The 71232-nt window shown below is 37.0% G+C and overlaps 2 protein-coding genes and 1 pseudogene across 2 annotated transcripts; 1 reads left to right on the forward strand and 2 right to left on the reverse strand.

Annotated features, from left to right (window-relative positions):
• Positions 1-30464: 30464 nt before the first annotated feature.
• LOC109118231 lies at positions 30465-30758 on the reverse strand (annotated as a pseudogene).
• A 10465-nt stretch (positions 30759-41223) lies between these two features.
• On the forward strand, positions 41224-58686 carry Scrg1 (stimulator of chondrogenesis 1). The gene is made up of 4 exons (XM_010629827.2): positions 41224-41369; positions 54978-55027; positions 55489-55741; positions 58496-58686. Exons 2-4 carry the CDS (start codon positions 55021-55023, stop codon positions 58548-58550), a joined length of 315 nt encoding a protein of 104 aa, XP_010628129.1. The 5' UTR covers positions 41224-41369; positions 54978-55020; the 3' UTR covers positions 58551-58686.
• A 7010-nt stretch (positions 58687-65696) lies between these two features.
• On the reverse strand, positions 65697-71228 carry Sap30 (Sin3A associated protein 30; the record flags this gene model as incomplete). The annotated part of the gene is made up of 4 exons (XM_010629895.2): positions 65697-66017; positions 68588-68686; positions 69293-69418; positions 71097-71228. Coding segments are annotated over 4 exons (480 nt in total), but the record flags the coding sequence as incomplete, so codon positions are not given.
• Positions 71229-71232: the final 4 nt, after the last annotated feature.

Consider the following 71232-nt stretch of genomic DNA (forward strand, 5'->3'; position numbering starts at 1 on the left):
GCTATCAAGAAATCAACCAACAACAAATGCTGGTGGGGCTGTGGGGAAAGAGGAACCCTGCTCCACTGCTGGAGGGAGTGCAGACTGGTGCAACCACTGAGGAAATCAGTATGGAGATGCCTCGAAGAACTAGGATTAGAGGTCCCATTTGACCCAGCTATCCCCCTGCTGGGTATCTTCCCCAAAGAATTAAAAGAATCAGACCACAGTGATATTTATGTACCCATGTTCATAGCAGCACAATCTGTAACAGCTAAAACTTGTAAGCAGCCCAATCACCCATTAATTGGAGATTAGATAAAGAAAATATGGGTTTTTGAAAATAAAATGGAATACTACTCAGCCATAAGAATGAGATATTAGAGACATTTATAGCTAAATGGATGCACATTGAGGCGATACTGAAGTGAAAAGTCATAGGACACAAATGTGTAAATACCGAATAGCTGCTCTAGTGTGAGAAACTGAAAATGTAAATAGGTCTAAAAGGTATAATAGATAAGGTGAAACAGGAAGAAAAGGTGCAAAGGGGAAGGGAAAATGGGAGGGGTAGGAGAAAGGAAAGAAGGGAATGGAATTAATACAAAAAAATCGAAACAAAGTCTTTGTAAATAGGGAGGGATGGAGAGATTGAAGCTCCACAGGGCAGGGGAATGGGGAAAAAAATAAGAACCAAGATGGATTATGCAAAGGTGCAAATTTCCAATGATAAATGTCATTATATTGTATAACTAAAATGTACCAATAAAATAAAAAAACCATAGTAATCACTGATTGATGTACTTCTCAAATTCCATCATTTTATTTAAAAAATCTTGTCTCCAAAGTTTAGAGTTTAAAATACTACAACAAATGATAACTGCTTTAATGTGAGATCTAGTGGTAAACTACAGATGGCCCCGGAAAAAGCTTAGCTGGCAACCTTTGGTTACCTATTCTCACCTTGGAAATGGCTGGGTCTATACAACCTTGATTTTGATCAAACCAATTGATCTTTTTAATAGCATTTATAGCAGACCCCCACTATGTCTTAGTGTTTCTAGCAGGCTTTGTGTATCAGCTGAGGAAAGATAAGTTCAGCACAACGATTAGAACTTCTTTCCTGGCATAGCCTGTGTTTTGTTTTGTTTTTAATCTGTGTTTCTACATTGCCTTTCCCTGCAGTTAAGATTAATGTAGTGACTGTGTCTACACTGTTTATCTTTAATATGCAAAGGGGCAGACTGACATCAGCCTGCTTAAAAGATACCATACACTAACAAACAAGGTAAGCCTTTGGTAATTCCTAGCTTCTGCTATAGCTTTTCTTTTTTTCTTTTAGCTAACATATGACCCTAATAAATTATCACTCTAATTGGGTGTATGTTCAGTCAATTCAAAAATAGAGTTATTAAGTAGGGTAAATGAGTTAAGTCCTTTTGTTTTTCTTAACAAGGCGTCTCTTAAAATCTAAGTGTTAAATTACAGGCCATTATTATAAACCTTCCCTATTTGATGACATCTGTGGCTAAATGTTTGGGCTTTCCTTTGTGCATAAGTTATTGCATTAAATATAGCCCGGACAAAATAAGCAGTGTGTGCTTTATTAAATATGCTATTGAGTAAATAAAGCTTTAAATCATGGAAGGGGTGCCAAAACTGTTTTGTTCTGACCTACTTGTGTGTGTGTTTGTGTGTGTGTATGCACATACTCCTTACATAGCAAATTAAGTTTGCTCAGAAACATCACTTCATGCTCTGAGGTAATGTTTGCTTCTTTTCTAAAGTCATTCAGCAGAGGGCCCATAACAGTATGAAGACCATGAAAGCATGAATTGATGTGAACATAAAGACAGGTTAGGCTGCCTTATAGATCTTCCTGGACTGAAAAGAGAGGAATCTAAACCTCATCATTGAGTGATGAATGTTTCTGGTTAATTCAGATGTGTGAGCCACATCAGGGATCATTAGGGTAGGGGAAAGCCAGGAGCAAGAAGAGACTGCTAAGTAATCTTTTGCAGTCTTGGGAAATGCTTAAAAGAAGGACACAAATATAGTCAGCACAACTGGGGGGCTGAAAGGAGAACTGGAGAGGAAAGTTAATGAAAATCCAAACTTAGTAGAGCTTGTAGTATCTACAGGAAGAATATGAAGTTAGGGGTCAGCCAGGAATCACGGTGTCTGATGTCCCAGCATACAACCCAATGCTTAGGTTTCCTGAAATATAGACAAATGCACTCCTACAATTTACACACACAATTTGTGTACACATGCTACACAGCTCCAAGTTTACCCATCACACAAACCCAAACGACTCATGAACTTTTATGGGCAGTATATATGTTTCACAAAGAAAGAAGGCACAGAGCACGATTGTTTTGCTTAGGTGTGTAGGCGAACTTTGATGGAACTTCGTAAAACACACTGCATTTATTACCATGATCAATGGCCCTCTAGGGAGTCATTTTCTTGCCCTCCCGGCTGGAGGTATAGGGCCAAAGTGACAGACCGGGTAAGAAAGGGACAGAACAATAGGTTCTGTGAGTTCAAGAAGCTGAGGTTGCCCTCACTGAGTGGGTGGTATGAGCATCAGTCCCAAGCAGCACGTAATTCAGAGAGAAGTGACAGATTCCTGTGCAATGTGGAAATAACAAAGGGGGTAAAATGAGAGCAAATTATGAAAGTGCACTTGAATCACCCAAAGTGCTGAGGATTTTTCGTGTCAACAGATTCCACTATTGAAAAGCCACACGCCTGGTGAATTTCCTGATCAAATCCAGGACACTAAGTAACATTAAGTAACCCAAGATATTACCCAAACCAGACCCCACAGGGTGTTTGCCCAACTGCATCAATTAGAAAACAAGTAGCTTTTATGGCCTTTTAAAAAGAATGAATTAATTTTAGTTCTTTGAATTTATTTTTTTAAATATAGCTAAGTCACTGTCTCTGGTTTATTTCCGGTCTCTTTACTACCTGTCTGGGGACTTGGGACCCCCTCACTTTCCCTGCCTTCCATCTATCATAACAGGGTATAAATGTATTTGCTTCATCAAACTTTTAACTTCACATTATCCTTGTTGATCTCCATCTTGACAGATTTAACATCTTTTCACCTGGCTGTGAGCAGAGCCCTTAGTTTCCTCAATTTTCTGAGGAATCCTGATTATAGGAGGCCACATAGACACTGCCCAACACAGAACTTTTCACCTTCTTTACAAGAGGTGTGTAAAAATACTGAGGCTCTCTCCTTTGCTCTGAATTTCATTTCAAAGTCACAAAGAAAAAAATGACCCTGATTAACATTAAAGGTGACTCTTTCTTGCTGTCTACCTTTTTCTCTCCTTTATTCCATTTACCTGAGATGCTCCTGGCAGCATCCCTGGATTTAGCTGTTTTAAGACACCAGGTGCTGGTCATCATATCTTAGAGTCACACAAAAGTTAACAACCTGAACTTGAAAAAATCAGACCCCTCAAATACAAAGACCCAATTCAAAAATGGCCAACTGAAATGAACAGATATTTCTCAGACAAAGAAGTAAAAGCAGCAAATGAGCATATGAAAAGATGTTCAACATCTCTGGTCCTTCGAGAGATGCAGATGAAAACAACACTGAGATCCCACCTCACCCCAAAAAGAATGGCTGCTATCAAAAAATCAACCAATAACAAATGCTGGTGGGGTTGTGGGGAGAAAGGAACCCTTCTCCATTGTTGGTGGGAGTGCAGACTGGTGCAACCACTATGGAAATCAATATGGAGATACCTCAAAGAACTAGGATTAGAGGTTCCATTTGACCCAGCCATCCCTCTGCAGGGTATCTTTCCAAAGGAATTAAAAGAATCATACCACAGTGATACATGCGCACCCATGTTTATAGCGGCACAGTTTGTAATAGCTAAAACTTGGAAACAGCCCTATTGCCCATCAACTGGAGACTGGATAAAGAAGATGTGGTTTTTTGCTGTTGTTGTTTTTAGTAAAATGGAGTACTACACCACCAGAAAGAATGAGAAAAGAGACATTTATAGCTAAGTGGTTGCACATTGAGGCCATAGTCTTTTTTTTGTTTGTTTTTTGTGTTTTGTTTTTTAAAGACAGGGTCTCACCATGTAGTTGAGACTGACCTGGAACTCACTGTGTAGCCCAGGATGGTGTCAAACTCACAGTGATCCTCCTGCCTCAACCTCCTGAGTGCTGGGATTACAGGTGTGTGCCACCACGCGCGGCTCGAGGCCATACTCTTAAATGAAATAAATAGAACACACATGTGTAAATACCAAATCGTTTCTCTGGTGTGAAAAACTAAAAGAGTAAATAAGGATTAAAATGTAAAATTTATATTGTGAAATAGAAAGAAAAGGTCTAAAGGAGTGGGAGAAGTGGGAAGGGTAGGGAAAAGAAAAAAATATGAGAAAAGGAAACAATGGAACAAAATCTTTGTAAATAGGGAAGGGTGGAACGGGTGAAGGGAGGGGAGGGGAATGGGGAAAAAACAAAAACCGAGACACATCATGTAAAGGCACAAGATCCCAATGATGACTGTAACTGTATTGTGACCTAAAATGTACCAATAAACTCAATGGAAAAAAGACAACAACCTGAAAAAAGCCTTAAATTGATGAGTGGAAGGCCCACTCGGGATTATAGCACACTGGCATCCTGACGACAGGGTGGCCCCCCAGGAGCACACACACCCAGCTATATGCTGCCGGGTGGGAAGAGAACTTGCCAGGGCTCACTCGGTGCTGAGGATCCATGATTGACTTTGACACTGGGTGGAGGATGATCAAAAGTCCTTCCAAAATCATTCTCCAAGGAAAGCCTCATTGTTTCTGGTGTTTGTCAGCCCAGTGTCTTCCCCACTGCCCCCTGCCAAGATAGGAATTATCAACACTCTGGTGCTCCTAGCTCACACTTTTAATAAAGAGAGAGGGAGGGAGAGAGGGAGGAAAGGGCTGAAGTACGAATCCAGGTTCTACAGAACGAAAGATTTTTATTATATATAACAATGGATCACAAACTTGCTGATCATCAGAAAATCTTGATCACATGAGGAGGTTTTTCAAAAAACACCGGTTCTAGGGTTCCTAGATCAGTCTGAATCCCTGGGCCTGGGGTCAAATTCAGCAATATGTAATTTTAGTGTTTCCAGATGAATCGAATCATCAGCCACATTTGAGAACCAGAACTTAGTTATTTTTTTAACCAAGCATTTTTAAACGTATCTTTGGAGATTCCATTTAGAACATGTCACCTGCACTTTACTCCCAATTCCAGTATTTTACGGAGTCACCCTGTCTCTTTCCTGCTTTCTTCAACTGACTCATACACGGTATATAGTTGTGGGCAACAAAGCACTTCTTCAGAAGGTTACAAGGAGTTCCACTTGTGCTGTCTCCTCTCCCTACTCTCCTGCCCTCCCTGCAACTCCACATCACACCTGCGAAACAGAAAGAATCTCTCAAAGGCATTCTCATTTCACTGAGACCTGGTCAAGAAGAGACACCACCCTAGGTATTTATTTGAACAGAAGGAATATGATCTGGGAAATTCCTTCCAGATGTTAGAAGGCTAACAAAGCAAAAAGAGACACCATGAGTACAGAGATAGTCAGGAAGTAGCTACCGTGCTTAGGGACCAGGCTGAAGTTACTAGAACTAGTAGATGGACGAGGGCCACGTGGAGTTGGGACCAGGTGTCAGGGTAGGGGCACTGCCGAGCCATGGATGGTGCCTTGGCAGCTTGGAGGATGGATGGCCTCTTGGATCTGCAGCACTGACCTCCAAGGAGGGCACTATCTGAAGGCAGATTGCAATGAGGTTTGGAGAGGTAAAGGCAGCAGAAGACAGGGACTGGCTGGTGGTCTCCTGTGGGAGACCAGTGAAATAGGAGGAAGGAAAACTTCTGTTCCCTGCCACCCTTCTACTGCCCAGTTTCCTCCGAGGAATCCTAAGAGGCAGCCATCTGGCCAAGAAAAATGTGGTTCAGAGTCTTGCCTCCCTCATCTCAAAGCAGAGTACACAAAGGAGGGCAAGCAATACAGTAACTTCATCAGGTGCAGGGTCAGAAAGTCCTCTGCTCAAGGAAAGCTTTGGCAGTTGTGTTGGCAAGAATAGGTCTAACATGTTTGTTTTCATGACTATGCTTTTTGATGGTTATATGAATTTGGGAAATTATATTACAGTCCACTCTGGGAGTGTCATAGTGTTCCTCAGCATATTAAAGGATCTGAGAAGTCCTGCAAGAAAAAAAAAAACTTGCTTTATATTGCTTTCTAAAATGTTTTTACAGTGATTTTTTTCAGATACACTTTTCCTTAGAATTTGCAAATTGTGTTGTATGTGCTATTTCTAAAAAGGTACCACACAAGTCCAAAATGTTTTTTTTTATCTATTAGCTTTTAAATTTGGGCAGAAAGAAAAGAGTATATACAAATAAAATCATATAAATAGTAAGAAAACTAGAATTCTATCTGCAAAGTTTTCTAATTATTTCTCATTCATGCTTCCTGATACCTGTAGAAGAAAGACACTTGTCTGCCCTATGCCATACTACTAGGGAAAAAATCCCTCCCTCAACTCCCACAAGAATTACTTAGCGGAAGCTGCAACAAAGACCACCAGTCTCCTGAAAATCCAAGAGAAGAAGGGCAGTGTTACATAAAATTTTACAGACCATCATCATAGGGTGCCCAGGATGCCCAGCTGCCTTACAACTCAGAAGAGCTTGAAAATGATCCTAGAGAGCAGAGTGATTCCATCTTCATTCAGGAGACAGCGAGAAACCGTGTTCTCCGTCTTTCTATAAGTTTTAGGCCCATGATCACTTGTACTCACACACACTTACCTCAGATTGGAAGGGCACCTGATTATAACCTCTGACACAGACAGAAAAGTGAAAGAGTATAGCGTAGCCAGCCTTGGAGAGCTGAACTGGAAGGCTGCATAGACGCAGGGTCTGAGGCCACTATTTGGCAGATGCAGGTAGATGGGTAGAAAAGGTTCTCTACAAAGACCAAGGAGAAAGGAATGATCTGATCAGGGAGTGCAGAAGGCAGCAAGGAGAGAGGAAGAGTGGGGGGATAACTGCTGAATGATCTTTCAGATCTCGGGAAGACTGACTGTAAACTCTTCCTATTTAATTGGAATGCTTTATTATTATAACACCACAATGCGCATATAATACAAAGACCCCTATCAGGTTGTGCTAATCCGGCTTTTGGCTCTTGTTATGGTTAGACTTGTGGTGTCTCCCAAAGCCTCCTGGGTAAGGAAGGTGAACAGTGGGAATGATTTAGCTGACTTGCTGTTAGAAGGTGGGGTTTGCTTGGTAAAGGTGGGTCCCTGGGCATGTGACCTATCTCCTTCCCAGCTCTCCCTTTCCTGCTCCATGGCCATCAGGACAGCCATGCCCCTCTGCTAGGACATTTTCTTCCTTGGAGCTGGCTGACTGTGGATGCAGACCACCAGCCAAAATATACCTCTCCTCCTCTCATTTGCGAGTGTTGAGTATTATGTCTCAGTGCTGAGAGAGTGGCTAAGACATCTCTGAATAGTATTTTGTTCATGAAGAGAACTGATTCCTCACTAGAAATCTGGAATTTTCTTAAGCAAAAGCAGCTTGAATTGATTTTATTTGAGCATTATGTCTGATTTTATATATTAATTTGATTACCCCTAAAACATTTCCCACCCCCAAAACAGGTATCGAAAGCTTCTAACAGTTGAATGTAGGAGAAAGTAACCATCACGTAACTGCGGCTTACCTCTTTGCATCATGATGTGCTACCTACAGACCTGGCATGACCTTAAAATTCATAGTGAGATAAAACATCAAGGCCTAATTCTAGTGCTGAGAACCTTTCTGCCCCATTCACTTGAAAGGTAATCAGCTGAGACAAGAGCCTGGAAAATTTGTCTCCAATACCCACGTGGCAAAGATCAAAAGTTCCTGGGACAGAAACAGGAGATACCAAGCTCAGTTAAATATCTATATTTCCAGGGATTAATATCTCCTATTAAGAGCCCACTCTTTCTGAAATTAGATTTCTTTCTCTGGATCTTGCTTTACTTAATAGCCAAAAAGCAACGCGTCTGTATATTGCCTAAGTCAGCTCCCAACCACAGGCTTCTCTTACTACACATCATTTAGATATTCTGGATGAAAATATAACCAGTGTGCCTTTAGATGTTAATAAGTAAGGGATTGAAAATACTGCATGTCTTTGTAGAAAAGGCTTTAAATTACTTCTATTGGGGTCATATAACATTATCAACCTCGAACTGCTTTTTATGTTATTTTCTTTAAGAATCTAGGACACTTAGGCATTGTAATTTCAAACCCTAAACCTGAGTGAGGGTAGCCTGAGGTCCTCAAGTTTTGTTTTTCGTTTTGTGGTACTGGGGATTGAACTCGGGTCCTTGAACTTGTGAGGCAGGTAGTAGAACCACTGAGCTAAATCCCCAGCCCTTCAAGTTTTTAATATTCTCATATTATCCGGTCCTTCCCCTTCCCCCGGTATATCAGGACAAGCTGAAAAGTTTGCTTTGGGAGGGGATGAATGCTTTCAGCGCTCTTATACATCACTATCTCTCAAGGGCTGAGAATCTTAAATGCAAATTTCTGCCCATTGCATACAAAGATCTGTCACAACTGTATCCTTATGGTCTTTAAAACCCAAACCCATTGTTAATCAGATTGGCACAAGAGTAAATGCAGGGCACTTAACCGGCCAGTTTTTCCCCAGGACAGTGTCCTACTCCTGTAAAGTCAGCTATTCTAGAGGCTCTGCAAGTTAAAGGCCAGTTTGGGCAATTAAGCAACCCTGTTTTCAAAATAAAATAAAATGGGGTGGGTTTGTAGCTCAGTGGTATAGTGCTCCTGTAGCACACACAAGGCCCTGGGTTCAGTCCCCAGTATCCCCCCCCGACAAGGAATCAGTTTCCAAGACATTTCCCTTATTAGCATTTAAAGTCATACTTGTCATGTTTTCATCCAGCATATATATCTAAGTGATGTGCAATAAGAGAGTTTCAAATTATTTAGTCAACAATATTGCTATAAATCAAAGTCCTACATAATTATTTTTGTGTATTTCACTTTGAACATTTCTGTTCTTATTATCTGTCTTGATTCAATGGTGTATGAGGTCATTTCTGAGCCACTCTTGGTAGCATGAATATCGCACCAGGTATTCACAAGAATGGGGCAGTAGTATCTCTTGAGACCAAGAGTTTTCATGCTAGGCTGGGCAACATAGTGAGACCCTGTCTCTTAAAATGAAAAAAGACTTCTTTAATAGCCACTTTTGATCATTTATTCTACATTTACATTGAAAATACCTCCTCAAGAAAAGTGAAAAGATTCAAGCGCTTACAGACTTCAGTCGACAATCAGCATTGTGATCAGCCTTCCTTGCACAATTCCAAAGTTTTCTCTTCTCCTTCAAAAAGAAATAAACTGTGAACTTCCTTTTTGGAATCAGCTTGAGGGGGCTGTCAGCCTCATCCTCAAAGAAACCTAGGCTTTCCCTGGGAAAATAAAGATTTAGAACTTTACTATTTGAAACTTTTCCATTTTCTGTTTTTCTTCTACTTGAATTTAATTAGGAATATTTCAGTGGGAACCTTATAAGATCATGTCCTCCCAACACCAAAATTATCTTTCTATTTTGATCAACTACTCAAATTCAATAATCCATTGTTTAAAAAATTGTTGAAAATAGTAACCAGAGGTATACTTTAGAAAAGTGTAAAGGTGACATTGGAAAAGTGGGTAGAATAATGTAAATTTCATATGCTAGTCAGGAATGCAAAAGGCCTTTTGACTTTTGAAAACCGTGAAAAATGCAATGTCTATTATTTTACAGATTTTTTTTTTTTTTTAGAAATGGGATTGCTTAGCCTCTCTTGGACATCTATTTTTAACTGATTCCCAACACAGTCAGTGAATATTTGGATGTAGCCTAAATTCTTCCTTCTGCAGTTCAAACATACTTCCTCTTATTCCATTCTTAATGGAGACCAGATTCTTCCGAATCACCCCTCATCTTCTTGAAGACTCACCCTCTCAGCCTTGCATTCCATTGCGCTGTCTTAGTTACCCAGAGCCTTGGAGGATACCCTGAAGGGAAAAGTTCAAGATCAAACAAGACATAGCTCTTCACAAAGTAACAAATACAATTTTCTCCTTTCTAATTTTATTAAAAGTGAAGGTTTCTCTTCAAATAACACATTGAAGTCAAAGGTGCCACAGAAAAATATATCACTTTGGAATCTCAAGGGTTTTGGAAGATTCTCTGGTAAACATTTTCCAAGTGATGCTGTTTGTTAAATAATTACAGTTTGAGCTTTTCTGTCATCAAACTTAAATGGCTGATTGCTACAGTGTCTCATTTTGCTCTAAAAAACAATTACATTTCCGGTACACGTTCTATTGTGTAGGGATAAACTTTATTTGCTCTGTCTCTGATTTCTTTTCAAAGAGAAGTAAAAGGGAGTGAGAATTTTTCCAAATCAGTCAATCTGGATAATTAAATTCTATCACTTCCGCTTGCCCCCTATCCCGTATCCCTGTTCTTCTCCCCTTCCCTAAACACATATGCAAACATAATGTCTTTTATGTTCACTAACCCTCACTCCAGTCCTCAGAAGGAACCAAGCCGATTGACACCGTGATTTCAAATTTCCAGCTTCCAGTACTATGAGACACTACATTTTCTGTTGTCTAAACCACTTAGTTTGTGGTACTTTATTATAGCCACCCTAAAAAATCTCATGTACAACTCTACAATTTAATTTAGAAGCAAGAAAATTAAGGACTTTGCACAAAGTTCCGGGGGTGGTTAAGTGGTAGGCTTGTAGATTAATTCAGATTCCCGTGTTCTTTCCATTACATCATACTGCCTTTAAACTCATTGTATAGTGTTTTACTTTGCTATTTTTTTCTTCTAAACATGTACGAAAACACATACACACACAGTACATGAGTTTATAGAGTATACCTAAAATTTTACAGCCAAAATGTTTTTATATTGTCTGTTTTCAGAAGAAGCTTCCTGAAGACCATTCCTGATCTTCGAAGTGTGAGTTATGACATTCAAAAGGAAGGTAGAACTATCTACCTGGGAAAGGCAAGATCTTCACTTTAAGATCCTCCAAGGAGGAATTAAAAAGGTAAAACCAGGCACAGGTGAAAGGGCCTTAGGGAAAAACAAAAAGCAAAAAACAAAAAAAGAGAGAATTTGTGTTTGCCTGCTTTGTTGAGATCGTTAATGGGAACGAAAATAAATGGAATAATTTTCCTAGAACATGATCCAGTGGTTTGTAAAACAGACAGAGTTAAAAGTAACAAGACATCTAGAGAGCAGATAGTTAAAAATAAACAAGGACCTAGGAAAGAAGGAAATAAAGATGCCTCAATTTTTAACAGGCACTATGGTCTATTCCAGGGGCCAGATAAGCCAAAAAGAAGACCATGACTTACAGAGGCATGAACTTTTCAGTCCATGAGTGTGGCTGGCCCAGCGGCAAGTGGGAACTGAGGTTTAGCCTGCATTTTTCCTACCAAGCTGTGTGCCATGGAGTTGCACTGTGTCTGATCTGCAAAAGGTTCCTCTTCATCTAATTCACACTAAGGCATCCCACAGGCTACAGTAACACCATGCAAGAAATCATTATCTCTACTCCAGAGCATTTGTGTTAGACCCCAAAACAGGATGTGGAAAAGATAAAAGTTTGACTGATGGTTATTATAGTGTGTTAGTTTTCTGCTGCCACAACAAATTCCTGAGATAATGAACGGAGTAATGGAAAAGGTTTATTCTGACTCATTGTTTTAGTTCCTCAGTCCATGGTCAGTGGACCCCATAGCTTTTGAGCCATCTATGAGGCAGCACATCGCAGCAGGGACATATGGACAGGGAAGCTTCTCACCTCATATTGGCTAGGAAACAAAGAAAGGGGAAATTTAAAATGTTTTTATTTCATTTCCACAGATACTCCTAGGTAGGACTGCCAGGTAAACTAGAGAAAGTCCAGTTACACTGGCATTTCAGATAAAAGCAAATTTAAGTCTAAGTAACTCCCATGTTTTGTTTGGGACATTCATTAAATATTTTTCTTTATTTATCTGAAGTTCAAATTTAACCAAACTTCCTGTACTTTTATTTGCTAGATATGGCAACTCTACATCAGGAAAACCTTTAGATTGGGACTTTAGCACTCTCTCTCATGTCAGTGATGGCTCAGAAACAGCAGCAAGACTGTTGGCAGCCAGGCCTTAGGAAGCGCTCTTGCTCTGCATTTAGAGTTCTTGGGTTGTGCAGCTCATAATAAGTGCTCAGGTCCCTGTCCCTGCACAAGAGGCGGGATGGGAAGAACAGAAGAAACAGGGCTGCTCTACTGTTATTCCGGGAGTGAACTGGCACTGACACCGTTTATACAGGGCCTGCCGATTTCAGGACCAAAAATTCAAGATCTAGTCATCTTGATGATCAGTCTCACTGATCTCTCCGCCAAAGAATAAAGTCTTCTAACAACGCGAGAGACTATAGGCCTAGAAATACAGTAGTCCTCTGTACTTTCTCCTTATGGGAAACAGGAAGAAATTCAGTAGATGTGTGAGAGATGCAGAAGTGTATGTCTTTTAAATTAAGTGGAGTGACTAATATTACTACATTGTTAGAACGCTGCAAAGCCAGCTACCAATTAAACCAACCAGAATATTTCTTGATGCTGAATCAAACTGAAGAAAAGCATATGGGGCTCCTTTTGAACAGCTTTGCCTTCTGAGTTCATGGCTAAATCCTGCTAATTAGTAATAAAAAAATATTTTGGAAAATGAAAAGAATGTTCTAACCCAAAGTGAAAATTCAAAATGGTGGTCATGCATTGGTATAGGAAAAGACTTTATGAACAAATCCTCAGTAGCACGGGAACTAGCAGATAGAATCAACAACTGGGATCTCATCTTACTAAAAAGCTTCTGTACTTCAAAAGAAACCATTAGCAGAACTAAGAGACAATCTACAATGTGGGAAAAAATTTTTCCCAGCTGTACCTCAGACAAAGGACTATTATCAAGGATATATAAAGAACTCAAAACAATCAGTCCCCCCAAATATAAAGATCCGATTCAAAAATGGGCATCCGAAATGAACAGACATTTCTCAGACAAAGAAGTAAAAGCAGCAAGAAAATATATAAAAAAATGTTCCACATCACTGGTCATTCGAGAGATACAGATGAAAACAACACTGAGATTCCACGTCACCCCACAAAGAATGGTTGCTATCAAGAAATCACACAATAACAAATGTTGGCAGGGTTGTGGGGAGAAAGGAACCCTCCTCCATTGTTGGTGGGAGTGCAGACTAGTGCAACCACTATGGAAATCAATATGGAGATACCTCAAAGAGCTTGGACTGGAGGTTCCATTTGACCCAGCCATCCCTCTGCTGGGTATCTTTCCAAGAGAACTAAAAGAATCATATCACAGAGAAGTATGTGCACCCATGTTTATAGCGGCACAGTTTGTAATAGCTAAATCTTGGAAACAGCCTATTTGCCCATCTGTTGGAAACTGGATAAAGAAGTTGTGGTTTTTCTATAAAATGGAATATTACTCAGCCATAAAGAGCGAGAGAATAGATTCATTCATAGGAAAATGGATACATATTGAAGATATACTCCTAAGTGAAATAAATAAGTCACACGTGTGTAAATACTGAATAGTTTCCCTGGTGTGAATATTCTGCAACAATGCATAAGATTCTAATAAGATTACTGACATTTAGAAATTTGAAGAAAGGAGCTAAAGGTGTAGGGAAGGTGTGATGCATAGGGGAAGAACAAAAAGGGAAAAGAAAAAAATGTGAGAGAATGAAAAGATGAAAATAAAGTGTTTGTAGATGGGGAGGGGAGGAGGGGGTGAAGGGAGGGCAGAGGTAAGGGGAAAAAATGAGAATCAAGACTTGCCATGTAGAGGTACATGATCCCAACAATGAATGTAACTGTACTGTATCCCTAAAATGTACCAATAAACTCAATAAAATTAAAAAAAAATGGTGGTCATGGAATTTCTAACTCTGTTCATCCCCCACCCTTCTGAAAATGTGCTTTTACCTCTGGGTTGCTCAAATTTCAACTTTCAACTGATATGACAGAATTATGAAAGTATTTTCACAGCAGCACATTCTTGTCAGCAAAGTCATAAAATGTATATGTAATTTTCTTCCTGATGATTGGCAAAGGAACTGTGAAAATTGGCAGAAATACAGCACGACCGACAATTTCTACATCAGCATCTTGTGCTTTGATTTCTAAAATCATTCACCGTGATGGGTTTCACAATAGGTTCATATGAAAGATAGCTTTGTACATTGATGATACGGAAAGCGCTGTAGCGTTTGTTCTTCAGACAATGCCTTGTGCCACTTAGACACCTACTGGCCCGACATATTAACAACACATTAACAACATTTGTTTCCAATGAGGTTACTGTGGGTTAACGGAAGAAGTAGCTGAGAATGTATTATTGTTTCATAGTGATATGTTGACATAAAATACAGCTGTCTATATCAGAGTGACTTGCTGCCCTGTAAATTCACATCATTGTCTTTTTGAGAAAAAGATACACTTTTTTATTTTTTTGAGAAGTGAGACTAAATCCAATCATTAAATGCTACTAGTAAGAAACTCCACAGAGCAAAACTAAAGAGATCATTCATTTTGTGCTGTACTGTGTGTTAAATTTTCATCAGAGAGTTTATAGTCACAGCAAAAACACAAGGAAAATGTTACCAAAAGAGAATGAAAACATATGAAAGTATTTTATTCACAATAAAGAAATACAAATATAAATTTTACTTAGTATTAACAATTTGAACTAAATTTCAAATTTATTGTTTTAAGATATTTACTGTTGATCTGGTAAGAAACTTTTGTTTTTGTTTTGTTTTTGGTACCGGGGATTGAACTTAGAACCTTGCGCTTGCAAGGCAGGCGGTGAAATCACTGAGCTAAATCCCGGCCCTAAATTTCAAATTTAGAACAATTCTCCCCAATTACTTAAAATTAAATACTTTTTTTTTCCTCATTGAGTTTATTGGTACATTTTAGGTATACAGTACAGTTACATTCATCATTGGGATCTTGTACCTTTACATGACAGGTCTTGGTTCTCATTTTTTCCCCATACCCCTGCCCTCCCTTCACCAGCTCCTCCCTTCCCTATTTACAGATACTTTATTTCCATTTTCTCATATTTTTTCTTTTCCCTTATTTCCCTTCCCTTGTCCTCCTATTTTCCCTACACCTTTAGCCCTTTTATTCCTATTTCACATTGTCAATTATACCATTAGGATCTTCTGTACAATTATAGTTTTTCATACCAGAAAAACTATGCTGTATTTATACATGTGTGACTTATTTATTTCACTTAAGAGTATATCCTCAAGGGGCCAGAGATTTAGCTCAGCGGTTTGGTGGCCTGCCTTGCAAGCACAAGGACCCGAATTCAATCCCCGGTACCAAAAAAAAAAGTATGTCCTCAATATGCATCCATTTTCCTATGAATGACTCTTAATTTCTCACTCTTTACGGCTCAGTAGTATTCCATTTTAGAGAAAAAGCACATCTTCTTTATCCAGTAAAATTAAATACTTTTAAAGTAAACTGTTTCAAGCATACAAGTTAATGGGATAAACTTATTAGAAAATGCTGATTAAATTACTAAAAAGTTGAAGCACTTCTGCTGTGAAACATTTTTTCATTGCAATTTTTATTGTCCTATAGCAGGACATTAACACCAGGTAGAAACTTAGATTTATAAATCTTAGAGGAAGTCTTATTTCTTCATTGAAAACATCTTTACAGGACTTTTTCTAGGCAATGGTGCTAATGACAAAGCAACTTTATAACTGTCAAGTGTGTTATTAAAATATTTTAAACCAATGAAGTGACTTTTTAAAAAGTACACAATTAATACAGTGATAATTCAGGGATTTTTCCAGCCAGGTCAGTATTTGAGGATCATGTCTCTTTTCTCCCCAACATTTCTGCACAGTGAACCTGATGAATCATGAATCACTTAGGTCTCAAGAGGGCAGCTGACACTAACACCAGCACCAAAGGCCAAGTCCTCCTCTGAGATGTCTTTTTTAAAACAGTAACTTCTGACCCTAAAATATGGACTTTAGATAATCTCTGGTAGGTGTGTTTTTCCTCCTTTCCCCCCAGATTTATTGAGGAGGTAATTGTAAGTTGATTGCTCAGGGTTATAATTATAGTAATGGGTTTGGAAAGCTACAATGTTGATAAATAATAATTAAAGTCACATTTACGGTAAAACTTTTTTTTTTTTGAGTCAGGGTCTCACTACGCAGTTGAGACTGACCTGGAACTCACTATGTAGCCCAGGCTGGTCTCGAACTCACAGCAATCCTCCTGCTTCAGCCTCCCAGGTGCTGGGATTACAGGCATGGGCCACCACGCCCAGCATATGGTAAAACTTTTGTTGAGTGAACTCATTAGATAAAACAAATTGTCACTTTCTGTTATTTTTCAAAAGCTCTTTGATATCATACACAGAACTGCAGTACTGAGTTATAATGTAAGAGGTCAATTATTTAACAGGTACTCATAGAATTAATTATTTTCCAATATCCCTATGGGCAATTCTCCCTCTGATCTTTTCATTTCCAAATATATATCCACTAGTAGTGATAAATGGAAATAGATGAAATTCAAACAAAAACACTGTCACCAATTCTGGAGAATGTATGGATGAGACACAGAATACAGTGATTGGCTATAGTTCCCACCAACTGTTTGACCCTGAATATAATAATAAACCCTTAATTAATGAATGGCTTCTGGCCATTATTACACCTAATTAAAAGTAGATTATAACACCATGTGAGGTTACTAACGATTATTATATTTAAGAAAACAAATGGTGGAATTAACATCCACTTAAAATGCACATAATTTTATTATTCAAGACTCACATGGCACTTGAAGACACAGCTGTTGATAATGCTTTTGACTTACCAGATTTTCTTAATAATTTACTTACTTTGCCTTGAACATGGCATTTATACCACCTTAAAGTTTGGCAAGCTTAATCTTTGCTAACCACTGGCAAATGTGAACATGCTATAAAATATAAAAATACATTTCAGCCAAAGCCATTTTCAGGTATATATTTGTTTGGATTTGACTAAGAACCTCTAATTTCTTCATGTGCACTTGGCATCTTTAGAATCTGTGTGGTGATTATGTTTTAAATTTATATATTATGGGTCTGACAGCCAACTAAAGCTCTAAACACTGGTAGAGGAGAAAAAGGAAGAAATTCTATTTCATTTCTGTTAGTGTATGAATGAACTTCTATAAGCTCATATAGGGAACTCTTGCAATGATGACCCTTCCCTATTCTCTCACCCTGCCTGCCCCATATGAAAAATATTGAGATATTTTCACACTATCCCTCTGAGACTCTATCTTTGCTTGTATTTGGCTAAATCTCTCAAGATAGAATGGCATGTACAAGGCCTGGGTTCATACCCAGCACCACCAAAGAAACAAAACAAACAGAAGTCTCCTAATGGAGTAAAAGCAGTGTTACCTTGCCCTTTAAAAATACTAAGCTCAAGCAAACTATCGGCTCTGACATTTTAAGAGTAGAGCTCTCCATTCTGGAAGCCCACACCAATAATAAAGGCAGATTAGGTATAGGTCATATATGATATTGAGATTACTACTCTGTTTTACTAATGCACTCATTTAGACAAAGCCAACCACAGCAATATGTGATACAGGATAATATGTGGAGTGTGTGATTAGGTCATATTCCCTCCCCCAGCAGAGAAAAGCTTTCATTAAACATCCACTTATCAACTAACTTTCCCATTTAATATATTCAAAAATTTCCAAAAATAGCATCTTATATTATCTCATGGCGTGTTGTGAAGTAGTAAAGGTAGGAATCATGCAATTACAGTGGTCCCTCAAATTATGACTGGTCTGACATATGAACAATTTGGGTTAAAAGATTTATCTGCTTCTTGCTATGTACAGCATGTACCCAGTTAAACATCCAGATCTCAGTTCTAGTGACTTACAAACAGCTTGAGTTACAACCAGTCCTCAGAATTCATTGAGATTGTAAGTCAAGGGTCCACTGTATTCTTATTTTCATTGTATAGATGCAAAGGGAAATACCACTTGTAACAGCAGGGCCAAAATTAATAGCTCTCATCTTAGATGCCCATCAACACTCACCTTACAGTGCTCCTGAGAGGGACAACAGTCTATGTGTGTATATTTTTCAGGGCCCAAGAAATGGACATATGTAACCAATAAAGATTACTGAACATAATAAATGTACCCACATTCTGAGGTTAAGTTGGACTTAGTTTTGTCAAGGAAAAAAAAAATCAATTCGTCCCAAACCAAAATAAACCAAAACAAAGAAATAGATGTGTGTGTGTGTGTGTGTGTGTGTGTGTGTGTGTGTGTGTGTATTATGGGGGATTGAATGTTGGGCTTTCACATGGAGCTATGTCCTTAGCACTCTGTTTATCTCCCCAGTTTTTATTTTGAGACAGGGTCTGGCTAAGCCACTATGTTATATAGGCTGAACTAAACTTTTAGTCTTCTTGCCTCAGCCTCCCAGAATGTGGAGATTATGGATATGGGCCGCCATACTCAGCTCAGTTCCTTCTTCCTCACAGCTCTCCCCTTACTCATTCATGCAACAATAATTTAGCTTCTGCTCAGTTCTAAATTCTGTCTTTGACACTGTGCACCTCAGAGAGTGAGATAACATGTAAAAGTACTTAGCACAGTGCCTGACGTATGGGAAGCAACAAAAGTTAATTTCCTTTTTTCTCAAATGCTTATCCTTAAACTAATCAACCAAACTCAATATTTACTCAAAAGAAAATGATTCTCTTTTGATTGGGTGTCACTGTTCCTTTATGCCCTCCCTATATGTAGTTACACATTGCGACATTTAGCACAAGCGATTGAGGGAGGGAGAATAACCCACACCCAAGCAGGATCGTGGCTGTGACACTTGTTCTACCATTGTGTTAAAATTGTTTTACCATTGCTGTAAAAGGGGGAAAGAATACTAGGCGGGTGTCCTAGCAATAGCAGCATTCATCTCTCCACACACACACACACACACACACACACACACACACTTTTTGGGAGGAGGTAGTATTAATTTAGACAAATAGCTTTGCAATTGAAAGTAAGCATTTATTGTCTTCTCTGCTGATTGATCGTAACTTTTATTTACAAGCAATTTTTATACATGCCCACAGCCTCAAAGATACCACTTCATGCTCACCTTGCAAAAAGAAAATTCCTATTTTCTATTTTGTTGTTTTTTTTTTTCTCCTTGGCTCCCAAGACCAGGTTGTATAGGAAAAGGAAGCCGATCTGAGGTATCAGCATTGTGAACACGTCACATCTTCATCATCCGTGTCAACTGACACCACTAAGCTTTTTATGTGACAATCCACACTGATCAAGAGACATCTAGAACAAACAGATCCTTGGGGAAACAGACATAAAAGTAGTAGTTGCAGGTCCAACATAGTTAAAGAACTCATCTCTGACCTCTGCTGGTCATGCTACTAAAATACAACAGCTAGCTTTCAGAAACGTTCTCAAGTTTCGTTCATTCATTTAACAAATACTCTTTCTCACTTATTACGTCCCCAGCACTGCTTAAAGGATGATAGTAAACAAAATAGACAAAAATTCCTTTCCTCTTAAAATTCATCAGGGAATACATTTAATATGTATAGTGTTTATAAATAAGTTAATTGTATAGTATTTTTAAAGGTATTTAGTGCTTCTAAAAAGAAAAAAGTAGTTAAGGTAAAGGGAATCAAAAGTTTGAGAAAACTGTGCCAGGAAAGCAGGTTGCAGAATTAAACAGAGTGATCAGGATGGAAGGCAGTGAGAATGGATTTGAGCCTCTCTTGAAGAAGGAGAGAATCTCAACTACTTTAGATCTCCCCCTTAGCAGGTTCTCAAAACAGTCGAATGGGATACGATCCTGGAAGCCGTATTCTCCTTCAGACAGATTCAAAAAGGTTTTGGAGTCAGACCAACTTTTATTCAAGCTTTATTTGTCAGTTTTTGCAGCAGTAACAAACAACCCGGAATTCTTGGTGGCTTAAAAAATATTCAAAATGACAGTGAGATACCACCTCACACCCACTGGGATGGCTGCTACTAAGGAAAACAGGAAATACCTAGCGCTGGCAGGAATGTGGCAGAACTGAACCTCTATGCGCACTGCCAACGGGAACATAAAATGGTACAGCTGTTACGGAAAACTGTGGCAGTGTCTCAAAAACTTAAATACCATTAGATCCAGCCATTCCACTACCAGTATATATGCCAAAGGACTGAAAGCAGGGACTAGCAGAAATGTTTGCACACTTTTCATAGCGACATTAATCAAAATAGCCAATATAGGTGGCTAGCAACCATATACTGCTAGCAGTATTGGGTGGAAGCAACCCAGTGCCCACGGAGAGAGGCTGCATCCCCAAAATGCAGTGCGCACAGATGGCAGATGATTGTCCTACCTCAAGGGAAGTCACTTCTGAAACCCGCTACTACATGGGTAAACTTTGAGGATATTATGTTAAGTAAACCAGTTACGAGGAGAAAAATATTATAGGGTACCATTCGTATGAAATATGTAGAATAGTCAAATTCATAGGGACAGAAAGCCAAGAGCTAGAGGAAGGGAGAAATCCGGGGATATTACCTGATGCACAGAGGGCTTCAGTTTCACAAGATGAATGCTACAGAAACGGATGGAGGTGATGGTTGCACAACATATAAATGTACTGCATGCCACTGAACTGTAATCTTGAAAATGGTTAAAATGGCTGATTTTTTAAATATTTTACAACCAACATTTTTGAAATATTTTTTTCTTAATATTGAAAAAATAAAAATAGTTGTAAAACGTTTAAAACAAAACAAACATTTCTTTCTTGCTCATGTTTCATGAGTGCCCAGGTTGACTCTAGGTTCGCTCCGCCCCTGACGGGTTCAGCTCAGCAACGTGTGCTGTCTCTTTCTAGGAGCCAGGGCTGAAGGAACAATCACTTTGTAAAGCTGTTCTCATGCAGGAGGTTGAAACTAAAGCTACTTCGACCTCTCAACTTAAAGCTTCTGCTCACACGTGCCACTATGAAAGCAAGATTGACCAGAGAAAGTCGGATTGGCCAACCTAAGCTCAATCGGGGCCAGAAAGTGTATCTGGTCTACAGCGAAAAATATAGTAAGAGCTGGGCATGGTGGTTCATGCCTGTAATCCCAGCACTCTGGGTGGCTGAGGCAGGAAGATCACAAGTTTGAGCCTACCCACAGCAACTTAGAGATTTAGTGAGACCTTGTCTCAAAATTTAAAATTTTTTAAAAGGGCTGGGATATGGCTTGGTGAGAAGGCCCAGGGTTCAAGAGTGAGAGGCCCCAGTTACACTCCACCCCCACCTTCCACCCACCTATTCCCCCAAAAGAAAAACTTACAGCAAAGTGTGAATGAATAATTTGGAATACATATTACAATATAAACTTAAGGTGCTCATTATTTATCAGTTTTAAAGAGCTATGACATTTTACACCAAATTCTTTATGTGTCAATCAACATCAAGACATCTAGAATGAATAGATCCTTGAATTAACAGACATATAAGTAGCTGCAGGGCTGTGATAAGTCGCAGGTCTCTGGATCTTACTTTGTCTACCTGTAACAGAGGAAAACACACAAAGACCAGCTTCCAAAGGGGGCACCACTCTAGCCCCGCTCCTTGGGAAGTTTAGAACACAATGGGAAATTGTTGAAAATTGAGGAACCTTGGACTCAAAAAATGTGGATTGAGCTCTGACTCTAAATCCTGCAAAAATTACTAATCTATAGCATGAGATAGCTGTCTACACAACCTCCAAGTTTCTTTGCAGTGCTAAACATCTGCTGTTTGGGATCAATTGTAGGTTTTCTCTAGAGTCGCTGTTCAATTCTAACACCAGGTGGCACTACAAAACAAGTTACTAGGAGACTACTAAAGCTTTTTTTCCGGTGGTGAACCCAGAGAGCTCTGGGTTAGTTTCACTTTCCTACTAAATAGTGTTATAAAGCAGAACTCATGCATAGTTCCTCAGAAACCACCACTTTCAGGAAACGGCATCCAAAAACATAAAATGAGCACTCTGTTTTAGGACCTCCCATTAGGAAAGGGGGTCCAGATGCCTGGTGGAACACCCCAGTTTCTAGGGTTTGACTTTTGAGATTTGGAAGTTTCTTTCTTTTTTGAGAAGAGGTATGAGGTAATCAGAGCCATACTTTTCGACAATAAATCTAACAGCCATGTGACGGGAGCTAAGTGTCTAAAATGGAGAAACTGCTTAGGGGATTTTTCCAAAAGACCTGAACCCACCCTAGCTTTGTGGTGTAGCACAGTGGGCATAGAGCATAGAGGTGGTAAGCGCCGCAATAGAATCTCTAGAACTTAATGACTTTTTAAATAAAGAGGCTTTGAGTAGGACAATTTACTCTGCAAGATAACTCCTGGATGACAAGGTTGTTGACAAAAAGCAGAGGAAGCCTTGGGTGGGAGTACCATTTAGCTGTTTGTAATTCTGCCCTGCTCATCCACACTGGGAAGGGAAGGGCCTCCTGGACACTCCTGGACACTGTAAGAGCGTGGAGGTTCTCCAAGATGACAACTAATCTTATCCCAGTGGCTTAGAAAAGCAAATATTTAGCTGGGTCTGGTGGCACATGCCTGTCCTCCTGCACTCTGGGAGGCTGATGCAGGAAGGTCACAAGTTCTAACCCAGCCTGGGCCGCTTAGCTCACATTTTACAAGGTTGCAGGTTAACTACAGAGTCATCTGTGATTCTGATAAGCTCAGTTGACCCGAATTTTCTCCTGCTCCCCCCACCAAAAAAAGCCACCTCTTTTGTTCTTGCACACGACTTCACTGATGGCAGTTTAAAATCCTGTGGCATTTCTTCACCCACTTCTGAGTTAGCATGGAAAGATGGCTTTGTGAAAGGAGCAATGATTTGTGTTCAGACAGGCCTGCATTTAACTCCTAAAATCGAGCTCTACAGAATTACTGCCTTGCTTCTGTATAAAACTGGCCAGAAGAGAACTACTTGTGTTAGATTTCTAAGATTCTATTCTCTTGAACAAGTTATTTCATTTCTCTAAAACTCTACCTCATACCTAAAGCCCATCTCACAAATTTGCTATGAGAAATAAGGTGGTGTGGCGGCACCGTAAGCAGTCAGTAAATGCCAATTCTATTTCCCTTCACGGAAAAGGCCAGTAGGATGTCCTTGTATGAATCTGTCAAAGAAATTCAACATTAGTACAGAGACAGATGTGATGTCCACAGTCATCTGTGGCCAATTTTGACAAAACATTCTGAACTCTCTTGAAATCTATTAAGCTGGTGTATGGCTTGAGGCTTAGGGTACTCACTGGTCCACAAAAATAAAGAGGAAGGAGTTACACAATGCCTCTCTGTTCTAATTACTCAATCTCTACCCAACTGAAACCTTGCTTCACAAGAGATTAGCCACAGCCTTGAGAGCAATAAACATCCTGAATTGCAATCTCCATTTTACCACCTCACAAAACCTTCCTAAATCTCAGTTGCAGTAAATGCATCTACTATTTTATTTATGAAGCAACTGCTTTAAGAGAACACAATAGTCACCATGATTAGTCCTTCTGCCAACTCCCCACAGTGAAGGGAGAAATTAATATGCACTATTAATGTTCCCATTTTGCAAGCAAAGTGAAGATAATGTACTCTTTTCAAGGAATACAGGATAATTTCGGGGACACCAGGCTAGTAGTTGAGTCATTGCTGCTTCCATTTCTTTTTGCAAAAACTACTTCTAGATCACCACAATACCAATGGACAAATGCCTCATAATGAACTAGTGTAAAATATTGAGGGGTGGACAGTGTTAGCCATTTAATCCCAGAAAAATGACAAATAAGCAAGAATATTGAAGTTTTCAAGCTCCTGTTTTATAGGAATCAAGAATGCAGATACCATGGCAAGCCATAAAAGCACACATTCTGGGCCCACCACCCATGCAGCTCCTCCTCCTCCTCCACCTCCAGTGCCCCAGGCCTTCTTCAGAGAAGACAGGTGAGAACCACCCACCACCCAGCCTTGCAGACACCTCTGCAACACCCCCCACCACACTCTCAGGCCTGAGGGTTGTGCCGGTACCTGAATCCATACTGCAGAGACACAGGTGGTCATAAAGGCCATTTTACTCAGCTCCAGAAGATAGAATGGAAGTGAAAAACAGCAATAAAGGCACATCAGACCTCCGTAATTGGTAAGTTGGGGGGATCACAACCTTCCATCAGAACTTGGACTATCTTCAGGGGAAGGGCAGCTGCAACCTGCAGGAGAAACTTGCAAAGTTTAACCCTACAGGAGGTCAGGAAGCCCAAGTTGGGCCTTACAACCGGAATTCAGTCTGAATCTCAGGGGTCTGCCATTGGCTAGCTGAGACTAATTACCTTAGTTCTGCATATTGCCTATTGAGACAGCAGAGATATACCCTGAAAGAGGCTCTTCAAAGTTTTTTTCTTTCTTTTCCTCTTATTTTTAATTTTTATTTTAAAAATTTTATTTTTTCCCATTCTGCAAATTCTTCCTTTTTTCTTTCTTCTTTGTCCTGCTCAGTCTCTTGCTCCCCCATGTTATTCTTCATCTCCCTTTTTGTTCCTATTCCTGCTCTAATTTGGATTTCTGCTTTCTTTTCTCTTTTTCATTCACTAAATGGTCATTAGTGTCAAAGGAAATTAAGTACAACTTATCGCTTCCCTATTACTGTTAAGTTGTGCTAGTCTTGTCTTTGTTCTTACACTCTGTCTTTTTCTCTTGTCTTCAACAGTTTCCTAGAGTTTGTGCAATCATCCTGTGTCCTTTGGCTCTGAAACCTTCTCCTGTTCTTTTACCTATCTATTCCTCTCCTCCCAACTCCTTCTAAGTCCCCATCCTAAAGGGTAAAGTTGCTGTATTGAAGAGTTTATTCACTATAAATATAATTTGGGCTGGTCCTCGATTTTGATTTATTTCATATGGTTAAAGGTGATAGATTAATAACTACCACAAGTGGTCAATTTCTAAGCTGTGTTTGATGCTACTGTGTTGCTGATTGTATCAATTGGGCTAAAGGGTTGTGATTGATTTAATGAGTTGTCCTTTCTGATATTATGAAAATGAGAGTGCCTATGAGTCATTAGAGACTCAAAACCTAAAGAGCAGCTATATCAGGAAGATTGAAGTACTAACCCAGGAATTAAACCAAGGACAGCCCAAAAACAAAAATAAAAATGAGAAAACACTTAAGCAAGGCACAAATACAGACTTCCAGTTCTCCAAAAGCAAATTCTAGAGGAAACAGGTAGAAAAGTCTGATGATCAACCACCAGTACACCTTGATCTCATAGCACAGGAAGTAAAAAAACAGATCAATCAGGCTCTAGAAAAATGCAAAACAGAAATAATTTCCCAGATACCTACAGAGACTGTGAGCACAAGGAAAGACATGCAGAGACTCTGGAACAGAGACAGACCAAAAAAAAAAGATGAGTTCAGGACCTTGATAGAAGCCATGAATGCCAAGGAAGAGGATAGAAATGGAAACCTTGAATGCCCAACATAGGCAAGAAATGGAATCCACAAAACAGATTCAAACAAATCCAGAAGATTAAAAACTCTTGAAAGCATTCACAACAGAATGAACCAATGTTAAGGTAGAATTTCAGATATAGAAGATAGGATTGCAGTCAGTGACTATGAAAAGAGAGATCTCTTAAAAACAGTAAGGGATCATGAGAAATCGATCTAACAACTCCTAGACGATGCAAAGAAGAATAACATAAAGCTAATAGGAATTCATGAAGTAGCAGGAGAAAATACAAATGACTTTAAAAAGCTGTTCACAGAATTAATGACAGAAAACTTCCCAAACAGTGGGGAAGAATTTGACCTACAGATGAGTGAGGCATATAGGACTCCAACTAGCCATGATAAAAAAATCTACACCTAGACATATACTAATCAAGAACTGAGAAATGCAAAACAAGAACAAAATATTGCAAGCAGTTAGAGAAAAGAAAAAAAGTCACATACAAAGGAAAGCCCATCAGAATCACAACAGACTTTTCAACACAAATCCTCGGTCAAGAACAGCCTGGAGTGAGGTATTTCAAGCCCTAAAAGGAAACAACCTCCAACCTAGACTGAAGTATCTCACAAAAGTCAGGTGCTGGTCATTATATCTTAAAGTTACACAGAAGTTAACAACTTGAATTTTAAAAAATCAGACCCCTAAAATATAAAGACCCAATTCAAAAATGGGCATTTGAAATTAACAGACATTTTTCAGACAAATAAGTAAAAGCAGCAAATAAATACATGAAAAAGTGTTCAACATCACTGGTCATTTGAGAGATGCAGATAAAAATGACACTGAGATTCCACCTCACCCAGAAAGAATGGCTGCTATCAAGAAATCAACCAATAACAATTGCTGGTGCGGATGTGGGGAGAAAGGAACCCTTCTCCATTGTTGGTGGGAGTGTAGGCTGGTGCAACCACTATGGAAATCAGTATGGAGATACCTCAAAGAACTAGGATTAGAGGTTCCTTTTGACCCATCTATCCCTCTGCAGGGTATCTTTCCAAAAGAATTAAAAGAATCATACCATAGTGATATATGTGCACCCATGTTTATAACAGCACAGTTAGCAATAGCTCAAACTTGGAAACGCCCAATTGCCCATCAGTTCAAGACTGGATAAAGAAGATGTGGTTTTTCTATAAAATCAAGTACTACTCAGCCATAAAGAATGAGAAACTACAGCCATTCATAGGAAAATGGATGCATATTGAGGCAATACTCTTAAGTGAAACAAATAAAACACACATGTGTAAATACTGAATAGTTTCTCTGGTGTAAAATACTAAAAGTGCAAATAAAATCCAAATCGTATAACTGATAATGTGAAATAGGAAGAAAAGGGCTAAAGTCGTAGAGGAAGTGGGGAAAGGAAATAAGGGACAAGAAAAAACATGAGAAAAGGAAAAAATGGAAACAAAGTCTTTGTAAATAGTATAGGGTAGAGGGGGTAAAGGGAGGGCAGGGGAATGGGGGAAAAATGAGAACCAAGACCCGTCATGCAAAGGTACAAGATCCCAATGATGAATGTAACTGTACTGTATACTTAAAGAGTACCAATAAACTCAGTAAGATTTAAAAAAGAAAGAAAAAAAAAAAGCACACATTCTGTGATGGTCAAAAAATGGGCAAACCCTTACTTACCCTCACCTATTTTGAACACAGCTGATAGAAAAAATACCGTTTCTAGTTCTAGTTCTGTTTTTGTGAATGAGAATCCTTCCTTTTTTACTAATTTAATCCAAATCATTTCTTTTTCAATTTACATGATTAAGATGTGCAAAGGGCTATGGTAGGAACTATGCTGGTAGCATAGTCCTTCCTTCCCCACTCCTTGCTCAAGCATGCTCTGCACATCATTATGTGGCCTACCCACAGCACACCCTCTCAAGATGAAGAGGACAGAAGAGACTGCTGCAGAAAGCTGTCAGTTTGCCACTTGGTGAAACTATATGGTCACAATGTGTAAAATGTAACTTGTTTCCTAGAGTTCAGGGCTATAAGACTCTAGAATGCTATTACAGAGAATATAACTAAGAATTATCTTCTGTTGATTTTAAAGAAGCCAGAAGGGAGATGACTTTCTGGGGTAATTTGTACTGCATTTAAGAGAGGCTCAGGAGCTAGGAAGAAGGCCTGGGGCTGCTTGGGTAGAACCTCACAGGGTGGCAAAGTGAAGGAGAGTTACAGTGTTCTGGTGCCTGATATTCATACTGACAGGTCCAAAGATTGGATTTTATCTATGGTCCTGGGTGATTATGAATCTAACTCATCCTAACCAAACCCTCAAAAAATTGAAATATAGTATACATTTATTTCTTTGAAACAGGTAAAGAATAAGCCTTTTCAGTGAACTCCAAACTTGTTTCCTTAAGTGAGGATAGCCTGGCATTAGCAAGGTACCTGAAAGACCAAATTGATAAGCAGAATATTTCCTATGACCAAATATTCAGAGCAAAGGAACTGGGTAAATTTAAGGAATGTTTCAAGGACTGGAAAAGTTTTCTAAATGAAACATGCTTCCCAGGTAATCTGAAAATGCCCAGGAAAATGATCTCTTTAATTGGAAAACAGATAATCAGCAAGAAATTATTGCTGCCTAATCTCCCTTCCCTAAATTCAGATCATCTAACTTCTGAAACTCTATCCATGAGAATCCCAGTTTTCTTCAGATGGAGCACAATTCTTATTGCTTTGTTACATATTCAGTCATTTTTCTTGAACCTCCCTCATCTTTTCAGATCTTTGTTACCAACACCCATGGAGCGTTTTTGATGGTTGATCTCCTCAACCATATGTTTGTTCTTATTAGTTCTTCCAATGGAATTGTTTTCAAGCTCTGGGAGCACTTTACTGCGTGTGTGACAAGCTCCTCCAGCTGGCCTGGGTCAGGACAATGCCTCCCGTAGCTGTGTTCAGCAACAATTATTCTGTTCATCTGTGGAATGCATTTGTAATGTGTTTTATTTATTTTGCCTTTATACACTCCCACCTTCCCAGAGAAGAGGTGAACAAACCACCCGCCTTTCCCCACAAGAAAGTAATTTTTTTCACCTTAGGTGGGCCATCTGCTTCTCTTAACAACTCTGCTTTGACTTGAATTGAATACATCTTGTCCTAGGCATTTTGCCAGCTGTGGTTGCAGGAAATGGAGCAACTAAAAGTGGTTTCCTTATGATGTCAGGCTTTTTCTTTCTTTTTGAAATGCAACTCATGGAATCAACCACTAGAAAAGTGTGCATCCATGTCCACGAGAGCAATTCACACACAGAGTTCCAGGAGTCCCACTCAATGTAAAAATCTAAGCTGTATATGAATTTCTTAAAAGTTTGTCCCATTGTACAGATCTAGCACTGTGCCCAACAGAGAGAGAAGACTAAGTATGGCTTAGGACCCTAAGCTAAAGATTCCCAACCATGAATACAAATCTAATTCATCTATTTGAGTATTCATGCCTTGATCCCACTCAACTAGGTGCTTCTGATGTCCACTAATGTTAAAAATAATTCCCCTCAGTCACTAGAAATCAAAGACCTCTTCTTAAACTCTGAAGATACTGGAGGTAAAAAAATTACTCAAGGCAGAAAGGGTAAAAATAAACCCTATTAACTCAGATGTCAGTGAACTAAGGGAGGCAACAGTAAACAGAGGGTTGTTTTGTTTTGTTTTTTGGGAGACAGAGTCACCCAAAGACATGGATTTGTAATAAGAAGCAAGTCACAAAGAAAGTAAGTAGCTTTGGCTGGCAAAACATGGGCTCTCCTACCAATGGAGAGGATTTTCTCCTACTTGAGCTCTGAGATAGAATATCTACCAAGGCAATATTGTAGTCTATCACAAGGGTAGGAGCACTAAAGTGACTTTAAGAGGTAAAGCAAAAAGATCTGCTTCTTCCAGGAATCGACATATAAATATCAGAGCTATTTTATGGAGGTGAAGGACACGAAAAGAAATGGTAGAAATCATGAGATGGAAGAAAGGAGTATTCATGGCCTGTTTACTACTACGTGTGGGCAATGACTTTGAGACTTTCTGAACTCCGAGGCTGAAGGTATGGGTGATATTCAGGTGGTACACACTGGCACAGACATTCCTGCAGGTTAAAATATAGAAATATTTCACTGAGGGTTGGTAAACAGGCTAAGCTCAACCACATGTCACCAAACAAAATCATCGCGTTACCACTGCCTGGGTGGTAATGTGTGGTACTCTTGCATGTGGACACTGGGGCTTGACAAAGGCAGACCAAAATGGTAGCGGAGACAAACACAGTGCCTGTCTGTTGCTCAGGAAGGGCCCAGGACAGGCAGGAGTAGTGGGACAAGCTGCGCCGGTGGCAGAGTGGTTAATGGGGGTAGAAGCCCTCCAGGTTCAGGCTCTGTGAGAGCGGCAACCAGGACATGAGGGCCAGCCTATCCAGTCACCCTCTTCTGAAGCAAATGCTCAGTCCCAGACCTAAGGAGAGAGAACGGCCGAGAAATCATTTTAAATGTTTGGTAGAGTTTCCACTTAGAGACCATCAGAATTTAGTTTAATCAAAAGTTACCAAAAGGCTCCACCGGAATTTCTTTCTTCTTTTTAAGGGTAGAATTAATATTTTATTATCATCTATAATCAGATGAAGTTGGATATGTGATTTCCATATTTTGTACTTTCCATAAATAAAAAAAATTAAAGTTTTAAACAGCTGATAGCTGATAGCGTCATAAAACACAATTAGACTGATTCACTAATGGTGGCTTCAAGTGTTTCCTTATTAGCCCCAGAAAACTCACTTACCTTTTTATCCTTTTTTAAAAAACTAAAAGGTTGGCATGCATTTGATTTCACAGTCTGCATTGACCTCCTGACAGACATCTACATCTACTTCAGGGAATAACATGTTGAAATATTTTTCAGACAGGGAATAAAAGAATGAAAGTTGGCTGAGAAATCGGCTACTACAAGTTTATCCCCTGAACCCACCAAGGCTTGCTGAAAAGTCTCTCTGCTTTCAATCTGCTGCACCATTTTGGCTGCTGGGAATCTGAGGAGCTACCAACGTAAGTGATGGAAATGGTGTGGGACTTAGCTCCTTCACCAGTAACTTCTAAAAGCCAATAATCATTTAAAAATTATTATGATGAAAGAGGATGATGATTTGATACACATATTGCCTTACAAGTTATTATAATTTCATCACATATAGTTAAATTTGGTTTATTCAGAGAACAGAAATGTTTAAATATTTTATGTCTATATTGGTTAATAGAAATATGCTCCATTTACAGAATATATATAGCCACACCAGTTGATCTTCATCATCTTCAGATCAGTCAGCATAAAAATAGGGGGCTGTGATTCAGCTGATGTGATTTGAGGGTGGCCACTCACACTACACCCGCTTCTTGGTTGGTTAGATTTGGAAAAAAATGGGTTTCTCTTGCTTTACAAAAGAAATGCTATTTACCATTTGCTTCTAGGGATGGGTCTACCAGACCTAGCCAAGAATTCCCACTCTTTATGCTCCTCATACTTCCTGCTCTGAAGCCATAAGGTACAAAAACAAACCAAAAGCAAAAAACAATGGCTGTTAGATTTTTAATAACTTTGTTAAAACAGTGATATGCCAGAAATTTATTCGCACAACAGTTACTGAACACCTAGAGTTCTGTTATTTCCCAGGTGCTGCTTGGAATCCAATCCCTTTAGATAGTCTCGTTTTCTAAAAAGTTCTAGAACTGGGAGAGTATCTCAATGGTAGAGTGTGAGGGTCTGGGTTTAATCCCCAGCACTACAAAAAAGAAAGAAAAAAAAAAAAGTCCTGTGTCAAACAAATCTGACAATCCCTCTAGCTCTTAGAGCTTCAAACTGAACTGGCACATTAAAAATTATCTTCCTGGACTCAAAATTTGAGTATCTTTCTTCATTTCTTCACTTGCACAAGCCTCCATTTCTCCATACTGTAGGTAATTCAGGATCATTTTCTAAAGGAGTCTCCATTCTCCAAGTTGACCAGGAATTCTAGGAACTTACTTTGTCCAAAGAGAGTAGTCTGGTTTCAACGTCTCATGTGAAAAGAAATAAATAGTCCAGTAAGAGGTTCTGGGGTTTGCTATTGTTGTTTTTATTTTTTATTTTTTTGGTGCTATGGACTGGATCCAAGACGCTGTGCATGCTAAGCAGGCGATCTACCACTAAGCTATACCTCTAGCATCTGGGTTCTGGTTTTAATAATTTGTACAAGTCATCACTGTTTCATTCTGCAAGGCTCCAGTGAGTCTCTGTCTTGCAGTAAGGATGTCCCTATTACCGTAGAACCCTGTGCAGGCAGCAGGGCAGCTCCGATACAGATGCCCAAGCGGACAGCTTATTGGACTCACACAATCAGCTACTGTTCCCTAAACATGCCTGCTGTGCCGAGGTACCCAGGTATAATTGGGTCTCAGTCCACAGCCACACAGTACCTAGAACAAGCTGTGCTCCACAAACCTCAAGGCCTTGGCACAGAGTCTGTCACTGAGCCGGACTCCCTCTTTATTTTGGGGGAACCTCAGCCAGGAGTATCTTAGCCCTCCAGAAAGTTCTAATTGAGTCAAATCTCAAGTGGAGAGAGGATAGAGTCTTGCCAAATGTTTCTGGGAAGTTAGAACACATTAAGATAATTGGTTATAAATAGTTTGGCACAGGTTATTTATCAGATTCTTTCCTATTTGAGAGGTAAATAAAATATGGAAGGTTATGGAATATAATATTAACGAAGGGCTCTGAAAGTGTGTGCTGAAAGACAGAGAGGTGGAGAGAAGGACGCAACTAATGGGGAAGGAACAATGAAAGATGTAGAAGGGAGATTTTCTGTGCTATAAGTTTGTAAATTAAAAGGGACATCAAGTCCTCTTTCTGAGGAATCACAGGCAAAAAGTTTTTCCAATTCTGAAGGTTGTCTTTTCACTCTGTTGGTTGTTTCTTTTGCTGTGCAGAAGCTTGTTAGTTTGATATGATCCCCTTTGTTGATTCTTGGGACTATTTTCTGTTCAGAAAGTCCTATGCCTATGACATCATGAGTTTGATCTATTTTGTCTTCTTTCCCGATGCCATTTATTAAAGAGGCTATTTTTTTCCTCCAGTGTGTGTTTTTGGTCCCGCTGTTAGAGATCAAATAATTGAACATACTCAGGGTTGTTTCTGCATCCTTCATTCTATTTCACTGATTCTCATTTGTTTTTGTGCCAGTACCATGTTGTTTTTATCACAGTAACTTTGTATTTCTTTCATTTTCCTTTTCTGGTACCAGGGATAGAAACCAGGACCTTACACTTGTGAGGCAGGTGCAGAACCACGAGCTAAATCCTCAGCCCCAACAGTAACTTTGTAATAAAACTTCAGAGCTGGCATGGTGATGTCTCCTGCTTTGTTAGGGTAAACAAAATGAATAGATATTTCACAGAAGTACAAATGGCCAATAAATACATGAAGGAATGTTCAACATCACTACCCATTAGGGAAATACAAACAAAAACAACACTGAGACTCCATCTCACCCCAGAAAGTATGGTTATCATGAAGAAATCAAATAATGAATGCTGGAGAAGCTGCGGGAGATAAAAGAACACTTCTGCACTCGTCGTGGGAATACAAACTAGTACAACCATTATGGAACACGGTGTAAAGATTCCTTAAATCAGATATTTGACTCAGCCATTGTCCTTCTTAGCATCTTCCCCAAAGAGTTAAAGATATCATATTAGAGTGATACACACATACCCAAGCTTATAGCAGCACAATTCATAAAGCTAAATCTTGAAAGCAGCCTGTGTCCATCAAAAGGATGGAAAAAGAAAACATGGTATTCATATACAATGGAGTACTATGCCATGAAGAAAGATAAATGAGTTATTTGTAGTTATTTGAAAGTGGATGTATCTTGAGACCATAATGTTAACTGAAGTAAATCAGACACACAAGTTTAAATATCACATGGTTTTTCTTACATAAGAAACCCAAAGTATAAAAAAAGCAATATAAAAGACAGATAATAGGAAGTAGGGAGATAAATCTTTCTCAAAGAGGAAGTAGATCAAGAGACAGGCGAGGAGGGGAGTGAAAGGGGATGAAAAAAGAAACTGAGATATGTCATGTACATGTACCAACTCCACACAAGGAGTGCTGACGTTATGTACTGCACATATGTACTAATAAAAACGTGAAATAAAAAAATTGAAAAGGAGACACGATGGGACGGAGATGAGCTCGGTCATAGGACATCTACGTAAGGGCCAGGATTTATCTCCAGCACCACAAAGAATGAAAGAAAATGAAAAAAGAAAGAAAAAAAACAAAGAGAAAGAGAATGAGAAAGAAAGAAAGAAAAGAGAGAGAGGAGAAAGAAAGAGAAAGAGAAAAGAAAGAGAGAGAAAGAGAAGGGACATGATGTAGTTAAGAGTATGCAATGTATCAAAGAGAGCAGAGTTTCAGGTAATCTCTCCTGATTTCTTTATTTTAAACTAAAACCCATGGGACCCAAATCACATAGCCTGGTCCTCAACAAGTGAATATATTTTTACTCTCACTTCCACACCTTGTGGAACAATGCGTTATATATTTTTTAATTAATCAATTTTATTGCTATATTTAAGGTATACAATATAATACCATCCATCACTGGAAATTTGCACCTTTACATAATCCATCTTGGTTCTTATTTTTTGCCCATTCCCCTGCCCTCCCTTCAACTCCTCCAACCCTCCCAATCTACAAAGACTTTGTTTCCATTTTTTTCTTTTTCTCATATTAATTCCATTCCCTTCTTTTCCCCTACCCCTCCTGCTTCCCCTTTCCCTTTGCACCTTTTCTTCCTACTTCACATTATCTATTATACTTTTCAGTCCTTATTTACACTTTCAGTTTCTCACACTACAGAAATAATTTGGTATTTACACATATGGGTCCTATTTATTTCACTTAAGAGTATCGCCTCGATGTGCATCCATTTAGCTATAAATGTCTCTAGTTTCTCATTCTTTATGGCTGGGTAGTATTCCATTTTATAGAAAAAACACATTTTCTTTATCTAGTCTCCTGTTGATAGGCAATTGGGCTGCTTCCAAGTTTTGCTATCATGAATTGTGCTGCTGTGATCATGGGTGCACATACATCACTGTGGTATGATTCTTTTAATTCTTTGGGGAAGACACCTAGCAGGGGGATAGCTGGGTCAAATGGAACCTACAATCCTAGTTCTTTGAGATATCTCCATATTGCTTCCCACAGTGGTTGCACCAGTCTGCACTCCCACCAGAGTGGAGCAGGGTTTCTCTCTCTCCACAACCTTGCCAGCATTTGTTACTGGTTGATTTCATGAACAGGTTATATTTTAATAGGATTATACTAATATATAAAACACATGTCATGTGTCTAGAGATAAAACATCCCGGGGAAATATCTCCATTTCTTACTATTTCTTGGCATTTCACTGTCATCTCTGATATATATGCATGTAAAGGGGGGTAGTTTTCATTATCTAATACAGTGTTGTGTTTGTTATTTTAACTTGAAAATGCTTTCATTTGGGTTATCAAATGTTTAATTTATTAGTGAGAAAGCAATGTATTTAATTTTTCAGCTAATTTAACACCAGAAAATTTCCCTGTTCAGAACGTAAAAGACTCAGTCTTTTTAGACCACAGGTCTGCTCATATTTCAAAGAACATTCAATATAAATACTGCTAAAGTGCCCTATATTTAGTTTTCTTATCCCATAAGATAGTTATAGATTCTTTGTTTCTACTTTTATACAAATTGGTGTCTGATCTTGAACAGATTTGTTATATGGATGTGTTTATTATTTTTAAACAGCCATATTTGAAAAGCCATATCAAAGTAGGTGATTACAAATCAACAATTTCAATCCACCTGAAAAATAAGTGTTAAAAATATAATAACCAACACACTTGAATAGCTACATCCATACAAAACCTATATACAGATATTTATACCATTGTGTTAATCATTTTTCCATTACTGTAACAAATACTTGAGATAAACCACCATGAAAAAGGGAGAAAGTTAATTTTGGCTCTTGGTTTGGAGGTCAAAGTTCTTGCTCATTTGGCCCTGTTGCTTTGGGCCTATGCAGTGTATACATCAGGGCAGGGGGAATGTGGCAGAGGAGGCTTGCTCACCACCTGGTAGTCAGGAAGCCAGAGAGAGGAGGACAGGTTGGGAAGGGTAGCATGGGCTTGTGATCCCAGCTCCTTGAGGAGCTAAGTCAGGAGGATAGCAAGTTGAAGTTCAGACTGGAAAATTCAGTGAGATCCTATCTCAAAATTTAATTAGAGAATAAAGAAGATGTGTTTTTTCTATAAAATGGAGTAGTACTCAGCCATAAAGAATGAGAAACTAGAGACATTTATAGCTAAATGGATGCACATTGAGGAGATACTGTTAAGTGAAATAAATAGACACACGTGTAAATACTGAATAGTTTCTCTGGTATGAAAAACTAACAGTGTAAATAATAATCGAAATGTATAAATGATAAAGGTCCAAAGGAGTAGAGGAAGTGGGAAGGGTAGGGGAAAGGAAAGAAGGGAAAAGAAATAATATGAAAAAAGGGAAAAAATGGAAACAAAGTCTTTGTAAATAGAGAAGGGAGGAGAGGGGTGAAGGGAGGGCAGGGGATGGGGAAAAAATGTAAAAGCACAAGATCTCAATGATGAATGTAACTGTACTGTATACCTAAAATGTACCAATAAACTCAATTTAATGAGAGAGAGAGAGAGAGAGAGAGAGAGAGAGAGAGAGAACATCAGTATAAGCCCATGCATTTTTTTTTTTTTTTTTGTTTTTCGGTTTTTTGTTTTTGTTTTTGTTTTTTGAGACAGGGTCTCACTATGTACTTGAGACTGACCTGGAACTCATTATGTAGGCCAGGTTGGTCTTGAACTCACAGCGATCCTCCTGCCTCAGCCTCCCGAGTGCTGGGATTACAAGTGTGTGCCACAACACCCAGCCAATAGAAGCTCATGTTTAGGCTGATATACAGATGGTCACGTGTATAAATGTTTATATACGTGTGTATATACACAGGTTAGTATACACCTAAGAGAGACAGAGAGAGAGAGAGAGAAATGAATATGAATGAATAGGAATAAGGAAGGGGCAGCCTCCCAGCACCCCCTTCTTACCTCCAGTGACCTAACTTCTTTCAGTCAGGCCCCACTTTTTAAAAGTTCTACCCCTCCTATGATACTATGGGCTGGGGATCAGGCCTTTAACACACAGGCCTTTGGGAGCTATTTCAGATCCAAACTATAGCAAGCATCTCTATTCTCAGCCAAACAGTAGACAACCATGATTTCCTTAACAGATGAATGCATAAACAAACCATAGTATATCTACACAACACAGAATACTATTCAGTTATGAAAAGAAATAAATTATCTGTGAAAATTCATAGATGATTCTTAAATGCATAAGCCTAGGTGACAGATACAAAGACATTCTAGGAAAGGTGAAATTACAGAGATATAAAAGATCAGTGCTTGCCTTTGCCAGGGCAGAAGGCAGGCAAGGCTGTAGAGGTGAAGCAGAGGAAAAATTTAAGGCAGTGAGACGATTCGGAACCATAATATAATGGTGTTTATATTACTTTATGCATTTAAAAAAACCCCACAGACTTTGAGCACAAAGACTGAACCTTAATGTATACAAATAATTTAAAACTATTATTTAGGAGATGGAGGTGTCCCAGATAGAATACAGAACATAACAAGAGAATCTAACTATATTATAAAAGTGTGAAACTACCTCATTTAAAAATATAAGGGTTCAAGTGCATACGTAAGTAACTTGGGAAACAAGTGAAGTTTATAAAGCTAAAGGACAAAGACAATCACTGTATACAAGCACTGTACTCTAGCTGACACAACTGTATACCATGAGGTATGGGCTAATAATCTTGATATTGCTAAACCTGTATACTGAAATTAAACTATTACATAAGTAGCAGAAGTTGGGATCAGGCTTCTCACTGCTAGGGTGGGAGGTTACAGATAAGCCAAGGAAGGCATCAGAGTGGAGACGTCAGTATAGGCTCGTGTTTAAGTTGATATACAGATGGCCATGCGTAGAAATGTTAATATATGTGTGTATATACACAGGTTAGTATACCCATATATATTCGCTTGTTCTGTCATCTGAGAGGGCCTAGCAGCTATGACAAATCAGTACCAGTGAGCACAGCTTGTACCCAGATCTTGGTTTCAAATCCATCCTCCAAGGAGAGGAACTAGGGCTCCTTGGACCAGAAATATACAAGATGAGCCTGTAGTGACTTATAGGGGAAAAAAGCAACACAGGGCTCGAGATCAACAACAAAAATGAAACAAAAAGCCACAACTTTGTCAGGGGGTGTGACAAGGGGACACAGGAGACAAGGAAAGGGCTCCTGATGGCCAACGCTGACACAAGTTGAACAACAAACTTGGGGGCAACAATGGATTATAATTCAAAGCAAACAAGAGATACATATCAATAGTACACATCAATACAAGTAATACAAGTATTGATATGATCGATATGAGTAAAGGAATGATGGCAAATAGACAAAGCTCCTGCCCAGAGGCATTTCACAAAACTTATGTAGCTACCACGTCCTCAGGGAGGAAGAGTGTAACTCCCTGTTCTTAGGTGTACACTCTGCATAGTGACTTCCTTTGAAAGAGTGTAGTAAGGAGAGGGGGAGGAAAAAAGTAAAGGCACAGCAGAGAAACTTGACATAAACTAAAGTCAACAACGATAAGCCATGTCTGTGATACATACCTGATGTGAATGTACATGTATGATGTGCTATGATAGAAATTGCAACACTTAAACTCTGTGGCATTCTTTTCAAAACTATATAAGCCAAGTTTAGTCTTAAAACAAATATTAAAGCTGGAAGCATCGCTCAGTGGTAGAACCTCTGCCTAGCATATGCAAGCAAGGCCTTGCATTAGATCCCCAGCACCCAAGACAGTAAACAAACACATAAACCAAACAAATATACAAATCTCAGTTTTGAGACATTCTTCAAAATACTTGACCAGTATTCTTCAAACCTGTCAAGGTCACAAGGAAGCAACATTTGAGAAACTGTAAATAGCTAAGAGCAGCCTAAGGAGATATGATAGCCTGTCTGGGAAGGGACCCTTGCACAGAAAAAGAAGTCATTAGCTAAAAACTAAGTAAAACTGAATAAAATATGGACACTGTTTAATCATGATATTTCAATAGTGATTCTTTAATTATAACAAATGTATCACGTAATGTAAGGATTTAGTTAAAAGGAAATTATATACAGGGCATAAAGGAAATATCTGTACTATTTAGCAATACTGCTATAAGTATAAAGCTATCCTAAAATAATTTTATTTAAAAAAAAAGATATTGAATGTCAGATACTCATAGAATTGGGAAAAACCATTAATTAAACTCCTTATTTATTCTATAAAGAAAAAACAGCATTTACAGTAGAATTCAATAGCCATGCCAGGAAACTAATGAGGTTATTTCCAAGAGACTTTCTTTTTTGGCCACTTTTCCTCCTGAAGTTTATTTTCACGCTAATATTATCATTCATTCTAAATATTCCATGGGCTCCTAAAGCTGGACAATTTTCCTTGACACACTTCTCTCTTGATGTTCATTTTTCTAACTTTGTTTCCACAGTACTTAAAGATCATGTTACTTTGGTGCTCAAATTCCATGAAAAAGTCCATCACTCCTAGTGGTGTCCGGTAAAAGAGAGCTTCTGCTTCTGTGCTTCTTGTTTTGACCAAAGTCTTTGATCCAACAAAACTTTCCCTATTATCCCTATCATAGCCAGGGCTGCCCACCTAGGAAGACTGGCAATTCCCCAGTACAGCACATCACTGAAACTGCATTTCAATACAAACACCCCTGCAAGCATTTCTCTTCCCTTGGTTGTAGCAACATGAGCTCAACTTCTCATCCTACCAGCTACTTGGTAAGTCTGCTTTTCCCTCAAGGGCCTCACCGGAGACTTCTTGGCACAGTCTGTTTTCGTAAGTTTGAGCGCAGTGGCATAAATCTACGTTTGGATAATAGAGGTTATGTTGTTAAACCCAGTTGCAAAAGCCATTCTAAGCAAAAATATTCCAGTCTCAGTGGAAGCTTTAAGGGAAATGTTTATATAGTTTTAATCAGAAAGAAAAGGCTTACAGAATTGAAAAACAAGTTACTACAACACCCTATTTCTTTTTAACTGATGAACACCTTATTTTTTTTAACTGATGAAAGATTATAGGATAGTTTTAAAAGGTAATTGTTTTTCTGTAGTTCATTATTATTTCAATAAACATATTGTATGGATTAGTTTTCAATTTGTATAATTATTTTGAAATTCCTCTTGTCAGATACATAAACCAAGTTCTACCCCACCTCCTGGGAGGATCTGTACCATGAAGTCTGAAAGCAGCAACTGCCTTTCCCTCCACTGCCAGCCTCGGTGATTCCAGAAGGACGTAAGCCTGAGGGAAATGAGAGAAAGGGGTCAATTATAAAACAGAGAGGCAGCAGATTCTAAATCAGGGCATATGCATGAGCTCCCAGGTGGAAATCACAGAAGCATTTGTGTATTCCCATTTTTTTTTTTACAAGCTCAGGATTTCTGATGTTGCTTATATCTAAAATATCTCCTGAGATTTCATCTGGCTGGAAGGATTTTGCTGCTTTTTTAAAAGGAAATACTAATTAGATTGGTTTTCAAATTTAATACCCGAATTTTGGATATAGATGCTTAAGTTCTATATGAAAGGGATTGGCTGGATCTAAAACTAATAACATGTATCTATACGAATAAAATAGACACATATCATTACACAAAAAAATACAGCTGGATATACCCTCTAAGACAGTATATTTTGTCTCTAGATAGTATATTTTGATGGTGTAGAGCTCCAGTAATGTCTGTTCAAAATAGAGTGAGATTCCTTAGAGCCTTTATTTCTGAGACACAGAATAGATTTCATTTTTAGTCATTTGCTTTTTCTTCTCCATTCTCTGGCTGAGAAGCTAGAGGGATGAAATGTGAATTAGGATACATCTTCTACCAAAATGCTGTAAGATACCTAGATGGTGGAGGAAACTTAACAAATGAACAAAAAATACAGAGTGTGAAACGGGAGGAAGTGCTTGGTCGTCCTCCTAAACAATGCCAACCATTCTCTCCCTCTTCCCTGTCCCACGTTCACACAAATTTGTCTTAAGGTTAAAATCACTCTGTGTTCTTTTTAAAGCCCTCAGGTTTCATACTTTATTGCTCTACGAGCTTGCTTCCCTGGTTCCTGTATGGGCTAGTTATTCTCCTGCTAAAGAGGCTGTTTAGTTCATTCTTGCCTGGTTTGGAAGATCCCAAGGGAGGTAGTTCTTGAAGCCCTGTCTCCCTTCGCGCCCCTCCTCCTCTGGTCCTGGCCGGAGCAACAAGTCTGTCAATCCCCAGGCAAGAGACGAAGCGGACAAAGATTCACTTGTAAAGGACCTCCTTCCAGCCTCCTCTCGTCTCTGCCCAAATTCATCCAGTCAGTGGGAGCATTTAAGAAGATTCTTCTGCCAACAAGAGCAAAAGGAAAGAAGAAAAGGGTATGTAATTTTTTTTCTGTAAAAATCATTTCATGTCGTGTTATGTTCCAAAGTGCTGCTATAGATTAGGGCAGAGATATATGTGGCTGTTAAATTAAAAGGGAAAGATAAAGAGATCCTCTGAGGAAATGGTACGTTCACTTGGGAAAAGATGATGCTTCTTGGGATAAAGGAAAAGAATCAGAAGAGGATAGAAAATGTATATTCCTTGACTAGGAAAGTTGTTTAATCATAAATTTAAGAAGAAGCAGATTCCTTACTTATTTGTTTAATATACAAACCCACTCTGAATCTAGCTCCACACAAGATTTATCCTATCCCTCAGAATTACGTGTGGATGATGAAGTGTATCCGATTGTTTCAAATGCAATGGCTATATCTCCCAATTACCTAATCCGCATGAAGTTAATTGCAGTGTTTAGGAAAGCAAATATTTCTGCTTTTAAAAATCCTGAATCCTAAAAAGAAATTGGTATAAATATATAATGAATTCATTCTTGGTGTTCCTAACATGGAACACAACACAGTGTCTGTACTGCAAAGATAAAGAGAATACTTTTTTCCTGTGGGGCTTAGAAATAGTCCTCTTTAAAATTCCTTAACTCGGTTACATAGGCTGTAAAAAACCCGAATAAACAACAAACAAACCCCTCAATTTTGATCCTTTCTCCTGTGATAATGATTTACTGAAGCTGAGAAGATAATTAAGATGATTTAAGACTAGATATTGATGTAACCTTCTAGCATGCTCTGAGAGGCTTGCAACCAGATCACCTTCAAAGAGAATGTAGACTTAATTTTTTTTTAGATGTAGGTATCTGGAGTATTTAGACACTATGTCTGCTATAAAAATCTTTGAAAGGCTTATTCACTTTCTAATACCACTTCTGTTACTCGACTGAGAAATTTCATTTCAGGACTTGGTCATTTTAGCCCAAATCTCTTCTAAGATGGTTACTGAGAAAAAGAGAATTTTGAAACTAACTGTGATTTTCATCATCCAAAAAAGTGGAAACTATGTGAATGGGAAATATCAGACTGGGCAAAAATTTTAATCTTTCCCAACTATCATTTTGATATTTCAAATGTCAAGTGTGGGGCTGCAGTTTTTATATGTGTTTGCAGCTTTGCTTCTCTATTGCTGTTTATTCAGAGAAATCTGAAAGTGGACCGCACTTTCTGTCTAATTCATCAGCTCTGTTTCATTCCACTGCTCTGAATACCATTTCCCAGAACTGACATCAATGCCTGCTGGAGCATTGCAGCATAGATGTCTGAATATTTAAAGCACATAGTTCTGTTAGTTTTGGCAATTTGATAGGATAATTTTTCTTTTTAAATTTCCATTTAATTCCAGTCACTCAAAAGCTTGCTGGTGTAAACTTCCCTCACAGAATCTAAATATGCAATTCCCTACTACCTTACCTTATGGTGGTGATGATTCACTGCCCCATTGGGAATATCTTCCTCATAATTCTGATCTGATCTCTTGCATCAATTTTTAAAAATCTGTGCAAATACTGGGATAGGAATGGTATCACACATTAGGAGTGTTAATTATAAAAATTGAATTAAGAAACTAATGCATAATCAACTCAGGTTCTTTTGCATATTTGGTCAAATCTTCAGTTTTTAACTATGTTTTCTTTTGTAATCTGGCTGTAGTCCAGGAAGAATTTTAAGCGTAAATACCTCAACTGAAAGAGGGGGAAAAAAAATAGAGCAAGTTGCTGCAAATTAGCCAGTCCTTTCATTCTGGTTGGCACTTGAAAATATATGGTTTTTCTGGATTGCCAAGGATTAAAGTTGGTGTCTTTTAGCGAAAAAAATAAATAAATAAAACAAAAACAAAGACCCCCAATGTATCCCAGGAACATATTGGCTCAGATATTTTTCCACTTGCTAAGTAAGTGTTAAAGCTATTTATCTACACATAAGAAAGAAAAAAAGGTTTTAGTTAAAACATGTAATTTATAAAGTGTTTAAAAAAAAAAAAAACAACAACAACGTACCATTAGTGCTTGCCAGGTGTGGAACTTTCCATCTCTGACTGCAACTAAGACTGGCAGAAACTCTATTTTGTGTTCTAGCATGGATGCAAGACAGACAGTAGAGCAATGTACCTGCTTTTCCAGCAATTTATTGGTTCATTATTTCAGTTAATGTTTCTGAACACTTACTGTGGGCCCAGCATTGAAGCAGGTGCTGAGAGATTAAAATTTAAAAGTTACAACACTTGCCTTCACGATGCTACTCTCATATCCCCTTTCCTGTTTTCACAGCACTTATGTATAATCGGTACAGTAAGAATCATGCATTTGACTGAATAATGCCTTTATCGTCGTCAGTGTGACACGAGTCACCTAACCACACGGAGCAAGTGGCTGCCTGTGCACATGACAGAATCATGCCTTCATGATGCTGGCATCTCTACTAACCCTGAGTATTGTACCAGCTCACACCACCGTCCTTTGTCTTGTCTCCTCTTGGTCAACACTCACTTCCCTGGCAGGCCCAAAGCTATAGATAGTACAGTAAATACTTTGCTTATTGTCAAAGTTGTATTTCTAGCCCTCGTCTTCAGATCAATCATATTTAACGGCTGAGTTACTCAACATCTTCATCTGGGTCTCCAATAGGCATCTTCAACTCAACTACCCCCAATGCTTACTCTTAAATTCTCCCCAAATTGGCTACTTCCAATTCTTTCTCAGTTCAGTAAACAGCAATACCATCAGGGCAAAAACCTAAGAGTCATACTTCTAGTTTCCTTCTTGTCTTATATTTTTCATCAATCTCACAAAAAGCTCCTTATTTTCTACTTCTAGTATCTTGCTCACCCCAACAGAAATCTTTTTCTTAAAGACATAATTTATATCAATCATGCTACTATCTTGTCTAAATCTTCCAGTGGTTTCCCAATACACTCGATAGAACAACATTTCCTATGGGAACTTCCATGGTTTTTTGTGATCTTCCTTCCTGACTATATAATCAAGTCTCAAAATGACAAATTCACAAAATAGTTATCTAGCTCTTGATGAATTTTCTACTTCTCCACGTCCACTTGTAGCCGTATACCCCATAAGATTAAGAGACTCGTGTATCACACTGATGATGAAAAGGCATTAGTTGGTCAAAAGCACAGTTCTTATAGTATAGATTATATATAAGTGCTATGGAAACAGAGCAAAGAAGCTATGAGAGTGACTAAAAAAATAAAATGATGGAATTTGAGAAGTACATAAATCAGTGATTAATATGGTTTTTTATTTTATTAAATTTATTTCTATATTTAAGGTATACAACATAATGGCATCCATCATTGGAAATTTGCACCTTTATATGATCCATCTTGGTTCTTATTTTTTCCCCACTCCCCTGCCCTCCCTTCAGCACCTCCAAACCTTCCAATCTACAAAGATTTTGTTTCCATTTTTTCTTTTTCTCTTATTAATTCTATTCCTTCCTTTCTTTTTCCCTACCCCTCCCACTTTCCCTTTGCACCTTTTCTTCCTACTTCACGTTATCTATTATACTTTTCAGTCCTTATTTACACTTTCAGTTTCTCACACTAGAGAAACTATTTGGTATTTACACATATGTGTCCTATGTATTTTGCTTAAGAATATCACCTCAATGTGCATCCATTTAGCTATAAATGTCTCTAGTTTCTCATTCTTTATGGCTGAGTAGGACTCCATTTTATTTTTTTAAAAAACACATTTTCTTTATCTAGTCTCCTGTTGATGGGCAATTGGGCTATTTCCAAATTTTAGCTATCATGAATTGTGCTGCTATGAACATGAGTGCACGGTGGTATGATTCTTTTAATTCTTTGGGGAAGACACCCAGCAGAGGAATAGCTGGGAGGGAAAGCGGATGCAAAAAAGATTGAAGATGTGTTAGGTACACATATCAACTTCCCACAAGGAATGCAACCATAATGCAATGTAAACAGGTACTAATACTTTTTTAAATGTAAAAGCCAAGACTAAAGCATATACCACTTAAAAGAAACACTTGGGAGTGATGTGCACAAGTTGGAAAAAATAGGAAAACCTAGACCCTTTTCCCCTCATGGATACATCAATTCCACAGATCAATTACCATTTTGAAAAAAATCCAGAAACCAATTAAGAGGCTCCTGCACCCCAGATGAGTGTGAAACTATGTACTTTAAAACCACTAGAAAAAGTGGAGTCGGCTCTCAACCATAATCTCTACTCTGGGCAGAATGTTATATAATCAAGAGGGAGCCCTTCAGTGCCCAACTTTTCCATGAGGAATGAGGGAGCTGGACCATATATCCAGTGTCTCAATTTCTCCAGGTGCTCCTCCAGGGACTGGCTTCTATATTGCTTCATGAAGAGTACAGAAAGAACCAGGATACACTAGTTCCTAGGGGACTGCACAGCACAATGAAACACTTTAAAGTAGTATAAATTCATTTATCGACTTATCAACCAACCTCAGCATAGAGTAAGCATAAAGAAAACATTAAAAATACCTTTCTGGGAAAGGAAAGAGCTGAGCCACATAGCCAACATTCCAACTTTTCCTAGTGCTACCTCCTGGACTTGTTTTGTTCTATTTGTTTTTGAGTGCCAACAAAGCCTGGCATATACTACACTCAAGATACAGGGAACAAGAGTGTAGGTATTTATCACTGCTCCAACACAGAATAAGCCAGTGAGGAAATATGACACCCAGTTTCTCCCTGGAGAAATGACCATGCATACAACATTTTGCCTTCTCTAGGAGTTACCCAAGGGACTGGTTTCTGCTCTGCCTGTCTTGGAGTAGTGATGGTAACACTCTAAGTACATGAGCACAACTAGGAACAAAGACAGTCGTTTGGACTAGGACAAAGGTTTGAGAGGCCCAAAGGTGAAAGTCTTCTCTCATACAAAGCCAATCCATACAGACTGGGAAAAGCAGCAGTTCTCTCCGTCCCTCCTGGGCATATACCAGTACACAAACATACAAAGCAATGAAAAAGAAGAATCAGGGAAAGGCAAACCAAACAAAGGAACAAGATGAAACTCCAGAAACTGGCTGATCACGGTGGCACATGTCTGTAATCCCAGCATTTGGAGGCTTCAAGATGAAGTCCTTCACAATGAAGACGTGACAGTGACTTTCTTAAATAAGCAAAAGCTAAGAGAGTTCATCACCACTAGACCTGCCTTACAAAAATGCTAAGGAAAGTTGATATGAAAGATCACTAAAAGTCAATGGTAGCATAAGAAAATATGCTAAAGGTAAACATATAGACAAATACAGAATAATGTATTGCTGTAATTGTGATGAGTAAGTTCCTTTTTAATTCCAGCACAACAGAGTAAAAGACAAAAGTTTAAAAAAAATAGTAACAGGCTGGGCATGGTGAACACACCTGTAATTCCAGCCTCAGGAGGCTGAGGCAGGATGATCACTGCAAGTTCAAGGCCAGCCTGGACTACAACCCTGTCTCAAAAAAAAAAAACAAAAAACCTCAAAACTATAACTTAATTATCTTGTTATGGACACACAATAAAGTACAGTAGGGCGAGAATTAAAAGTGTAGTTTCTATATGTGATTGAAGTTGAAATATTATCTTAAAATACACTGTTACAACAATTATAAAATATTATATATAAATCACATAGTAAACACCAATATAGTATTTTGTGTAGAAGTTATACAAAATAAAGAGAAATGAATCTAAACACATAGTTAGATGAGAGAGGGAAAAAAGGACAAATGAATAAAATAAACACAACAATGAACAATGTTTCAATAGTAAATCTTTATTAATAATTACTTTAAGTATAAATGGATTAAACTCTTGAATAAAGAGATAGAGTGGCTGAATGGAGAGGAGGGACCCCAAGACCTAACTATATGATGGTCTACAAGAGACTTGCTTGACATTTAAGAGAATGCATAGGCTGAAAGCAAAGGGGCAGTAAAAGACACTGAACGTCAAAGGTAAACATAAGAGAGCAGAGTGGGTTATATTTAATATTGAGCAGAATAGTCTCTAAGTAGAACACTTTTTGTAAAAGACAAAAGACAGTATATAATGATAAAGATTCAACCTACTAAGAAGATAAAATAATTATTTGGAGTATTTAAATATATAAACCAAATATTGACAGAATTTAAAGGAGAAATAGAAATAGAATAAAAGACTTAAAAATCATAGTTTCAGTAATGGATAGAATAACCAGACCAAGAACAACAACAACAATCAACAAAGAAAACAAAACAAGTGAACCTAACAGACATACATAGTATTCAGACCAATAGCAGAACATACAGAAGAATCAAACATAGAACATTTTCCAGGATAGATCACATATTAAGTTACAAAAAAATCTTAAATTTAAAAACAGTGGAACCATACAATGATTTTTTCTAATCACAATAAAATAAAGTCAATAATGAAATAAAATTGGCTGTAGAATGTGTGAGAGAACAGATCTGAGGCAGGCTGAGGGAGATAGTTTTCTTGATCTCAGGAGTCTCAGCCAACTTGGGTAACATAGCACTCAAGCATAGAACTCAAAAAGAAAAAGAAAAGAAAACCTAGAAAAGTCACAAATATGTAAAAATGAAATACACTGACACAATCCTAAACTACCCATAGATCCAAGAAGAAATGAAAAAAAGAAATCAGAAAATATCTTAATAAAAACAAAAACACAATATAACAAAATTTACAGGGTGAGGCAAGATCAAAAGGAAGTTCATAGCAAATCTGAAATTAAAAGCTTTCAAACAAAGAAAAGCTCAGGAAAGATGGCCTCACTAGCAAATTCTACCAAACATTTAAAGAGCTCATGTCCTCAAACTTCCAAAAAACTGAAGAAACATTTCCAAACTCATTTCATGGGGCAAGAATCACTCTGATTGCAAAACCAGGCAAAGGCACTACAAGAAAATTATGGACTATTATTCCCAATAAACATATAGTAGCTGTAAAAATTCTCAACAAAATATTAGCAAACCGAACTCAACAGCACATTAAAAGAATCATGCACCATGACTAAATGGATTTATCCCTGGAATTAAAGAGTGGTTCAACACATATAAATCAATTAATGTGACACACCAAATTTATACAAATAAGGGTAAGTCACACAGAAAGAGAAAAAGAAGGAGGCTGCCTAGGGGACAACAGCAATCATTTTGCCTTTTGTCCTCCTCCTTCTTTTAGTACTTCCCTTATTTTTTTACTTTCTTTCCTTCCTATTTTCCCCCTCTTCCTTATTTTCTCACCTCCTTGCCTTCCCTCTTCTCCTTTTACATATCATGTGGCACATACCTGTGCTGTATATGTGCAGTAGGGAGTAAGAATTAACCAGTGCTATCACTTAAACAATACCTACCATTCCAGGGCATGCTAGTGTAATCCTTAGCACAATTGAGTTTAGAGGATCCAAACACAACTTGCTACAAATATATTCACAGGTTCCAATAAGCTCAGTGCCTCCTGCAATCTCTAAACACACTTATAGCCATCTGAATTCTTCCCCTGCCTCTTGAACCCCCCTCAACACTAGTCCTTTATACCAGCTATAAAATTAATTCCAACAGAGTCCAACCTCCTGTCTTTTTTTCACTGTAGACATTTTTTTACTTCTTTTCCCACTGACATAGTCCTTTCCTTTTCTCCTTGTCCCAGAAAAACATTCCAGAAAAACTGCAAATAGGCAATATAATATTCTAGTCTGTCAGGGATATTGAAAAAAAAGGTGAAATTATCAAAACAAGTTTTAATGTTTCTGATTGATATATGGTTAGATCAGTTGGTGCTGTTATAACCAGAAACTTGCCTCCTTACCACATAGTGTTAGGGTCTAACCCAATTAAATTACATAGGTTGAGGGCTAAACAATACCTCTTGACAAATAAATCCAAGGACGCATAACTGAAAAACAGAACCTATCTAAAGAGATCTTCACACCAAAAAGAATTCTCTTCAGTCTAATTGAATTCAACATTCAGCACACACACGCGCATGCACACACACGAACATGAGAAAACAAAGCAACAAAATGCCTCCAAAGACCTCTCACTCTCTCAGAGCATATCAAAAGAGCACTGATGGAAAACAAATCAAACAACAAAGAGCTGAGCTGACAAAATGACTACAAAGGAAGCAAAGAAACTTGGCAAGCTCAAACATGACCTAATGCAAAAGATAGTGGAACAAACTGACCAATGTGGTTATGGAAGAAACAAATAAAAAATTAGAAAAGCTGACCAAAACTATTCAAAACATGAATGACAAATTTATCAAAGAAATAAACTCCAAGAAAAGGTGCCAAACAGAAAGCCTAGAGAAAAAGAGTTCTAGTGAATACCTGAACAGCAGAAATGACCAAAGTGAGGAAGGAGTATCAGACCACAGGCAAAAAAGTATGTGTGATCATATATTCACAGACTTCTTAAAAATGAGAAAAGAGCAAGGAAAATTCGTCCAACAATTACAATACGAAACTAAGAAGACTAACCGAAAGCTAACTACAGTTAAAGAGAAATGGAGGACAGTACAAGTGGAATAAAATATTTTTAATAAAAAATCATAACAGAAAACTTTCCAAATATGGAAAAAGAATTCAACATACAGGTAAGTGAGACTAATAGAGTACCAAATAACTATGATGAAAAAGAATAAAAAAGCTCCCATGACACATCATAGTCAAAATTTCCAAAGTCCAAAACAAGGACAGAATCTTAAAAGCTCTTGGAGAAAGCAAAATTTCAGTTATAAAATTAAAACCATTAAGATCACAGTAGACTTTTCAATATAAACTTTAAAGGCTAGCAGACCTTGGAGTGACGTGTTTCAAGCCCTAAAAGAAAACAACTTCTAACCCAGACTAATATAACTTATAAAACTATCTTTCAAGTTGGGTGTTATGGTGCACGACTACAATCACAGCACTTGCCAGTCAGAAGCAAGAGGGTCGTGGCAAATTTTGAGGCTAATGTGGGCTACACAGTGAGTTCAGGGCCCACCTGAACTATGATGCAAGACCTTGTCTCAAAACAGTGAAACCAAAACAAAACTTTCAAAACTGATGGAAAAATAAGGACATTTCATGAGAAAGAACACCTTAGGAAATTCATAAACACCAAACCAGCACTTCAAAAATGCTCGAGTACTATAGATAGAGACAACAAAGCCAAAAAAACTAAAAAGTCAAATGAAATCAACATATTAAACAAGGCAAGTAGTTAAACAAAAAGAAAATAAAGGAGCCAACAACAGAAAAAGAATGTAATGACAGAAAGGAAAATAAGAAAAGAGTCAACAACAGAATCATCTGTGGGAAAATGGGTGCACTTGACACCATAATTGTTAAGTGAAATAAATCAGACACATAGCTTAAATACGCATGTTTCTTTTACATGAGAAAACCAATGAATATAATCATTATGCATTTCAAACATACTAATAAAAATAAAAATAGAAAAATTTTTTGACAAAATTAACACACTTTCCTGATAAAAACTCTCAACAATGTAGATCTAGGAAAAATTTACCTGAGCATAATAAATACCAACCTTATGGCTAATGTCATATTTCACGGTAAAGAGAGAGAGAGCACGTGCGCAAGAGAGGATGCTTTTCTATTATGATTGGAAATTAAAGGAAATGCCTACTCTCCTTATTTCTATTCAACACAATACTGTAAATTCTAGCCAGAAAAATTAAATGAGACAAAGAAAAGTCATTCAAATTGTAAAGAAAGCAAAATTGTACATTTTTACAGGTCTTATATGTAAAAACTCTAAAGATCCAACGAAAAATACCTGTTAGGACTAATAAATTAAGTTTGTATGGTTTAGGTCAAGAATGACCCCAAAACTCTCTGTCAGAGGCGAGGCTTTTGGACAGTGATTGAATCAAGGGAGGGCTACGGCTGACTGGCGGTCTGGAGGTGGGGTCTAGCTGGCAGTAGGTCACTGAGACATGACCTGGAAATGCCATCTTTCTTCCCAGCTGCTCCTTCTGTCCGTTTCCTGGCCACCATGATACTGGCTGCTGTCCTTTACCCAGACCCTTCCACTATGCCTTCGGAACCAGCTGACTATGACTGTAAACCTCTAAAAACCATGAGCCCAAAGAAACATCTCCTCCTTTAAATTGTGAGTGCTGAGTATTTTATCCCAGTGAGGAGAAAGTTGACTAATATAGAATTAACAGTTGCAGGACACAAGTTGTATTTCCATACACTAATTTAAAAAGCTATCTGGAAAAGGAAATTTGGTCAGCTGTCCCATTTATAATAGCATTGAAATAATAATAAAATACTTAACATACAAAGGAAGTCAATGACTTACAAAATGAATACTAAAACATTAATGAAAGAAATGAAAGAAACAAACAAATGCAAAGATGTCTTGTATTCATGGATTAGAATACTTACTACTGTTAAATATACATACTATTCAAAGTGCTTCATAGGTCCAACACAATCTCTATCAAAATCTCAATGGCATTTCTATAAAAATAGGAAAAAATTCTAAAATTAATTTAAAACCACAAAAGATTCGAAAAACCAAAACAAATTTGAAAAGAACAAAAAACTGGAAGCATCCCTCTTTCTGACTTCAAAAATATAACTAAGCTTTGGTAATTAAAAAGTGTACGGTATTGGCATGAAGACAGACATACAGACCAGTGGAATAGAATAGCCAGTATCTATCTATCTATCCATCTATCTATCTATCTATCTATCTATCTATCTATCTATCTATCAGGGAAAAGGTTAGTCTTCTTAGTTGCATATAGTAGCTGTTGGATGAATTTTCCTTGCTCTCTCTCTCTCTCTATATATATGTGTGTGTGTGTGTGTGTGTGTGTGTGTGTGTGTGTGTATACATATATACACATATATACATATACATATATATACATACATACATACATATATATATATATATACATATATACACACACACATATATTTATGTATATATATCTTCAGCAAAATTGCCAAGATTATGGGATAAGGAAGGGACAATCTTATCAACAAATCAGTCAATCATGCTAAGAAAATTGGATGTCTAAATGCAAGAGAATGAGGTTGAAACTCATTAATTTGTACAATAATTTGTGTTAATAATTATGATTCAGTAATTTATTTTGGCATAAATATAGACAACTAGATCAAAGGGGAAAAAATGGAGAATATGGAAACAGGCCCACACCTCTAGTGAAAACTGTTGTCTGACAAAAGCAAAGGTATTAAATGTGGAAATAACAGTTTTTTTAATATAGTGCTAAAATTACTGGACAAACACAGAGAAAAAAAACAAAAAGATCTTCAATCCATATAATGCATTATATACAATAATTGATTAATATGGTATTTTTTGTATAGTTCTATACAGCTTGTTTATAGAATCTCACTGTCTTTGTACAGTATACATTGTTTAAACAGTTCTGTAGTGTTTGCTGGTTGTACCAAACAGTACAGTACAATGCTCTGTTTTACGTTCTGTTATACATACAGCAATTCATGTAAGAGTTATGCAAATAAAAGCAAACTCATCACATTGGCGTTTCCTTTGACCATTTCTTTGTTCTGAATATTGTAATATCCTATATACAATTCCTCATTTAGTGACCAATGCAATTAATGACCTCATTAAAGGAATTAAACTCAGTCATTAAACAAGGAATGTTTGTATTCCTCACCTAAGTATTCACTCAAGAGTAATGAACATCATGATCCTGCAAAGACTTATACACCAGTGTTAACAAAAATTTTTAAATTTTATTTATAATAGCCCCAAATTGAAAACAAATGTTCACTGATGGAAAGACAATTTATAGTGTATACATAAGAGCACTTCATAGCAATACAAAGGAATCAGCTATTAATGCATACAATGTATATAAATTTCAAGATTAATAAAATGAATGCAATAAGTCACATAGAGTATATATTTTATGATTGTACTTATGTGAAATTCTAAAATATAAAAATAGCCTTTGGCTTCAGAAAACAGATCAATAGTTACCTATATAGAACGGGAGACAGGGAGGGTAAGACTACAAAAAAGTATGAGGAATTTTAGGGATGATAAGTATGTTTACTACCTTGATTGTGGTGATGGGTTCATAGGAATATATATCAGAACTTTTCAAACCGGGTATCTGCAGTTTATCATCTATCAATGTTAATAAAGCTATTAAAATTCTTGGCTTGTATAGTGGGGTTCAGCTGTATACCAAAAATTTTTTTTATTTAATGATTGTGGTGATTCCCATCATACAATAAATACTCAATACAGAGTAGCTTTAACTACCCTCCTTGAAGATTAAACTGAAAGGTAAAAAATACAGCTTTTTTTCCCCTTATGGGTATTAAGAAAGACCTTAATCTGAAGTAGTCAAAAGGTAGAATTATATTTTAAAAATATGAAATTTAAACTATTATATGCAAAAGCCTACCAAAAGGTATAACGTGTGTGTGTGCACAAGCATGTGTGCTAGATTGCGATGCACTATAATTTTATAATGTCTTGATCTATTAATAAGACATATCCAATGAAACAAATCTCATTTTTGTCTTCTAATATATCAAGGTAGATATTAAATTGTATATTTATAATTCTATAAATATATAAGCAAGCCAAAAATGACTGGACCAGAATAGACAGTTGAAGAAAAGCTAAAATTCTCAGGATTTTAATGGAATATTTTTTTATTCTCTAAACTTAGAAAAAATAGTGAATATATTTATACAAAAATCCAATATTTTACTTAAAATGATTTACCATTAATATGTCTAATCACTGAAAATTCCGTACTAACATTTTCCTTCAACAGCGCTTTCTTTCAAAGTGCAACACACAATGACAAGTATCCTTTATCTCTGCTTCCTTCTTTCCATGCTAGAAAAGATACATTGGCACTTGTCAACAAGATGAAATCTGAATGGTTGTGGATTCTTTGCTATTCTTTCTTTGCTGAAATATCCTGCATTTTCTTGATGTCTAATATAGAAACCAGAGGAGCCTGATTACATAGAGGGTGGATATTCTGTAGTTAGATGCAAAAGCTATACTTAAATATCTCCTGGAAGAGGAATTAGACTTGTTTTGTATGACCCTAAACCAGGGCTGTTGGGTAAAAGCTACAGAAAATTATTTTATAATAAGCAAAATATCAGTGGAATGTGTTGACTTAATCAGGATTGACTATTCCATGTCAACAAGTGGTGGTGAACCTATGGTATGCATTGCAAGTGGGCTGTTTGTATCATTGAAAGCTCTAAAAAGTTCATCACTGCTGGTATGATTAGAAGGAAGAATTCAAACTGCTGTTTTCAACTGTACCTATGATGACATAGTCTATATAGATAAAAATTAAAATATTAGTATTTTAACACAAATAAGCCTTAAAAGTAATTCTAGAAGATTTAAAAAATTTAGCCAAGCTAAAAATATATCTATAGAGTATCATCAGTCAATATCAGTTTTTCATTTCTGTCAGGATGGGAGCTAGGTTCTTTGACAATATTATTGTTAGGCATTAAGATATTTAAGGTAAAGAAGATTCATTGTTTTTTTGTTTGTTTGTTTGTTTGTTTGTGTAGGTCTGTTTTTGCAGTGTTGGAGATCAAACCCAGGATCCCACATATGCCAGGTGATTCCTCTACCATACTCTAAGCCCCAAGATTCATGTACGGATGATGCTGTTTGTTCTAGTAATTTACCTAAGTGTATGCCTTTTAAAAGCAGTTGTTCTCTACTGAAGGTGTGTACACGTGCACACACACACACAGATGCACACACAGATGTACAGGGACACTCACAATGGCTCTGAGTACCTTACTAAGTGCAGATTCCCTCATCACTGTATGCTCTTCTCCCTCTGCATTTCTCATTTGATATATTTTTATGGACTCCAAGCATTTGATTTTTAACAAATATTCTAAGTAACTTGTATTGTAAATGGTTAAGAAACTCTACTTGGAGAAACACAAAGAGGAGCACAGAAAAGATCAACTTCTGAATTTAGGGAAATGCTATAGAATTTTATGTGCACATGAATTCCATCCTTTACAAAACAAGGACTGACATATTCTGTTTTTTCTTCTATCTCAGGGCCAAAAGCCAAAATGAAATTTATGGTACTTGTCACTGTTGGGTTAACTTTGCTGCTAGAAGTCCATGCCATGCCTTCAAATCGCCTGTCTTGCTACAGAAAGATCCTAAAAGATCGTAACTGTCACAACCTTCCAGAGGGAGTAGCTGGCCTGTCACAGGTTGATGTAAATGTCCCGTTTCACTTCTGGGATAGGAAGGCGTGTGAGATGATCTGTTACTGCAATTTCAGTGAATTGCTTTGTTGCCCAAGGTAAGGAAATGAAGTCATAAAATGAGTTGCAAAGAAACATATGCAGAATAAGTCTTTTAAAGACATCCCCCTCAAAATGTGTTTGCTGAAACTATCTTTTTCAGTAAATCCTGTCCAAATCCCAGCTGTTTTGTAGACCCACCACTATGTGAGGAACTGAATATTTTTGTTTAAAAAATGGAACTTGGCAATTTAATAAAACTAAATGAGAATCAGAAAAATGTTAACATATCAACCTACAAAATTCTAAATTCTCAGCTGGGTGTGGTGGCGCACCCCTGTATTCCCAGCACCTGGGAGGTTGAGGCAGGAGGATCACTGTGAGTTCGAGTTCAGCCTGGGCTACATAGTGAGTTCCAGGTCAGTCTCAGCTACATAGTGAGACCGTCTCAAAAAAACAAGAATGAAAAATTTCTAAATTCTCATCTGATTTTTATTATTCACTATTAAAAGACCTACTGGGGCTGGTTATGGTGGCATAGTCTGTAAACCCAGCACTCTAGGTAGCTGAGACAGGAGGATTGCAAGTTCAAAATCAGACTGGGCACCTTAAGGGAAACTCTGTCTCAAAATTGAAAAATGTTCATAGCAAAATAGTTTGTAATAGCTGCAATTTGGAAACAGTCCAATTGCTCATCAACTGACTACCAAATAAAGATTTTTTTAACAAAATGGAGCACTATTCAGCCATAAAGAATGAGAAACTAGAGACATTTATGGCTAAATGGATAGACATCATGGCTAATGGATAGACCATACTCAAGTGAAATAAAGAGTACACTTATGCATAAATAACGAATAGTTTCTCTGGTGTGAGAAAATGAAAGTATAAATAAGAATCAAAATGTATAATAGATAATGTGAAATAGGAAAAAGGGCCCAAAGGGGAAAAGGAAGTAGGAAGAGTAGGGGAAAGGAAAGAAGGGAAAGGAATAAACATAAGGAAAGAAAAAAATGGAAACAAAGTCTTTGTAAATAGCGAGGGGTGGAGGCATTAAAGGCAGGGCAGGGGAATAGGGAAAAAGAAGAACCAAGGTATATCATGTAAAGGTATAGATTCCCAAAGACGAATATCAGCATATTGTATACCCAAAATGTATCAATGAAATTAATGAATTAAAAATGGAGCTGCTAAAAAAAAGAAAAAAAAAGGTTCAGGATGCTCAAATATGAAGGCTCTGGTTTCAATGCTCAGTACCAGGAAAAAAAAAATCTATTGGTAGCAGAAATGAATCTCAAGGTTGCCATCTTACACCAATCTAAAAATTAAGGTTTTATATGACAGATGGTAGAGTGCTAGGGAACAGTAGGTATCAAGTGGTTAACCAGACAGAAAAGTTGAATGATGGTCAAACAAAAATTTCTGAGTTCCATGTATGAGTTAGCCAGAAATGAACTAAATAAAAGTTCCAATTAAACTACATTTTAAAAAGTAGATATATCCTAAGTATAAAACAATGATATAAGATAAACCAACAAATACATTTAGCTCTTCATTCTAAAATAATCTTCCCTAGGAAGATTGAGGAATCTTTCAAATCCTGTGATCTTGGATATTTCATACTGAAATTAACTTTTTTCAAATTACTTTCAATATGTACCATTTTATTTCCTACCTATAAGGCAGGAAAGGCAGATATAACTGCCTTACTAAGGGAAGGTACAGAGACTTGAAAGTAACTGGTATTTCACATAATTGGATAACATCAACACTCAGTCTAGCACCCAGGTGTTCAAACTTGAACCAGATTTGTTTACTACTAAGCCAGTTGTTTTTCAAAATGAGGTTCCCAGAATATCCACTTCAACATTACCTGACTTCCTTTAAAAATGTACATCTGATCTTGGTCCCCCATCCATACTCCCTAGAAAATTTGGAGGTGGGACCCAGCAAATAGGTTTTAACAAACCCTCCAGGTCATTTCGATGAATAACAAAGTTTGAAAATAATTTTACTAAATTATACCCAATAACTTGAGTTAATTAATCCCATGAAATGACTTACCTTTTCCTGTGCTACATAAATGAAAAGTCAACTAGTATGAAAATACAGTGTTCTCTTTTTCTTGTATTACTTGAAACCAATTTTCTGAAATGGACTTGCATTTGGTTTATGATTTGATTTTGTCATTACTTATGTTTGTGGATTTGAACAGGAGTGTAGCCATATAGAAATAATTTCTTTGATTTTCAAATACCATTTTCGAGTAGCAAGAGATTTACTTTGCCAAGTAATTTTCTAATAAGCATAGTCATGACACTACCTTGCACCTAGGTACAATTTATATAATTCTTCTATTTTATACATTACCTTATGTGATCTTTTATAACTAGAAGAGGATCAAGTAATTGTTTCATTTTTCTGTCTCTATAAAACCTAGAAATTCAATGATCCTTTAAACTTTGTTTCTTCCCTGTGGATCTGAAAGTCCATGACCCATTCTGAGAGCAGAAAAATGAAATTTTATATATAAAGTATTGAAATTACCCTACTTTCCATTTTTTTTTTAAAGAAACAAATGATAGTATATCAGTGACAACTGGAGGGAAAGTAGAAGAATCAATTACCTTCTTGATCTTTGTTGCTCCTGTGTCAAGTCCTCCCACACATCTCTTTGTACTTTATTCCCCTAAAAAGAATAGTTATATATATCTGAAATTCTAGGAATGACTGTCCATTTTTAACTAATATTAAAGGACTAATATATATCTTAGCTTTCAGCTGAATTTAACTGACATTCTACTTTCTTTCAGAGACGTCTTCTTTGGACCAAAGATCTCTTTTGTGATTCCTTGCAGCAATCATTGAGAATCTTCATGTATTCCACAGAACACCATCTTAATTTCTCACACATTATATCAGTGTTATTACATTTCTGGTTTCTATCCAGTGCGATAAAACACAGATTCAATAAAGTCTTACTTGTCTAGGACAAGTAAACCTGCATTAAACAAGTAGTAATAAAAGTTAATTCAATTTAATTTTTCTCTATGGGTATTATTAGCATTGCTTAAAAAATCTGCCTAGAGAATTTTCATTTATGAGGTATTAATTACACACAATAAAATAATTCTATCCCCTCAGATGGACAGCTACAACCCAGACTCAAACATTGGAACATGTTTGTTTGTTAGGGGACAGTTTTTGTCTATGTAAATTTAATGGGAAAAGTCAGGTATAAATTAAATTTCTTGGAAGGAAAACTGGAAGTTTTCTAGTAAGGAAGAAAAGACAATATTTAAAGAAAAGACTAATAATTAAATGTATATTACGTATGCCAAGTACTTTAAGTAAATTTTCACTTTGCTGTTAGCTAAATCTTGGAAGTATCCTATATGTCCATTAACAGATAAATGGATGTAAAAAATGTAGTATTTACAGAAAGATAAACTTGAGTCTTTTGTAAGAAAATGGACGTACCTTACAATCACATGTTAAGACCATAATGTTAAGTTAAATAAATCAGACACATAAGCTTCAATATCGCATTGTTTCTCTTATATGAGAAACCCAAGTTATAAATAAATACCAAAATAAAGGATAGCTAGTAGGAAGTAGGTAGACAGATTTCAAATGGGAAAAGAATCAAGAGATGGAGGGAAGGGAGAAAAAGGAGAGGCAAAAGGGATGAAAAAGTGAATTAAGATGTGGTATGCACATGTACCAACTCCACACAAGGAATGTAAACCTTATGTACTATGAACATGAACTAATTAAAAAAAAAAAACCTTTGAGACAATTTCTTAGCTTTATTTTTCAGGTGCTAACTCATGTTTAAGATATTAGGTAAAAATAAGGCAGAATTTGAAGAGTTCAACTTTCTAAGTTTATATATTACAGTTGTGTCCTTAAAAACCATGATACATAACTCAGAAGTATTGGGGTTTTTCTTTTCTTTTTTTTTGAGAACAGCAATATATTGAGACAAATAATTGCTAAGAACTTAAAAGTCACATAAATTTTTAAAGTAAATAAAAAGAAAAAAAAAGTAAATAAAGCAGGTCATCTCAAAGATAGTTTCTAATTTTTAGAAGAAATGGGTTTAGACTATGCCTCCATATCTTTGGTGTGTATTGACTCATAGTGGCCAGCAGGGTAATTTCAGAAAGTCTGTCATGTTATAAAAATATATTACATGCTTGCTAAGTGCCAGCCATTATTAACATTTTAGGATATTGTAATGAGTGATATACATTTGTACTGTTGGAATTTGTGTTATAACAAAGCTGTAATCATTATAAACAAATGATTATGTGACGCCTGCTCTGAAGAGATACAGGGTAACATACAAAATATTGCGGGAAAAGTTTGAGAAACACTACTACACCATGTAGACAAACTAAAAGTTACACTATTTTACTGAAGTACCCTTTGAAAGTTCCTGATGTGTTTCTGAAGACCTAATTAGTGCAGTATCTGGTATGCATTCAGTGTTCAGCAAGTGTTATTGAGCTGGGCCAAACAATTTTGAGGTAATCACAATTCAGTTTCTCTTAAAGTCTTCATGAATACAAGTCAGAATGTTTTCAAATACTATAACCTCCTACAAAATGTATAAAGAAATTGAATTGTAAAACAAAATCAAATTACTAGTATCAAGATAGCATGCAATTTGATTGGCCTTTTTTCACCGAAGTAACTGGTAATAAACTCAGATTAACTAATAAGGAAAGTATTACATCCATTGAGGAACACTGCACAGAATAAATAAATACATAAAGAAAACCATCAGTAAACCTGTTTCATGTTCTTATCTCTCCAAGGGGGAAAAAGTGTTAATGATCCAATACTATTATTTATAAATGACACATTAGCATGAGGGTACATATGAGACAATGATAGCTTTTTAATAAGTGTTTCTATACTACTTGCAATCCAAACTTGATAAAAATACTATTTGAAAAAAGCTAAGTATTTAATAGATGAATTATGTAGACTACAGATTCTTCATCATATTTTTTTCCTAGCTGGGCATAACTGGAATATGAAATTCAATTACATTCTCTTAGAAAGGGATGCATTGTAAAAAGTGAAAGATTTATATGATCTGAAGAGAAACCAGAGTATAAGGAATGTATTGTAGAAGTACACATAATTCTCTACATCGCCAAGTAGATGTAAAAATATGAATGTTTGCTTGACTTACCTTAAGCAACTTTTGGGACCAGGAAAACAGGCTTTTAAAATCAAAATTTAATTTAATCCTATAAAAGAATAGATCTTTTATTTTTCCAATAGATTTGTTATAAAAAGACAACTAAGCTTTTATTAAAAATTTACTATTATTGCACTGTCATGCAATAACTGAATTAAGTAGATACTCTCTATATCCTTGCCTTATGGGCAAAAATGCCAGTTTAGAAAAATTAGGTAGCTTGTCTAAGGTATTACCATCAATAAAGTAGCAGAGCCAGTCTTACTCTAGCATCTAGTCTCAACTGCTACACTACCAGCATAATCTAATCTATTTCTCTTGTGGGAAAGCAATTTCTGAATAGTACACACATATTATACTTTTCAGATAGCTCATATGCACTACATACTTTCTGAATAATTTCTATATTTTTATTTTTCACTTTCTATGCCTTGTTCTTATTGTAAATCCTATGTCACTGAGTACAATGACAGTAACACAAATAAGTCATCTCTTCTTAGTAAAACTCTACTTATATCCATAGGGACTCCTTGAATATTTTTTTTTTCTGGGATTAGGTTAAAGATTATTAGAGAGTTGGAAGCATCATGAAAAACCAAAGAATGAGCAAAGTATTGATGCAAGGGATGGAAAAATAGGAACATTAATGCATCATTTTATAAATTTCTTATAATTCTAATAAATACACACACATTCCTTGCATAATTTTTTTGCGGGGGAGATAGAACTCTGGTCCTTGTGCTTGCAAGGCATGCACGAGAACCACTGAGCTAACTCCCTGGCCCTCTTGCACAATTTTTTAAAGGGAACAAAACACCACTGCTACTCAACATTGTAATAGTTGGAGCCGTAGCAATTGGACAATAAAAAATAAATAAAAGTCATCCAGATTTGGAAGAAAGAAGTAAAACTATATTTATTTACGTATAATTCTATAGACAGCAAAATCCCATGAAATCCACAAAAAAAACTACAAGAGCTAATAAACAAATTCAGCACAATTTCAGAGTCAATGTACAAAATCAGATGTTTCTACACTAATGAAAAATCCAGAAAACAAATTAAGAAAATTCCATTTTTAATAGCTGGAAACTACAGAACACTGGAGAAAGAAATTAAAGATCTAGATAAATGGAAGGACATCCCATAGTCACACATTGGAACAATGAATACTGTTAAAATGGTGGTCTTAAAGCAGTGCACATATCCAATGCAATCCTATCAAATGACTTTTTGGTCAAAAATGGAAAATCCAATCCTCAAGTTTACCTGGAACTGCAAGGAACCCTGAATAGCCAAAACAATATTGAAAAGTAAAACAAATGAAGACTCAAAATTTATAACAGGACTACCAAGTAGAGCACTACACATCTGTAATCCCAGGTACTGGGGAGGCTGAGGAAGGAGGACTGCAGGTTCAAGCCTGGACAACTTAGTAAGGCCTTGTCTCAAAATAGAAGAAAAAGTTCGTGGGATATAGTTCAGTGATATAGTGCTTACCTAGCACACATGGAAGCCCTGGATTTGATCACTACTGGGAAAAAAAAAAAAAAAAAAAAGACAGACCAAAAGTACAGAAAGAAACTCCAACATCTATACTCAAAAGGTTTTTCAACTGGGATATGAAGACCATGCAGTGAGGAAAGAATGAGACCTTAAAAAAGTGATGTTGGGACAACTGGATAACTATATGCAAAGGGATGAAGTTGGACTCCTAGCCAATACGAAAATTACAGCTCAGCGGTCAACAATCTAAATACTGTATAGTAACAGAAACTATAAAGCATCTGAAGAAAACATAGGCATTAATAATGCTGGTGGATTTGACAATGAATTCTTAGGTTTAATGCCAAAAGTAGAGCAACAAAAGAAAAACTAAATTGAACTAAATAAAAATTAAAAACTTTTGCCCATCAAAATGAAATATTTGCAAATCAGAATGAAATACTTGCAAATCATACATCTCATAAGGGTTTAATATATTGAAAAAAGACATCTTACAACTCAAGATCAAAGAGACAACCCAATTTAAAAATAGAGTACTCGATACAAGTGCCCACCAAGCACACGAAAAGATGTTCAACAGTATGGTTATGGATATACAAATCAAAACTACAATGAGTACTGATTCATATTTTATTATTATGATTTGTTTTGGTACCGGGGATCAAACTCAGGACCTCACACTTGCCAGGTAGGGGCTGTTCCACTGAGCTACATCCCCGGCCCCATGGTTTAATTTTGAAAAGAGGAAATACAAGTCTAATCAAATTGGAGGCAGAGTAGCCCTCAGACATAGATGATGGGAATGTAAAATAGTTCAGCCACTTGGAAAAGTCTGGAAGTTTCTCAAAAGTTAAATACAGAATTATCATATGACAACAATTCTACTGCTAGATTTAAACCCAAGAGAAATGAAAATGTTCAGGAAAACTGAACATAAATATTAATAGAAGCATTATTAATAATAATCAGATGTAGAAATTCAGTGTTAATCAGTAAAAGAATGGATAAGCAAATTATCAATGTATAGATACAATGGAAATACTGATATATGCTGTAACTTAAATTAACTGTAAAAACATGCTAAGCAAAAGGAGCTAGACACAAAAGGACATATATTGTATGTATTCTTTAATTTCCTTTATATAGCTTATAATAGACAAATCTATGGAAACAAAGAGCAGAGTAACAGGTTACCATGACTATTTTGGGGGAAAGTGAAAAGTTTTGAAGTTAGGGTTGATGATACACAACATTATGAATACACTAAACACCATCAAATTATACACTTTGATTCTGCATTATGTAAATTCTTTCTAAAAAATCTTATGTTGAAATGAGTTCTTTTTAAAAGAAACAAACTTAAGCCATGTATTTTTAATTTCTCCTCAACAGTTCTTTTGAAATTAGTTATCATATAACTGACTTAATTTTTTTTAGCCCCTAACACATTCAGGATACTTTCTTCCGCTTACTCCGGTGGCAATCCAATTTGGATTGTTCTCTTTATACTGGAACACTAAAAGTAACCTATGCCCTTACAGAGATTAGTTTTCACTCATTTTTATGTTCTGATATAGGTAAGTAAAAAGGTTTCTAGTTAATTTCTTTGAATAACCACCTTCTGGAATTTATTTTTTTATACAACCATGCTTTATTATGCAAATAAGTATATGAAACTAATGCTGTTAAAGGTAATGCTGAACAGTTTAATGCATACAAGTAATTTTAAGCTTTTTCCACAAGCATTTTTATAGGCAAAATAAACCTACAAATTTTTATTAAAAATTAAATCTATGTTAGGCAAAAATATAAAATGTGGCCAGATGTGGTGGTGCATTGTAGTTCATTACTTAGGTTGCTGAGACAGGTGGATATCAAGTTTGAGCCCAACTTGGCAATTTAGCAAGATCTCTCATAAGACAATTAAAAAGATGAAAAATGGCTGAGGCTGTAACCCTATCTATCTAGTGTGTGTAAGTAAAACTTTCTTGAAAAAATCACATTTTATAGCCATGTGGTTCCTTTCCAAGCAGTTAAGAAAAAACTTGTCACAGAGATTTCTAGAATACTAGAAATGAGGTTTCTATAATACCAATTATCACAGCTTTCTGCAAATCAATAAAACATACATCTTTAAATGGTCAAGCAAGAACAGACAAGCTGCTTTACTGTGCACCGTATTTCCTAGATGTTTCTACAACATAGCAAACCTCCCACAACAAAGAATTACTAGGTCCAAATGTTATCCTTCACAAACCTTGAGCTAGATTAATGGTCTCATCCATGTCCAGCCTAATATTTGCAACTAAAGTCAAAACATTTTACTAGAGCTGTTGCTTTTTGTGTGTGTCATAAGGTATAAATCTGATTTATAATTTGAAGAATTTAGCTAAGCAATACAATCTCAGAGAAGGGAGAGGTTAAAAATGACAAAAAAACAAAAAATAAAACTGATAGAGAATGAAGCAAAAGGAAGTATACCAGCACTCTGCGAGGCTGAGGCAGGAGAATCACAAGTTTGAGCAAAGCCTGGGAAACTTAACAAGGTTGGATATCGATGTCAAAAAAAAAAAAACAATTCAAAAAAGGGCCGGGGATGTAGCTCAGTGCAAAGGCCCTGGGTTCAATCTCCAGGAATGAGAGAGAGAGAGAGGGCGGTGGGGGGGAGAGAGGGAGAGAGAAAATAGAAGAGGAGGAGGAGGAGGAGGAAGAAAAAGAAAAAAACAGAAGTATAAATCAAGACAGAAGAGCTTGTTAGATATCTAGCACTCTCAAAGTTCAGTTTTTATTTGCAGTACAAACATAGAACATAACCGAAAATTAAAGAGGCACTGCAGAGCTATTTTCTATTCTCATGTCATACAAATATCTTTTCAGGAAGACAAAAATCTTAAGAAGCAACTATTTATGTTCTTATTTCAACTTTCAGCATTTACCTTCGCTAGCACATTAAGACTTCTCTGGAAAGAGGTGGTCATATAAACTATTTCTGCTGATACTTCATCAAGTAACAATGACAACGAAGAGAAATTTTAAAAGTTGTATCCAGTGGAAGTCTATTTTTCAAATCTAACACTATAAAGCATTTAAAAAATAATGTTATTTAGGATAGCCTTAATTCCAAATCAGATTGTACCCAAGAAAGCCAATGTGTTACATTTGTTATTTCTCCTTAATTTTTAAAAGATGGGTTAAAAAATGAAGATCTTTACATTAAAATCTCAATTAATACTGATTCCTAAAAAGTCAGTTGAAAAGAAAATATCAAATTTCACAAAATAAATACACTGAAGCAACTATAATAGTAATAGCCTTTATTTAAAATATTTTTCATCTAGGAAGCTCATTGTATATGAGTTTCCAACTAATTATTCGTCAGAAACAATGAAAATAAAACCAGAGTAAATTCTCCTTAGAAAAAATACACAAGAAACATTTCTACATGTGAAAACCAGTAAACAGTCTTAACATCTGAACGCCCAAGTATCACCCTAGTGAACACCACTATCGACCTTGAGGTCTGACTTGCTCTTGTCATTCTTCACTGAGTAGATGAAATAAGTTAAGGTGTCTTTTTCGTTCACTGGAATAGACCTAAAGTGGCAACCCACTATCTATAAAGAAAAAACATTGAGGAAATTAAATTTCAGATATAACAGACCTCATAAACTAGGTAAAAGATACTGTTTAACTAAAAGTGCTACATGGTAAGAAATTTTTCATATAAATTAAATTTTATTTATTTAACAAAATTAACAAAACACCAACAGGACAAAAAACCACGTAAGAATAAAAGATGTTTTGAATAAAAGAGAGTTTAATTTCAAAGTATCCTTTGGCCCACTCAATTAAATATACATTGATTAGATATATTTCTGCTTTTAAATTTTATAGTTGGATCTAGATTACAAAGCAAATATTTTTATTTTTAAGCTTTTAATACCAATCAGCTAAAACAGAAGGGTCCACATGTATAATATTAGGAATAATAAATATGAAGTTGAAAATATTTTGATATTGACAGTATTTGTTTGTAAAGGCTCCTCAAATTTTTTTCAGAAAAATTATGTTTGTTTCTTTGGTTTTTTTTGGAGACAGGGTCTCACTGTGTAGTTAAGACTGACCTGGAACTCACTATGTAGCCCAGGCTGGTCTCGAATTCCTGCCTCAGTCTCCCGAGTGCTGGGATTACAGGTGTGCACCACCACACCCGGCTCAGAAAAATTATGAATGGAAAATGAAAAGAGAAGGACAGTAAAGTTCACTGAAGACCATGGGACTATTTAATTGCTTCCTTATCTTTTTAATTTTTTTTTTTTTTTTTTGGTACTACAGATTGAACCTAGGGCCTTCCCACTGAGCTATGCCCCAGCCTTTCTTTTTTTTTTTCTCTTTTTCTGAGACAGTCTTGCCAAGTAGCTAGATTGTCCAGGCTTGGCTGGACACTCCCAGAGTACAGGGATTACCAGTGTGTACCACTATGCCCAGCTGCTTGTCTTTTCATTTTGCTAATTTAACATGGGCACTCCAATTACAAACAGAAGAATAAGAGTAAACCGGGGTGCTGATGTGCATATACAGTCTATATTTATTAAAAAAAAGAAAAAGAAAGTGCTATAGAAGCTGGTTATGCCAGTGCACACCTGTAAGCCCAGCCTTCTGTGAAGGCAGGAGGATGACAAATTTGGTAACTTAGTGATTTAGTGAGACCTTGTCTCAAACTTTAAAAACAAAAAATTTAAAAAGGATTGTAAATGTAGCTCAGTGTGAAGATTCTAGGTAAAATCCCTCATAATGCAAAGAAAGAAAAAGGTTGCGGATAATATAATGGTTTTCAGAAAGTCAGATTATGTAACATTTATAAGTAATCAGTTCTTTGATTCTCATTTGTTGGAGAGCAAAGATGAGTTCACTCAAGTAGTGCCTGATGCATTTCATCACGGTAGGCAATATCTACATATTCACATGGTGTACAACCCAAAAAGGACTTTTAAATCAAAAGGTCTTTAAATTAAAAGGTCTTTTAAATTAAAAAAATTTTAAAAAATTGTATTTTTGTTACCTCAGCAAGAAATGGAAAAGGAATTCTGGTTGAAGAATATATTGGGTTTTACCAATGTTAAGGAACATTCTGCCAAAAATTTAGATCTTATTTATGTTTGATTTTTTGCTTTTTGGACTCACCATGTAGTTCAAGTCAGTCCTGGACTTGCTACGTAACACTGGCTGGTCTCAAACTTGTGATCCTCTTGCCTCAGCTTCCTGAGTGCTGGGATTACAGGTGTGTACCAACTCACCAGCTATCTTTTATCTTATTTTATATGCACATTTTTGAAGAATGAGAAAACTGATTTATATATTCACATTTCTATTCTGTATAGTAAGTTAAAAACTTTTAAGTATGTATGATTAAAATACATAAATCTTTAAATAGCCTAATAACATGTAGAGATTTTTTTGGTTCTTTTACTTCCTAAGAACACAAATACACATAAAAAGTTAAGTTTTCAAAACTTACCAAAGTACCACAAGTGTTAATCAAAGCAGAATAAAAGTAAAAAAGCTTACATATGAAAATAATTTTTAGGGGCTCATTTATAGACCTATTCTAGCAGAAACTTAAAAAAAAATTCTAATAAAGACTTTAAATCTAATTTATTAAGTCAATTAAATGTTCAATAAATATTTACTGGTGTAAATTCAACATTTTGAAAACGATTCTTAGAAGATGCTGTATACAATTTAACTATAATCCATCCATTAGTAGTCATTATATAAAGAAATTTCCTAAGTGGTAGACAAATTGTTTTTAGGCAACTAGATTCTGTAACAGATTTCTTTTCCTTTCTTTTCTCTCCTTCTTTCCCTCCCTCCTTCCCTCCCTTCCTTCCATCTTGTGTGTACTGGGGATTGAGCTCAAGGCCTACATCCCCAGCCCTTTTTTATTTTGAAACAGAGTCTCAGTAATTCACTACTGTCCAGTTTGGGCTCACACTTGTCATCTTCCTACCTCAGCCTCCCACAAGGCTGGAACTATAGGTATATGCACTCTTACCTTTTTAACTAACAGGTACTGTTAGATATAGTAATAGTTTACAATAAATACTTTTATTAGTATTTAATAATCCCTTGTTTGTATGAACAAGTTCATTTAAATTTTAAATAGCTTAAAACTCATATTTACCTCAACAAGTTGGGCTTTATTAAGTCCTGGTCTGGTTGGTAGCTTGAAGTGTCTTTTGTATCTTCTAAGTGTATTTACTTGTAACTGGTATAAATCAACCTAGAAAAAATTAACATGTATGAATTAGTTCACCTAATTTGTTGAAAATTTGTCACTAATATGTATAACACCAAACATTTCAACTTCATCAAAATAAAAATTTAATTTCATTGTTTAAAAAGCCTTATATAATCAAACCTATAAATTATTAAACATTTTAATTTTTGTGGGCAATTATAAACTGAAAGCAAAAACAAAGAACTTACATGTATATGACACCAAACCTATAAGAACTCAAATTCTCAAAATTGAAACTGTACATGATTCTTTTTTTTTTTTTTTTTTGAGACAGGGTCCTTGAAATCACTATGTAGCCCAGGCTGGCCTCAAATTTAGGGCAATCCTTCTGCCTCAGCCTCCTGAGTGCTGGGATTACAGCCTTTGCCAAGGCACCCAGCATCACAATTCAAACTGTAACATTCAAATTGCATGAATATAACAACTGAACTTGTGTAAATGGATATTAACTGACTATATATAAATTTGCTTTCATTTTTAGATTTCTCAGATGCTTTAAACATTAAAAAAATCTGTTGATATCTCTTTATGATAGTTTCAAATGGAAAATTTATGATTTACATTTAACACAGAGAAGCTTTCATCTACCTCTGGAGAATCAATATCTTGAACGGGTGAGTCACCTCCATCGTCATCACTCCCTTTTCTCTTTCTTCTGTTTCGAACACTTTGAATTAAGTTTTTATGATAATCACAAATGTAAAGATGCCTTGCCTGAAACAGAAAAGTTTTACAGACTGCTCATGAAATGTGTCTATACTTACTTGTAAAATGCATAGGTCACAATGAGTTACTAAAAATACAGTCAAAGCGGGTCATTGTTAATACAACGGCATATTTCTTTCTACTCAAATACTGTACCCTGTTAAAAACGTGAGATTGGGCTGGGAATTTAAGTTCAGTGGTTCCGCCACCTGCCTTACAAGCGCTAGGACCAGAGTAAGATCCCCAGTACGGGGAAAAAAAAAAAAGTGAGATGTCTGGCAGTGCAGTTAGGAGGACAGGGTGGGCGGGGCTCTAGAGGAAGGGGTGGTACCTGTTAGGGGAGGGACCAAAGGAGGAAAAAGGAATTCCAGTCCTCTGGGTTTTGTCATTAAATGGCAGTGAGGGTGACCTGGACTAGTTCATGCTACGTTTTTACCTGACAAGAAAAAGATAATGTTGCCCACAATTTTGCTATTTCATAGTATTTTCTCTAAAGAAATGTTTTAGAAAGCGTATTTTAGTACTGTATGCTAATTCAATAGTCAAATATATCCCTGATACAAATTATCCCCTTTTACAAATGATCTACACTGAATTTATATCTTAACTATATTTAAATTTCAGTTACTAACTTTGCTAAGTACTAAGTGAATGTATTTATCCATAATGTTTTTCCAATTAAAGCAATCTGAAATTATTCACGTTCACATGAAAAGTTTCTCATGAGCAACACCGAAGAACTGCTTAAACAAAGTGTCACAAATAAATTTTTAAAAGCCTTTACATATACTCCCCAGAGCTTTATATTGACATTAAATGTTGGGTTTCATACATCGACAGTTAACTCCTTTAAAAAATATGAAGGCTGGCCTAATAGGCTTTTTTTTTTAAATGCAGGACATGTGCTAGGTTGTGTATCTTGTTAACCACTACCAGCCAGAGCTCCAAAAAGTAGCAATGGTTTTTTCTACAAACCCTACAGATGGTTAAAAACGACAACAAAACGGACGTGCAAAAGGACGGAAAAAGAAATCCCGATGGCCGCCACGCGAACTGCAAAACAGCAGAGGCTTACGCGCTCCACACAGCTAGCAGCAGCTGCCGTAAGAGCTGACAAGGCAAACATTGTAGAACCCGGCTCCTGGAAGGCGGCGGTGAGCTCGGCTTCCTCTCTGTTTGGGAGAAGGAGGTCAAACCACTGAAAAGAACAGTATCTTCCCTAACTGCAGTGCAAGATCCTGCAGGACTCCACTTTCCCCAGACGTGAGGAGCTACTACTCCCAGAGGCCAATAAACAGCTCGGCAGCAAAACAAAGGCGCCTCCATTCCAGAAGGGGCTGTTGGGCTACAAGAAAACTACTCCAGGCCCTCAGTGTGGCGGGCGGTCTCCTTTGTTTCGTTTCCAGATCGCACCAAAGGAGGAAGAAGGAAGACTGTGCTGGAGAGACGGGGTAATCGGAGTCGGGGTGGGGCGGAGAGGAATGGAACCGTGGCGTGTGCGAGCGCTGGGGGCTGCGATTGCAGTTGCAGCGACTTTGTTGTTTGCAAGCCACCGAAGGACCCACGAGGAGCCCGCACTGCAGCCAGGGCTGGGGGACTCCAGAGCGCCGCCAACCACCTCTGGTTTTGCCCAGCGGCTGGAGCTCTGCGGGGGCGGGCAGGGAGGGGCAGTCCTGCCCTGACTTACGCTCTTGTCCAGCTCGATCTTCACCTTCTTCTGGGAGATGCTCTTCTGGATTCTCTTGCTGAAGCTGGCGTTGCCCGCCGCCCGGCTGCACCGCTCGCCGTCCTCCCGCAGACAGCACAGCTGCCCGGGGCCCGGC

This window comes from Fukomys damarensis, unplaced genomic scaffold (genome assembly GCF_012274545.1).
Source record: "Fukomys damarensis isolate Sample0158 unplaced genomic scaffold, DMR_v1.0_HiC HiC_scaffold_18, whole genome shotgun sequence".
Taxonomy (NCBI): Eukaryota; Metazoa; Chordata; class Mammalia; order Rodentia; family Bathyergidae; genus Fukomys; species Fukomys damarensis.

Coding starts and splice junctions, on each gene's coding strand:
- Scrg1 (XM_010629827.2), top strand. Junction 55,742..58,495: donor GAATTGCTTTGTTGCCCAAG/GTAAGGAAATGA, acceptor ACTTTCTTTCAG/AGACGTCTTCTTTGGACCAA.